The sequence below is a fragment of the Lygodium microphyllum genome, chromosome 6 (genome assembly GCF_053477565.2).
Source record: "Lygodium microphyllum isolate KBCC chromosome 6, Lygodium_microphyllum_v1.1.10, whole genome shotgun sequence".
Classification (NCBI taxonomy): domain Eukaryota; kingdom Viridiplantae; phylum Streptophyta; class Polypodiopsida; order Schizaeales; family Lygodiaceae; genus Lygodium; species Lygodium microphyllum.
The window spans coordinates 36,502,918-36,575,006 of record NC_141140.1 but is presented as its reverse complement, the minus strand read 5'-3'; the positions used below and the strand labels follow the sequence as shown (position 1 = coordinate 36,575,006).

The following is a 72,089-nucleotide window of genomic DNA, read 5'->3' as shown; positions in this document are numbered from 1 at the left end:
TGTTGGTCGCTTGGGTCCCTATTGAGATTCAACGTCTGTAGTTGTTGGTCTTTTCACTCCTATCGTTGGGGTTCCCGCACTGTTTAGGCAAGAGGGTAGACGGTGTTGAGTGCGGCTTTGCCCTTTTCTTTTGGGACGGGTGGAGGTAAGTCTTCTCATACTTAGGCACTGGTTTCTGGCCTGTTTTGCCTAGGTGGGCTCATTGCTACAAGTTCCTCTTGCCTGCATTGTTGTTCTATGGACATGTGCACAACTTGTGCCTAGTCCTCCTCTTCTTTCCTTCTCAACTCCTCCTGTTCAGCAACTTTTTTCCTCCTCTCTTCCTCGGCTCTTTTTGAATTAGCCTTGGCTTTTAGTAGGTGCACTCCTCTTTTTTCTTCCTCTCTTCCTCCTGCTTCTTCTTTGTCGTCTTTTTTTTAGGTGTCTTCGACTTCCTCTTGCTGGATTGAGCTTCTTGCTCTTCCTCTTCTTCACTAATTGTCCTCTCACTTGATTATTCTTTGTCGTGACGAGGAGGTGATCTCTCAGGTATTTCATCTGATCCCTCTTCTCCATCTTGCGCCTCTTTTATCGCCTCTCGGATAAGGGCGGTCAAGACTCCTCCATATCCTATGAATGAGGCCTTGGTTGAGGGCTTCTTCCTGTCAGTTCCCTTTGATACTGGGGATTCTCCACCCGCCGGTCTGCTTCCAAGGTCGAGTGTCTTGGCTGATTGGTCTATGGTTTTCTTGACATAGCTGTTCCAATCCACTTCATGCAACGAATGAGCCGCCACGCTATTCGGCACGGGCATGCTCATCTTATGCATGAGCAAATTGTATCTTAGGCTAGAGAAGAGGGCATGGATCACCTTGGCTTGCAATCTGACCTCCGTGTTGGGAATGTCCTAGATACTTATGCCATCATTCATTAAGACACTTCTTCATCCCCAGCATCTCTTTTATGCCTCTTCTCCACCTTCGGTTCCAACCCCAACTCATTTTCCACTAAGGCCTTGCTGAGTGGGACCTACACCTGCTTGATTCCTTCTCTCCTTGCCAAGGACACTATCCCACTCTCCTTATTGGGGTCATATGTCCTCAGGAATTTTGCACACTTAGTGTGGTCAGGCTCTTGTTTGAACTTTTCGATATACATGGCGAGGTTGCACTGATCCACGATCCTCTTGTCCGAACTTTTCGACATACGTGGCGAGGTTGCACTAATCCATGATCCTTGTGACAGCTTCCTCGTTGGTCACTACCCCTTCGATGTTGTGGATGCTCCTAAACCTGAGTTGGTTGTAAGCGCCCAATTTTCAAGGGAGAGGCCGTACTTCGCTCTTTCCTCTTTCGTGAAGTGTAGGCGATGGACTCGGTCTCGGTGTGACATCTTCAGCTCCTGTCATAAGCCATGGTTTGCCATTATTGCAAATAGTTACTCACTGAAAGAAAAGACTTCATGATTGGCAGATTAAATTGTTTTTAGTACATAATTAGACTTTTTCCTCCAAGCAGTCTAAGTCTATTGCTTTCAAATTTTATTGTCGATTTCTCAGTCACAAGTTGCTTCGTCCTACCATTGAGGTCCCTCATGTGTGATCTTCTTTTATGGTTTTTCTTATGTGTTTGGTTTGATTCACCTTACCTCCCTCCTCTTTGAATTGAGAAGAATCCTTCATTCATAGGATTAAAGGGTTAGAGGATGAAGTGCGTTTAGCACATAATCTTAGTGCTTTACCTTTGCATGAGCCATGCGTAGAAATTCGGATTATACTCGAAATTAGCATAGCTATCCATGTCACAAAGGCGGATGCCTACGTGTGTAATGTAAGTGAGGACATCAAGTAAGAAGTCACCGGAGTCCACTTGACTAGTGACATGCAACTCCTCCTCAGTGAGGATGCGATCTAAATAAGGATGTCCCTTAATGTGTTCTTCCAGGGGTTGGTTACGAATGGAAGTCAACACCCTGTAGGAAGTTGGAGCGACATAGGTTGGGTCATATTTAGAGCCTTGATTGCGCATCGCTATTTAGCATTGGTCATTATTTGGCATACCTCTAGCTCCCATTGTAGGCGTAAAGCATACCATTTCCACAAGGAGGAGGATTTGTGGTCGGTAAGTTGTTTCAACTTCTCGATTTCTTGGTTTGTGGCCATGATTGTATTCTTGCTATACGACGAAATGAGACGCTGCTTGATTGCTTGCTCTTGGGATATCTTAGTTGCAATTAACTCGTGAGCCGCTTCGAAAGCCTTAACGAATACAAATTCTGACTCCTCCCAAGAGCAAGGGAGTGTTCGTACTTCCGTTGATATAGGTTTTTTCAAGAGGCCTAAGTCTAGTCGATTGTAGCTTTTAGCCAAGGTCATGAAAGTAGTGTCCAAGCATCGGACGCAAGCAACCAAGTCGTCCCCCGTATTTGCAACTAAGTCCGCGGCCAAGGTTAGAATTGATCGTCGTTCATAAGAGGATCAAAGGCCGGTGGATGGTTGAGGCTTGACAGGACTAGAGAGTTCAACAGCTAATGGTCACATCTTGGTTTGCTCTTTAGGTTGGAGCTTGGCCTCATTTTCAATGGGTTTGGTGGTAGTTGCGGTTGTCATGCTACTAGATGCATTTGAGATCTAAGGGGTACCATCAACACTAGAATTGGGCATTTTGTTAGTAGCAAGCTGTGATTTTGGGCGATAGATTAGTTCAGGCCCTGCTGAGCTAGGCTTTCGAGGTTCTATGGACTTAGCGGCCTAATTCTCTTATGTTGTGAGTGTCTCTGGCATGATGTTTCGTGTGGTCAAGCTTAAGGGTGGCATTTGTGTCGGGCCTTTGGTTGCTTTGGTTTTAGGCAGCCAAATCCAAGTGCTACCGGCATAGTAGCCTTGCGCTTGCAATAAGGCCTTGGGGACCCATCACGACTTGATCGTACATCGATGTCTATAGTGTCGTTTTGGCATCCAAGGTTTTGGGTGCGGATCATTAGCCTTGTGAGGCCGTGGGTTTGCTATTCCTAGGTGGCACTTCGTGTTTAGGTACCCATTTCAACTGGGGTTCATGGGCTTCGATGTTGGTTCCAGTGGGTTGCTGGCGTCGAGGCTTGGTAGGTTGCGATGAGCCACGACCCCCCTCCTTAGTCTTGACGGTGGGTTCCTCTACTGATGGCTTCGCGGTCTTGGAAAGAGTCGCGCCATCCTCACTGAAAGCTGTAACAATGCGAACATTGCCTACGGCTAGGTTGATACGCTGCGATTGATAGTCGACATTGCAACAAGCTTGCTTCTTGAAAGTTCGTCCTAACAGTGATTCCGTGCTTGCATTCTTAGTGTTGGGCAACATATAGAAGATTATCAGCACGCTTTCAAACTCCACAGAAACTGCAACCTTGCACTTTTCTAACAACGTGTAGGGTTGGTCTCCATAAGGGGTGAGATTAGCATTAGTGGGTTGCAACTGCGGTTTTCCAATTTGGATCCAATGGTCATGAGTCAAGATATTAAAATCGGCTCCTTCATTGATCAATGTATTGATGGTGCATGCGTGTTCAGCAGTGATCGTCATGTGTAGGTAAGCTGGTGGTATTGCTTTCTCATCCTCATCGTCCACCTCAGTAATAGTGGCTACTCTTATGTGGATAGGGGGTGCTAGCATTGGGGGCTCATGCAATGGGTGTGTGGGAGGAAAATATTGCTTTATGTGGCTGCCATTGAAGAAGCCTATGCCCTCACCCTCTAAGGTTTTTAGTTCTACGTTGCCAGTTCGGTTGATGGTTCGAACCTTAAGAGGTCCTAGCCCCCAAAACTTTAGCTTTTACTTATGTTGTTTGATTGAGTATAGTAGTACTAAGTCACCTTGTTCGAAGTTGCACTGCTTGACATGCTTGTCAAATCGGTTTTTGCATCTTGCCTTCTTGCATATGAGTGCATGTGTGGCTAGAAGCCAAGTTTCCATTAAGCGCTCGAGTTCAATCAAGCGTTCCATCCATGCCCCCTTTCCATCCTATCTTTCTTGAAGGGCTATCTTGAGGCTTGGTATGAAGAATTCCAAGGGAAGGATTGCCGTTGTACCATATGTCAATCTAAAGAAGGTCTCTATCTTGTAAGCTGTGTGGTAGGCCCACAAGGCCGCCATCAACTTGTTATCCCAATCACTGCATGAAGCATAGACAACTTTGGTCAGGACGTTTACTAGGATTTTATTTGTTGATTCGACTTGACCGTTTGCTTGTGGCTAATAAGGCGAGGATTTTCGATGGATGATTAGGAAGGAGGACGACAGGAGGTGAGCTATCACTTTGTTGATGAAGTGTGTGCCTTGGTCGCTAACTATTTTGATGCGACATCTGAATCAAGAGATCACTTGCTCCCATAGGAACTTAGCAATGGTCCGAGCGTCATTCTTTCTCATAGCTCGCGCTTCTATCCATTTTGTTAGATAATCAGTAGCCATAATGATGTATTTGGCTTGTGAATACTATGCTGTAGGATTGATGGGTTCGATGAAGTCAATCCCTCAATTCTCGAAGGGTGGTTGTATGATGATTGGGTTTAGCTCCATGTGATTCTTACAAATCAGAACTTTAGTCCTTTGGCACTCATCATAGTGCTTCACAAATCGTGGCACATCTCGAAAGAGGATGGGCCACTACAGTTGGGGCTGCAATACCTTGCGAGCTGCTGTGTCTCCGTTGAAATGTCCTCCTACAATTCCGCTGTGTGCCTCTGTCAGCACGTCGTGCATCTTGTGCTCACACACACATTTGTACAGTAACCCGTCTTGCCTCAGTTTGTAAAGTTGGCCAGCTATCAACTGATAGGGTTGGATTTTCAGGATGAGCCACTTGAGTCGGGGGCCTTTTCTATCAGTCGTTCTCGAAGTTTGTATTCAAGCACTTGAACTATGCCATCTGCCTAATATGGCATCATGTCAGCTCTAAACAAATATTTTTCGCTAGATAAGCAGAATAGATGCATGTCTGGCAGTTCGTCCACAATGCCTTGTCCAACTGCTTCTCCCGTAGGGAAGCGAGATAGACGGTTAGCCATGTCATGCTATTTCCCTTTATGCACCATCATGGAGAAATCAAACTCCAAAACCAGAAGAAGCCATCTAACAATGCGTCTTGTAGCGCATGGTTTGTTAACTGGATACAACAAAGCTTGATTTGGTCAATAAGGAAAGTAAAAGGTGTAGCTAGAAGATAATGCCAAAATTTCTTTACGACAAACGCCATGGCCAAGCCCTCTCTCTACGTTGTCGAGTAATTCATTTAAGTCTCAATGAGTTGTCTGCTAGCAAAGCTCAATGGATAGTCTAGGTTATGTTCACCAGGTTGGCACAACACAGCTCCTATGACGAATTTCGAAGCATCGATGCGCACGTGAAATGTGAGTGTCCAATATGGGGCTCGTAGTATCGATGCTATGGTTAGAGCCTTTTTTAGTTGCTCATACTCGCGTTGGCATTCCTCAGTCCATTCAAATATAATCAATAGCTTGTATAGAGGTCTAGCAATCAATGCATAGTTCAACACAAACTGTTGAAAATACATTGTCTGTCCTAAAAAGCACTGAATACCCTTGTAATCAGTTGGGGGTGGAAGATCGACAATGACCTTGATCTTGGAGGAATCTGTGGCAATTCCATTCTTTGACACCATGTGTCCTAGGATACATCCATGCTTCACCCAGAACTGGTACTTCAAGGGGTTCAATAAGAGGCGGTATAGCCGACATCGTTCAAAGACCGCTTGGAGCTTGTCTAAGTGTTCTCGCCAAGTAGAGTGAACAAACAAGTCGTCTACAAAGATCTCTAACTCCTTCCTCAACATGTCTTTGAATATTATACACATTAGTCATTGGAAAGCGTTAGGATGCACTTGCACCTGATTGTATCCAAAGAAATCGTCGAAAAAAATGTAGGTCTCTTTGCTAGCCACTCTCTCGAGCATATCCTCGGTGTACGATAGTGGATAATTATTTCTCTTTGTAGCTGCATTTACCCTCTTGTAATTGGCACACACTCTACCCTTTCCATTCTTCTTTAATACGATAATTATGGGGGAAACCCAATCCATGTTTTCACTTTCGTAGATGAATCCTACTCTCATTAGCTTGTCGATTTCTTCCTTGACAGCATGGGCGTGCTTTGGATTCATGGGATATTATCGCTATTTGACTGGTGTTGCGTCAGGTGTCATGGGTATATTGTGAGTCACACACTTGGGTCTATCCCTTTGAGCTCTTCTAGGGACCAAACAAAAATGTCTACATACTCTCGCAAGAGAGTAATGAGACTTGCTTCATCTTGCTAAGCCAAGTCATCACAGTTATAAAGACAGGTCGTGGGGTCTCCCCCTTTTTGGCTAGATTGACCTCCTTGACCTTGGCAGGTCCCTTGATTGGTTCACTTGCTTACCCTTGTTGTTTGGTTCCTAGCAAAATCACCACTCTATCTCCCTTTTTGAACTTCGTAAATCGTTTTGGCATGTCTTGGAGTTTCATTGTTCGTGTCTGCATTACTTTGCTCAGCGTGCGTCGTTCCTCCCTTAATCGTCGGCGTCGTAGGTGGACGGGTAGGTCCCCCTTAGTGCGTCTATCCTTGGGAGGCCGAGGTATTTCAAGGTCACTATTTGAGATGAATTCCGATTCAGAATCAAACTCTCCATCTTCGCTAAAAGAGGGGCTCTCTCTTGGTGGTAGTAGCTTAGAAGGTGAGTTCATTCGCAGTAGTGGTGTGTCACTCGACTGGGCTAGGCTTGCTTGTTCGTAGTTGATTGTGCCCATGTGCTCCAACCAAGTTTGATTGCAATCCTTGCATCTAACTCCTTTCTCTACTCTAAATGCACTCTGCTTGCGTGATCTGGGGTCTACTCGTATTTGTTCGATTATCTGCCCCCCAATGTCGTACTCTAGATTATCGATTTCTCTTTCACTCTCATCACTGAAGGAATAACAGTCCTCATATTCGTCGCTAGAACTGCCTTTGTCCAGTTGCTTATCATTTTCCAAGTTTTGACATGTCTTCTTGCTGGTCGAGGATTAGAGTCCAATTGTATCTCAAGTTTAAATTGTGTATCTTGGACCATCGCCATTCAGGCTCATCCAAGAGGTCTTGGAGTGGCTTAAGATTCATTGTTGGATTGCCAGCTGACTTGTTGATTAAGTACCCTAGAATTCTAGGAGCTCTTATCTATTGTTTGGAATTCGAAATGCAACATGATTGGTTCTTCCATGTAGGCTCCCGGTCATCATGCAGACTAGCATCGATGGTGTATCCTTGAGCTTACCAGTTGCCTTGATGGATTATTCGTACTCCTCAGTGTCTGAGAACGGCAAATTGATGGTAGCAAGAATATGCATCCAGTCTTGCTCATCCTCAGGGCATGGGATATACTTGGTAAGGGTTCCATAGGATCCCCTAGTCTGTTGTCCGTTGTCATTCAGCATGGTGGAGATGGCATCTAGGTCGACTGGCACAGTCTCCCAATAATTGTCCATCTCTACTCTTACAGCTTTTGTTCGATTGCCCAAGAAAATGAGTCCATTTCCCCAGTCTTCTATGACTCTCGCATTGCACATCCAGGGTCGACCTAGCAGGAGATCGTAGTCCACTCTCTTCATGACTATGAAGTCAACCGAGAATTGGATTCATGCAATCTTCAATGGCCAAATTTTCAACACTTCGAATGGTTTCACCTTCATTCCGTTAGCCAACATGATGTTGAACCTAGCAGTCTCGACCGGTGGATTACCCAGGGTCTGGAGTACTGCATGGCTCAGCACACTCACTCTTGCACCTGTGTCTACAATCCCCTTTCTTGTGACATTCCCCAAAGCTAGGACTGACAATACCGCATGCATTTTTGTGCCTTCCCAAAAAGCATTAACATGCAAGGATTTAAGCATGGAATGCATTGTCAGACTCGGTATTTGAGTTTCTGCGCCGTGCCCAGGCAAGTCTGTGGTAATTGGCTCGTTTGGTTCTTCGACTCACTATTTCAGCTCTAGCCATAGCATTGGATGCTACCTAAGCAGGTCGCCCAAGCTTAGAGTTTCAAGGGTGGTCACCAGTGTATTGAGGATACTGCTAGTCACTTGCCTCTCTTCTAATTCTGTGATTCTTGGCCAATGGCCTTGACTATTTTGTTGGCTCGAAGCATTTAGCCTTTGTCTAGGTGGCTCTACTTGTGGTGTTATCACCTCCCTTGATTTTGGTCGTGGTAGAGAGATTGGCGCACTCATGCTTGAGAGATCATCGATCTTGTCTTCTAGTATGGGCTCAATGTCTTTTAGGTGCTCGTGGGCCTCCTTCATGTCAAGAATCACGTGGTGGGGGACTTGCTTGAGGTGCTGTGCCAAACACACATTGTATACACAAGAGGAAGCTCACTCAAGAACACACAAGAAGAGAGATGCTTGCTGAAGGCGTGTCGGCTAGGTAAGAGAGAGCCATCAGAGCTCGCTTGAAACGCTTGAAACAATAAGCAGTCAGTGGGTCTTGGCAGTCGAGTGTGAGCTCCCTCCACATTTTGGTTTCTTATATGAACCAAGGTGGCAATGGACCAAGGTGCATGATCTAAACCTCATGTACAATTGGGCCCTAGTCCCCGATCAAAGACATGAGACATACCTGAGGGTGAGATAGATACCATAGAATATGACACTGAGGGATGAGAGATAGAACATATACAAGCAAACTCCAAGCCACAGAGAAAGAACACCTTCAGGATAAAGCGAGGGGTCATGCGTGTGGATTGTGACCGCAATTGGTTGAAACATATAGGAGCCATAGACTTTGAACAAGCATGCCTAACCCAACCAGGTACCACACTAGTGCTTAGAACAGAGTCACCCTCTCTGAGGTGTGACCACCGGGATAGACTACCTCTTCTAGCGAAGATGGGGAGTCCGATTTTGAGTCGGAAGTGAGTTCAGAGAGTGACCCAGAAATACCTAGGCCTTCCAAGACTAGTAATCTACCCATCCACCTGAGGCGCAGATGGTTAAAGAAAGAAAGGGCAAAACCACGCATAAGTAGATGAACAACAAAAACCACACAACCTCCTTAAGAGATTTACGAAGTTCAAGAAGGGTGATAGGGTAGTGATCATGCTGGGTGCCAAACGTCAAGGGCAAGCAAGTGAACCCATCGAGGGACCTATCAAAGTCAAGGAGGTGAATCTAGCTCCCAGGAAGGGGAGACACCCCAACTTGTCTTTATTGCCGCGACGACTTGACGGAGGAAGAGGAGACAAGTCTCGTTGCTCTGTTGCGAGAGTATATAGACATATTTGCTTGGTTCTTAGAAGAGCTTAAGGGGCTAGATCCGAGTGTAGTGACTCATAACATATCCATGACACCAGACGCAATGCTGGTCAAGCAGTGACCATACCCTATGAATCCAAAACACTCTCATGTGGTCAAGGAAAAGATTGACAAGCTGATGAGAGCGGGATTCATCTACGAAATTGAGCACATAGACTTGGTGTTACCCATAGTCATTGTAATGAAGAAAAACGGAAAGATTAGAGTGTGCGTTAATTACAAGAAGGTGAACGCTGCCACTAAGAGGGACAACTACCCATTGCCATACACCGAGTACATGCTTGAGAGAGTGGCGGGCAAAGAGGCCTATAGTTTTCTAGATAGCTTATCTGGATACAATTAGGTGTAGGTGCATCCTGACGATAGGCATAAGACTGCATTCGCCACTGAGTGGGGTGTCTTTGCCTACATAGTCATGCCCTTCTGGTTGACTAACGCTCCAGCCACCTTTCAACACCTTATGTGCACTGTATTTAAAGACATGCTTAGGAAAGAGTTAGAAGTTTTCGTATATGACTTGTGTGTTCACTTGGCTTAGAGAGAACACTTAGAAAAACTCCGAATAGTCTTTGAACGGTGTCGCTTGTATCATCTCTCTCTAAATCACTTAAAGTGCCAGTGTTCTGGGTAAAGCACGGATGCATCCTAGGGCAAGTGGTGTCGAAGAATGTCATTGCCATGGACTTTTCAAAAGTCATGGTCATTGTTGATTTTCCACCCCCAACCAACTATAAGGGAGTTCAATGCTTCTTAGGTCATACGGGGTATTATCAACGGTTTGTGCTGAATTATGCTTTATTGCTAGACCTTTGTACAAACTGCTGATTATATTCGAATGGACTGAAGAATACCAACGTGCATATAAAGAATTGAAAAAGGCTCTGATCACAACACCAATTCTATGAGCCCCAGATTGGACCATTACCTTCCACGTGCATATTAATGCTTTGAAATTCGACATGGAGGTAGTGTTGTGCCAACTTGGTGAACACAATCCCGACTTTTCAATGAGCTTTGCTAGTAGACAACTCACTGAGACGATTGAGATGAACTACTCGATGACAGAAAGAGAAGGTCTGGCCATGGTATTTGCTGTGAAGAAATTTCGGCACTATTTATTAGCAACACCTTTCACTTTCTTTGTGGACCATCAAGCCTTGCTATATTTAGTAAACAAACCTTGTGCTATAGGACGCATTAGCTCGATGGCTCCTTCTGCTTTTAGAATTCAACTTCTTCGTGGTTGTACGAAAAGGAAAGCAACACTACATGGTCAACCACATGCTACACATCCCCACGGGAGAGGTTGATGGACAAGGCATCATCGATGAGTTGCCAGACGTGCACTTGTTTAGCCTATCCAGCGAGAGAGATTTATTTCGAGCCGACTTGATGCCATATTGGGCAGACAACATAGTCCAAGTGCTTGAGCATGGACTACCTAAATGACCGATAGAGAAAGCCCGATTTAAGTGACTTATCCTCAAGATCCAACCCTATTAGTTGATAGCAGGCCAGCTATGTAGGCTAGGGCAAGACAGATTATTGCATAAATGCGTATGCGAGCATGAGATGCACAATGCGATCTCAGAGGCACACAACGGAATCGCTGGAGGATACTTTAGCGGAGATACGACAGCTCACAAGGTGCTACAGTCTCAATTGTGGGGGCCCACACTTTTTTGCGATGTGGTGCGATTCGTTAAGCACTGTGAGATGAGTGTCAGTGGACAAAGGTCCCGATTCGCAAGGATCAGATGGAGCTAACTCCAATAATTGCACAACAACCCTTCGAAAAATGGAGAATTGACTTCATAGGACCCATTCGTCTTGCGACACAATACTCGCAAGCCAAGTACATCATTGTAGCCAATGACTATCTAACGAAATGGGCAGAAGTAAGAGCTACGAGAAAGAATGACGCTAAAATGACTGCCAAGTTCCTATGGGAGCAAGTAATCTCATGATTCGGCTACCCCATCGAACTGGTTGGCGACCAGGGTGCACACTTCATTAATGAAGTGATTGCGTATCTTCTATCCACCTTTCTAATTATCCATCGGAAATCCTCGCCATACTACCCTCAGGCAAACGGCCAGGCGGAATCCACAAATAAAATTCTAGTAAACGTCCTAACCAAGGTAGTCTTTGATTTGCACAGTGACTAGGATAACAAGTCGATAGTGACCTTGCGGGCTTACTGCACAACCTATAAAATGGCTATAGGCCAGATGCCTTTTAGGTTGACCTATGGAACTGAAGCAATTCTACATGTAGAGTTATTTGTTCCTAGCTTGAGGATCACACTTCACGAATGATGGGAAGGAAAGGAGGCATGGAAAAAACGTCTAGTTGAACTTGAACGCCTCTTGGAAACTCGACTTTTAGCTACCCATGCGCTCATATGCGGGAAAGCACGACACAAAAGCTGGTTTGACAAGCATGTCAAGCAGCGCGACTTTGAACAAGGAGACCTAGTGCTCTTGTACCCCGTTAAGGGGGCATAAACAGAAAATGAAGTTTCAAGGTCTAGGGCCTTTCAAGGTTCGTGCCATCAACCGAACTGGTAATGTCAAACTTGAGACTTTGGAAGGCCAGGGCATAGGCTTCTTCAATGGCAGTCGCATTAAGAAGTACTACCCTCCCACGCATCCTTTGCATGAACCACCAATGTCAGAACCCCATGTCAAGGTACAAGTAGCCACAATCACAAAGATTGACGATGAAAATGAGGAAGTCGTAGAACCTGCTTACCTCCGCATCATGCTTTGAGCTATGACCGCTTGGACTTGGACTTATTGCAAGAGCCCTTAGCAACCGAAGTTCGTACGATGCCTTGTTCATGGGACACATTCGAATTTGCATTCGTTAAAACACCCCACTCAGCTGCTGTAGAGTTGCTTAGCACTGAGATATCTAGAGAGCACGCCATCAAACAACGTCCCATTATGTCATATGATAAGGGATCTACTTCTGATATCAATGACCAAGAAATCAGGGAGTTGAAACATTTTGCTGCAATCGAATCCCTGTTCTTACGGAATTGGTGCGCTCTTCGATTGCAATGGAAACTCGAAGGATGCCAATTAATGACCAACATTGAGCAACGACGCACAATTAAGACATCAGAGTATGACCCAACTTATGTCGCTCCAACCTCGTATAGGGTGTTAACAACTATTTGTGGGCGACCCATGGAAGAGCACATAAAAGAAAACCCTTACCTTGATCGCCTCCTGACCGAGAAAGAGTTACATATTGCTAGCTGTATCGATTTCGGCGACTTCCTAAGCATATGTCCTTACTTAAATCACACATGTAGACAGCTGACCTGTTGATTTGGACCATGAAACTCAATTGGAGTATAATCCAGACTTCTATGCTTGGCTCATGCAAAGGTAAACACTCGATTTGTATGGTTGGGTTTATGCACATTTTGCACTATCGTTGAGCACTAGCATGGCATGAGGCCGTTGTAGCTATATGCAGTAAATCCTAGTTGCACACGCACTTGAGAGAGCACCTGTCATTGAGCACGCATGATATTTGGGATGTTCATCACAAAGTTAGGAGCCTCTAGTTGAGTATGTAAGGTGGTTGGGTGAGTCAGAGGGTCGTGAAGGACATCGCCAATTGTGAGATGGGTTGTTCCTTGGTCAACATCTTGAGGACCATCATTTTCTAGAGTGATTGGGAGAGTTGGATGGGTGGAGCAGAGATTAATATTTCCTTGATGAGTGCTAAGAGGTAAGCCCATGCTATAAACTATGTTTTAGAAAGCGATCGAGTACATATTGTCTTTGAAATGTTTTGCTTGTGTGATCTCACAAATTTAGAGTTGAATCCTAGTTGAGTATGCAAACTTTTGCACATGAATTTTTTGACAATAACTAATACTAATTAATATCAACTCTCTACCATGCACATTGTATAGCACTCAAATAGTTTTATGAAGTACATATTCATTGAGAGAAATCAATTTCCCCCTATATATGACCCCTACCAAGGCAAGCTATGCAAGCCTATTAACATGGTTACACAATTAGCCTACTATAGATTTTCAAAAGCATGTCAAGGCAAGCTAACACATGTTATCCAAGTCAAGAAATTGTTGAAGGAATGCAAAAGATTCACACATGATCAATAATAAACAAGTCTAAAAGTGGACATCCAAGTCAAGAAATTATTGAAGGAATGCAAAAGATTCACACATTATTGAAGGAATGCAAAATATTCACACATGATCAATAATAAACAAGTCTAATAGTGGGCCGCTTAAGTAAACTCTAGGGGTAAATTTTTTAAGAGTCACCATATTGTTGCCACACCATTGTAATAGCATATGCCTAGTAATGCTAATAATGAGCCTACCTCAAACCTTAGTTCATACTCAGCATCATGTAAAATCTAATCAAACAAAAAATGGTACTATATAAACAATCTAACCTAAACCCATAATCCACACTCATTGTCATTTAAATGTGGAATGTGAAGAACTATGTGCATGAATATTTGCTCAAAATTAAGAATGAATGAATAACCTAACCCAGACCCCTGAAATCCATGCATCACATCCGGTCAAAGATCAATGTGAAATATGAGTAGCTAGATGGTTTAATATGAATAAATTACTCATCATCTTCAGCCAAATCATCATCAAAACTAACATGAAATGTCAATGGGTCGTAGTCCAAGTGATCCCAGCATGTGGGTGTGTACATGGTTGAGTGAGTTCAAACTTTGGATACATCCCTTGAGGCACCTTTCCGATTTCAAGCCTTCTCAAAAAAAAAAAAAAAAAAAAAAAGAGCTTGTGCTTCAAAAGCCAAGTGAAAAAAAGAACTTATTGACCAATCAAAACTAAGCCCCCAAAAAAAAATCACTCAGTAATTTCTACCGGATTGCCATATAATACAAAGTTGATAGCTTCAAAATTTTGTGAAAACAAAACTTGTAATACTAATCTTAGGTTCAAAAGCTTCAACTAGCCATCCCCATCAACCACATGATCATCAAAGCAAAAGTGTAGGCTTTACAATGTTAAAGGATAAATATCAACATGAATGCCAAAAGGCAAAAACTCCAAAAGCTTTAACAAAATAAATGTTTTGCTTTAGTGTCAAACCAACCCTTTGCAATGTGCTCCAAATAGATACGTCTTATGTGTATATATTAGGACGATCTACACTTTGGTGAGTGAAGCATTGTCTCCACAAAATGCTGAGACAATTATGCCACCTCTCCATCATACATATCTAATACCACACTAGTATAGCATTATGTACTACATATTCATAGATCCTTTAGTGTTTCAACACTACCTTTGGTATGAGATCTAAGAAATAATCATGTTTTCTTCATAGCATATCACTTGTGACAATATCCAGTGACAAATATTGGTATTGTAAGTTCTCTTCAATTGCAAAAGGGACTCGAAAATAAGTCTTCTTTACAATTAGAAGTTTATATATTATTCACATTCCATTAGCTCTTTGCTATCTAATTGATTTTTTCTTCAGAACTTAAGGATGCATACCTTTTTTCTTTTACCTTAATGCTAAAAACTTTGTGTTTAAACATTTTCACAAACACCCATATAGTGTGATACATTGTGTGTCAATGTAGGTCTTCCTATTGATTTATGGATTAAAGAAGGCCTTATAATTCCCAACAACTCCAACTCAAAGAGATGAAAGGTAGTTCAAAATCTTTAGGCCAACATCTATACTATTAGTTAAGGAGAGGTGGGGGGTGGGTGCCACGTAGTAGCCCCCCTCCTCCCCCACAAAAAAGAAAGAGAAAGCGGGGGTGGGTGCCATGTGTCCAACACCCGCCCCCCGCAAAAATCGTGCCTGCCCCGACGCGAAGCACCGAGGCGAGTCTAGGCGCAGAGCACCTAGTTGTAACATTATGTAAGAACATGATTTGAGATTTGATAACTTTGTTGAATTTGGGTCAGTTAATGCCATATCATAGCTCACACTGTAGAATTATGGCCAAGCTATCCATCACAATTTCACTTATAATCAATGACAATAATAGCCTACCATTAAACACTTCTCCCAACCAGTGACTACACACACAATATCCACACAAAGGAGGGTGACAATCTAGAGAGCTAAGGAGATCATAGCAACACAATGACCATGGAGATTAGGATTCCAAACAAAAAGGCTACACCAAAGAGAGATGAGGGAGATTCATCAATGCCTACACCATCCCCTTGCGTATGTATGACATACTCTATCCCCCAATCCCCACTAGATGGAGTTAGCATATCCATAGATTCTCCCACTCTCTCTATTGTACTCACATTATCATGCATAGTATACCTTTGTAGTTTCTCTTGTCACTATGTATCAACATCATAGATCACAACTTGCAATCATATGTGGCCTCTGAATATGTCACACTTTGACACTCACTGACAAACATCATTTAACATGGTTGCTCCACTATAAGCCCTTCTATGCTATAGGAATTGGATACACCACCCAAACATTTGTAAAATGTAAGGTTGGGATTAGTGATGAGGCTCCTGCAAGAAACGGGCTGCTTATTTGACATTCATGTACAACTCAGGACAAACGCTGTCTATGCCCGTGGCCACACCACACAGATTATGTGCTAGCACAAACGTGCTTTTGCAGATGCTGCACTGGCAGTTGTTTTTCTGATCTTTATAAATCATTGAACAAATTACATTAACACTCATGCTGTGTAAAGAAGTAAGCATCCACTCCTCCAAGTAATCAACTCAACCACCATCAGAAGATCCTAATTCTTGAAATCAACTTGTAGAATTGTCACAAACATCATGCAACTATGAAGGGGAGAACCATAAGCATGAAGGTTTGATAATCCATAGTTGCAGACCCTTTCAGCTGTGTATCTTGTTCCTTGAACTTTTCAGTTAATCCCTGCAGCAGGTTGGAGAAAGTCATCAATACCAAGGCATAAAACCAACCCAAAAAGGAAAGCTTGGATGCAGGAGGGGAAAAAAAAAGAACTTATCCATTATGCCAAGCCCCAAAATGAGATTCCTATCCTCTTTCTTGTGCATACCTTGACAATAAGGCCACATCTGCAAATTTTGAGACTTCCATCAGTAGACATTCATGCACAGATAAACATAAAAACCACTGACAAGATAAATTACAAGCAAATTCCACTCAAACCAAAGCTGTGCCAACATTTATTTACAAGCAAACTCCACTCAAACCAATGCTTTTTTATCTCTAGAGGAAGGCTGTTGCAAGCATACACAGGTTTGGTAGTGGTTTACTGAAGCACAAAGATATTAGTAAAGTGGTCCTAAAATATAGGGAGAATAGGCTTTTTTGAATCTATTTTAACAATGAGATACCAAACAGACAACCATGACATACAACATCAACCTTTAAAAAGCTTGTTTGCATACATGTGATATCTAGATGCCCACAAGGCAGTCTATCGTGAAAACACATTTAAAGGTATAAGCAATTTCATCAACAGGTGGAGACCAAAAACATACTCTACAAAGCTGTCGTAATCCATTGCCTTGGCCTGGCCAGTCCGATCATAATTTTGAAGAAGGCAATCCAGTATGGGGGGTGCAATTGCATAACCAAGGCTTAGAAGTGCATCCCGCATTTCGGTCTTGTCAATTGTGCCGCTATGATCTTTGTCAAACCTCTGGAAAATGGCCTGTACATTCACAAACTTGATGTCAGATCCAGAACAATTTGCAGTACCATCTATACTGAGAGACACACCTCAGACAAAGCAAATGTTAGCAGCATAACTGCCAAAATGTGCAAGAGAAAACAAGGCTTGTAGTGCATACACAGTTCCCATAAAAATTGATGAAATTCACATAGCAGAAAAGGCATAATTTGTTGCACCATGTCTAGAAATGGAATGCACCACATCCACAAATGCAACTGCACATATTGCACAGCACTAGTAAGAACTCAAGGTCATACTGGCCAGGTACAAAGACCAATTCAAGATATTATGCCAAGGATAAAGACAACCTATTTGCATAATTCAGTACATGTGAATCATGCATCAGCACAAATCTAAGACACATGACTAACACACACGTTCACACTTGGCTAATGTTATAAAGAAAAGTACCTGGACAAAAGACACAAAACAGAGCACTCTGGTGGGAAACTGTGTGACATGGATGGATTGGTTGTCGCATTACAATGACAATATCCAACTCACATCCTAAGTAGTGTGCCTGTGACAGTTAGTGCATCTATGACGTGACAGCATTTTCTTCGACAAAACAGACTTTTTTGAAAAGACAGAACAAGTGAGAAACCTTGTCAAAAATATTCCAGACCATGGCACATGATTAGCCAAATTTGGCCCTAAAGGTTTGGCTTGATGCTCAAAAAGTTATAAATTTTTGGCTCACTTTGCAATTATTTTATAAATGTGGTCTACTTTGTAATAATTCTCAAGAGTTTTGGGCTATTCAAAGCAACTTTTAGACCTTAGTTCTCAGTCATAAGCAAGAACAAATGGCCCAATAACCAGTTCATGGCTCTGAGGATTCACAGCACAGGAGAGTGCACAATTGTATTTAGTTCTCTTAAAGAAAGGAGGATCGTCTCTGCCTTTGGGTTCTCAGAGTTGTGTATTTAGGACGCTAGTGTCCGCCTTCCAATGCCCCCCCTTGCACCTTTTTGCAGAGTTGCACCCTCTCTGAGCAGAGCTGCAGTTCTGGCCCTTTTTCACTGCTTTATCAACCTGAACCCTGGTTCCTCTCTAACCAGAAAGTTGTTTTTAACAGATTTTCATTACATCCTTGGACTCTGCACCAATGGGCAGGTGCTATTGTTCACTTTGCACCCTAGATATTTTCATTAGTCACAGTCCTTGTTGTATAATGCAATGCAGTCCTTGCTTACAAGATTCTAGACTTTCAGCATTCAAGGTCTTTCGTTGTCAGTACATACCAGCGCATTACTATCACCACCCATTATAGTGCACCTCATGACAAAGATTGTTGGTGGCACAAGGGGGATAGCACCTTCCTTCATCATCTCCCTCTTTAGGTAGCTTCTGCCTCTGTACTGGCGACTATCGCCCACAATCAGCCTGCTGCTGCCCAATGTCTAGCTGTCGCCGCCTTACTGCCAAAGGCTGTGAGTGCCTGCACACGCAGCCACCTTGCCTAGCCCTGCAGGAGTAGTAGTTTGGTGTCATTGCTCCATGCATGCCATGTCAACATTCAACTCCTTTGTGGACAACCGATGGTATGATAGAGGCTTAAAGATAAGCTGTGCATTACCAATTGCATGGACCATGTCCAAAAAGTAAGGGCTCCTCACTTTCCAATGAAGAATGTCCTATACACAGAGGAGTGACAAAGAGTATCACTAGCATTGTTGATCCATGTAGCACGCTAGGTTCAACTAGGACATCATCCACTGCAGCTCCCACCACTGCCAATACAAGCGGTGTTCTTTTGACATGCCTTGCAGCTCTACAACACCTACAATGACACATGTTAGACACAACACTCTTGATGCAAATGTTACACTTATCGTGTTTCTCCTATGTTCTAGTGTGAACGCTCCCTTATCTCACATGCACTTTTTACCTTCTAGTTGGAGAAGGGTTTTTCCCCCATGTGAACACCCATCAGTGGGTGTGGTACTTAGTACCTTAGGGATTGTACTTTCATTTATTCTCACATAGCGGATGTGACCTTCCAGCACCCTCCTCTCTCTTGTTGTCCACTTGTTCACTGTGAGTGCGTGTACTAATGAACCCAAACCTAACAGTGGTATTAGAGCCGTACCTCTTCTCAATCGCCACGTTGCTCATGCACCACCATAGCCACCATTGAGCCTTGAGCTCAGCTGCTCTCTTTCCTCTCAGTTTGCATGCAACCTTTAATTGGCTGCATGCTGCACATCTTCGTTGACAGCCTACACATTGTATGCCTCCTGCCCGTTGATGCGGTCTCCACAGTCCACCAAACAGCAAGTGCAGCTTATCTCAATGCTGGCAGCTCATTTCCCTTCATGATTGCCAATATTGCAACCTGCACTGACCTGCCAAACAGATCTTGGAGTGGCTTGAAACTTGCTACTGGATTGCCAGCTAGCTTGTCGGTCAAATACTCTTAAATCTCCTGGAGTTTCCTCTTGTTGTTTGGCACTTGGAAAGTGACAAGGTTGGGTCTTCCCTGCGAAGATTTCCTGCCATCATGCAGACCGGTACTGAGGGTATACCCTTGGGCTTGCCGATCATTTTAATGGCCTGTTTGTACTCCTCATTGTCCGAGAGCAGCAGGTTGATGGTAGCAAGGACATGCATCCAATCTCGCTCGTCTTCAAGACATGGGATATACTTAGTCAGGGGCTTGTAGGATTTCTTGCCCTATCCTGTCACACTTACAACTGCATGTCTTGTGGACTGCACATGTCAAGTTTGAAACTGCCAATAATCTCAAAACTGCTGAATGCTCCCATCATAAGTTTCGAACAGATTGCGCCACAAAGCCAACAGCTTTTGCCACATTCGTCTGCCTCTGCCAGCCCCAACATGTCAATCATGCAACACGGAGCTGGTCTCACTAACAGCCCACACCACATGATCCTTAACATTAAATGTCCCGACAGCCTTCATAAATTTGCCACTTGCCATCCAACATTATTTTACAATAAAATATTCAGCTGCATTTGGCCTTAATCAACATTAACCCAACACATAACTCATGTTCACACAATCCTATCAAGCACAAATTTTGGGGATTTGACATTAGACTGCAATCTCCCCCAAATTTCTTCAAAATTTTTGCGGCTTTTGCTTGAAAACCCTAAAACTCGCAAGACTTAGGGGGTTTTGCATTCCATGCCCAAAATTGCTCAATTTTGCAGCAAATTTTGGGGCTTTTCACATTCAGGCTTCAATTTCACCAAATTTCATTGGTTAAATTTGGGGCTTTTGCAAAATTTCCCCAAATTCATTGACATTGAGACCAATTATACCTTGTATATCAACACTTCCGCACATTGGAGCCCTTTCGACTGAAAATTCTTCAACAACACCATCAATTTTTCAAAAAATTGTGAGTTTTTGGTCATTTCTTTGCTTTATTCTTGTACTACAACTGCATTTATACTTGGGACAACAGCTAGTTACACAAAAAACCAAAAATTTCGACAAGCAATGGTCAGGCAAAATGATTTGCTCAATATGTTTGAAAACTCAAACAAATTAGATGACACTAATCATACCATGTGGGCATATATGATAAAGCATATACTTGTTGCCAAGCAGCTTTGAGGTTATGTATGTGGTTTAGAAGTTACACATGTTGCAGCAAATGGTAGCTTGATTATCTTGGTTTTGTATGTTGATGACATGTTGATTGCTAGCGAGGATACTCATGCCTTGGATTCACTGAAGCAAAGTCTTCATGGCAGCTTTGACATGAAGGATCTTGGTGATGCAAATCATATTCTTGGCATGCGAATACTCAGAGATAGATCAAAAGGCTTACTCTATCTATCTCAACAGGAATATATCTCCAAGGTTTTGCAGCGTTTCAATATGGAGGGGGGGGGGGGAAATTTTGGGGTTCCATTGCCTCCATATGTGAAACTTAGTACAGAGGACAGTCCTACATCTGATGATGAGAAGGCTGAAATGGCTAAGATACCATATGCTTCAGCTGCTGGCAATTTTATGTATGCTATGGTTGCTACATGTCTTGACATTGCCTTTGCAATGGGAGTGGTTAGCAGATACATGGCAACCCCTGGCAAGAAGCATTGGGATGCAATGAAAGGTATTATGAGATACCTCAAAGGCACAAAGGAGTTGTGCATCTACTTTGGAAACCAGAAGGCATCTGTTGTTGGCTTTACGGATGCAGACTATGCTATTCATACGAACTGCAAAAAGTCCACTTCTAGGTATGTGTTTACTTTCACAGGAGGAGCAGTCTCTTGGATCTCCAAACTACAGAAGTGTGTTGCATTGTCTACTACAAAGACAGAGTATGTGGCTGCCACTAAGGCATGCAAGGAGGCTTTATAGCTTTCACGCATGGTGGGAGAGCTTGGCATCACAGAGTTACCTGTTCTCCATTGTGATAGTCAAAGTGCTATCATGCTAGCACGAAATCCTGTCTTTTATGCAAAGACAAAGCACATATAGGTGAAGTACAACTTTATTAGAGATGTACTTGACAGCAAGAGCATTGAGCTTGTCAAAGTGTATACAGATGATAATCCTGCAGACCTTCTCATGAAGGGTCTTCCAACAGAGCGGTTTGCTCATTGCCGACAGATGATGGGAGTTGGATAGATATACGTATTTTAGCTTTGTACATACCTAGACTTAGCTTATTCTTTCTCCTCTTAAGGCACATTGCCTTTAGGTGGGAGGTTATTGGAAATAAAGGCTCTCGTGTCTTTAAATGTGCTTAGGTGTAAACACAACCTTAGCACTTATACTTACACATATATATCTATCTAAAAACCTAAAGGTACACACTTGTCATTGTACCTAAAAACGTGCACACTCTCTGCTCTCTCTCTCTCTCTCTCTCTCTCTCTCTCTCTCTCTCTCTCTCTCTCTCTCTTCATGCCTAAGAAACTCCTATTGTCTCACACCCTTAGCACTTATACTTACACATATATATCTATCTAAAAACCTGAAGGTACACACTCGTCATTGTACCTAAAAACGTGCACACTCTCTACTCTACTTTCTCTCTCACTCTCTCTGTCTCTTCGCGCCTAAAGAATTCCTACTGTCTCGATATTCGTGCCTGATCCGTCACTACACCACTTAGGACTCGCCATCCATAAGTGGAAACTGGCATGGAGTACACTCCATTGCCTCCATATTTATTCTCTCCGATGCCAGGTATATATATGATTTCAAATTCTCTTTAATGAAAATTTTCCTTCTCCCATTGGTATGAATGATTTTCGTTGCAAAACAATTTCTAGTTTATGAGTAATGAGCAAGACAAATATTTCTTTATGAACTCAAGCCTAGATAAGCAATTGAAACAAGAAACTGTGAGTACTCCTTCCCCTTCTTTTCCTTCGAACAATTTTGTTTTCAAAGGTCAAAACAAAGTAGATGCATCTTCATCATCATTATGTCAATTTAATGCATTTAATGGAGAAAAGAAACCCACATCTACACATATCACAAATCCATTTAATCTCCCTTCCATCCCATCCTCTTATTCTGTTACCACATCCTTTTAGTCTCCATTACGTGCGCTGCATGTTGCATCTCATATAGGATCACATGTGTTTTCATTCACCACACCGAGGGATTCTTCAAACTTAGGCACAACCGTTAGGACCTCGTCTCTTCCTTAGCTGGGTGGTGTTCCATCTTTTTCTCACACACTTTTGAAACTATTGCAGCTTGGGTATTTCCCCCAGTCTCTCCCAAATGTGGATCAGTTGTTGATGCCACAGCTTGCCTCCATGGCATTATCTAGTGGACCCTCTAGTCATTATGATGTGTTCCAACCAATATTTAGACAGGGTCTACATGTCCCAGTGGAAACATTCATGTTCCAGTGCCTCCGTATCAATCGGCACTCATTGGACACTCAACCTATTTCTGCCTATCCACCCCTTCCCTCTCTTCCTTCTTATGAGACACCTCCACCACCACCACTATCTTATCCTCCACATCCCTCTTATCCCACATTCCCGACACCTCATGGTTCTACCTCATTTTCCGCCAAGCATACATTTAATGACAAGATTTGTTTTAATGGGTCAAACTTTACAACTTGATCGAACTTGATGAGGCATGTAAACCTATGGGATCTTATGCAAGAGTTGAAACCCCAACCCGATCCCGCACTTATTCCATACGAGGTCATCCATTCATGGAAAGCTAGGAATGCCTCTACTATTGTCGAGCTAATGCAAGGCTTATTGCTTGAGTTTCATTCTCAACTTCAGCATTTTGACTTGGCGTCAGAGCGATAGGAACATTTGACTGACCGCTATGCGGCTCAAGATAGGACCCATCAAATAAATCTTAACCATGAGCTTCAAATTTTCAAAATCTCTCGCCGAGATGACTTGAAAGTCAAGTTGGCTAAGTATTCGGGTCTCCTTGCCGAATTCTCCACTACAAGGACTCCCATATCCTTTGACGATCAAGTCACATTGTTTCTTAACAAGTTGTCACGTAAATACTTCAATTTTGTGCAATAAGTGGTTTCTCTACCCAATTTACCCACATTCTATGAATTTGAGTGTCAATTATTACGTTATGCATGGTTTTTCCATCAATTTTATATGAATAATCCCTCAGAGGGGACTCTTGTTGCTCATTCTTAAAAGGGGCAACAAGAAAAGAGTAAACAAAATCAAACTTCATATCAAAATCAAAATCAAAATAAAAAACAAACAAGGAAATCACAAGGAAACTCCCAATCTCAACTCAAATCCGAATAGCAAAATGTACCTAAGAAGAATAGGTATTGTCAACATTGTCAAAAGGCTGGCCACTTTGACGACAAGTATCGATCAAAGGCAAGAGGCACACTACCATCGGTCAGCCGTCTCAATTGACAACGTTCTCAACTCTAAAGGGCTTGTCTAACTAGTCAACATAGACCCACATCATCTCCGTAGAGACATCCCATGTGAGTCTTATCCACATCTATAAGTTGCCTCCCGACAAGATTACCGCAGAGGCCCACTCGTCACAATCGAGCACATCAGCACCTGTTTGGATTGTGGACAATGGAGCTACACATCACATAACTCCTATAGAGGACATCTTCCATACCCAAGCCCCTGTAGCCCAACGGGTCTGCATAGGAAACAACTCCTTGGTCAAGATCCAAGCTCAAGGCTACATCAATTCTCCCACTGACAAGAGTCCAGATTTGGCTTCGCTAGACAATATATACCATGTCCCTCAGCCTAGGGTGAATTTGTTATCTATTCAGCAGCTTTGCCAATTGGGCCGAGCAATTTTCTTTACAATGACCACAATTGAGATCCTTGACTCTCAGATTGGTTTAGTGATTGCTTGTGATGAGGCAAAACCTAATGGCCTATACCACATGACCCATTTTCTTACTGAGCCGACAGCTGAGTGCTCCATGTTCCATAGTATCCAAGAATTAGCAACATCTCAGGAGCCTGCGAACAATGAGCGTCTTTGGCATTTCTACCTAGGGCATCTTGGCTATGACTCTCTTTATGAGTTGTCTCGCCATGAGATGGTTGAGAGCCTTCCTCACCTAAAGCTAGCTCGAGATGTCTATAAAGCATGTCAGCTTCGAAAGCAATACCGTACCCCATTCCCTCTGTAGTCTACACATAGAGCGAAGGCATCTCTTAGATTGATTCACATTGATCTTTGTGGCCCCACATCCACTACCGCCTTGAACAGCGCGCTGTACTTTTTTTTTATATTGAATGATCACTTGAGATACATGTGGGTGTACTTCCTCGATTTCTTTGCTTGAATGTTGTTAGTTCATAACCAGACCGATCGTTGTGTTGGTTGCATGAGGAGTGATGGCGGTGGTGAGTTCATCTTCCACAAGTTTCTACGACAACATGGCATCTCTTACCAACTCACCTCTACCAACTCCCGCTCTCAAAATGGAGTCATAGAGCATAGGAACCGAATAGTCATGGAAATGGCATGCTCTATGCTATTCGCAGCAGAACTCACTTTGGGTTGAGACTGCTAACACTGTGGTATACATCCTCAACTGGTGCCCCCGACCGCGGCTCTTCCTCAAAAGACCCCGTACGACACACTCTTTGACTCTCGCCCTGTCATATCCCACTTTAGAGTCTTCGAATATCGTACATACACACACGGCTAATGATAAAATAGGTTAGCCCTTCAATGCGCATACTTATAGGTCTGTTGTAGGAAAACTTCTTTTGGTTAATTTATACTAAGCTAGACTTAGCTTGCTCAGCCAGTATTCTCAATCAATATTTCACAACACCTAGGATGTCACATTGGATTGCATGTCTTGATGTGTTGCGTTATTTACGGTGTACTTATTTTTATGGCCTCACATATGGTTCTGGTTTATGTTTACAAGGGTACATTGATTCAGATTGGACAAGAGATCTTGATACTTGAAATTCCCATGGCGGCTACCTCTTCACCTTGGGCATGGCTCCCATTTCTTTGTCCAATCATAAGCAAGAGACGGTATTGGCTTCCATGGCGGCCAAGGCTGAGTATAGGGCTCTCTTCAATGGCAGCACCAAGACCATCTACCTGAGGAGGTTACTGGCGGCGCTTCACTTCCCTTGTGACTCTCCTACCATTGTCTACTGCGACAACCAGAGTGCCATTTCCCTTGCGAGCAATCGGATCATCACACCACGAACACAGCATGTGAAAGTCCACTTCCACTTTTCCCGAGAGCAGATTGAGCTAGGCACTATCCACCTAGAGTTTGTGCCTTCATAGGACAATTTTGCAGACATTTTGACCAAAGGGGTCAACCAACCAATTAAGTACCTTCTACCCAGGATTGGCTTGGATACAATCTCCCCTACTTCTTTAGATTAACAGGAAGAGGGTGCTTCCCTCTTGCTTTCCCTTCCAATTTGAGAGGGAGCGACTACTTCTCTTGATAGTGACAGTGATGATGCTTACAGTTTTTAGACATTCATTCATTCGTTTACTCTTTTGTATTGTACTTATGGACATTTGTAACTTCATCCACACTGTCAAGATGACAATATTGTAAAAGGACACTTGGACAAGTGAACAATTCCCTTGCGAGAGCACTATCCAAGTGGCACTATTGCATTGCATTTTATGCGAGCATGACATCTTGCATCTCCCTTTGCATTACCCTATGCATTGGCATTCTTTTCATGTAAACATGCATTTATGCGCATTTATCCCTTTTCGCTCTTTTAGAGTAGTCGACTCTGGATCCACCATATTGGTGACATTGCACATGGCAATCTCCGAGATAGTTCTTCCTAGCTTGCTTGATTACTTTGCTTATCTTGCTTGCTTAACATCTTTACTATATTTGTGTCATCCATACCAAAGCCATTTTTCTTCTTTATCGACACCCAGTAATGATAAGGATAGTATGCTTTTTTGGTGAAGGTCTTGGATCTGACCATCCCTTCTCACTCTCCCGTTTGGAGGACAAATACTCAATAGGACGAAAACTGATTTGAAATCCTCACTTAAAGTTAAATTTATCCAAACTACAGAGCCCTAAAAAAAAAATCATAGCTAATTTCATCCGCCTTTGCAAGACTTGGTAGGCCACTGCGCAACCAACGTGCGCCCTTTGTCTGATGCCCTGGCCTCTTTGGGGTGATCACTTGGGCTCCCTTAGTAAGATAACCATCACCTGTGTAGTCTTAGTATGCCACTAGGCAACCGACGCATACCTTTGTCCGAGGCTCTGGCTGCTTTGGGTTGGGATGCCTTGGGATAAAAGATTTTTTTTTTAAAAAAACAAAAATAAAAAAGGGCTTGACTGGCCTACTTCTCGTGGCATCGTTGTTGGGTCTAAGAGAGGGTGTTGAGCTAAAAACACATTAGCTTCACTTAAAAAACCCCAAAACATGCTTAATTAAAAAAGAAACCCTATTTATTTAAAAGGAAATGTGTTCCTACAATGTTTGTATCGCATAAGAAAAAACCCAATTGAAAGGGCCCAAACTTTCTATAAATAGATATGCTGCCCCCCATTCAGCCCTAACCTCGTTTTTGCAAGTTTTAGGTGTTTTCAGCTTGCTGCCAACACCCCATTCGCGAAGGACATCGCAATCCAAGCTATCTATTGCATTCTTCACTCATCTCGCACCTGTTTCCAGCCCTCCATCAATTTGTTGTTGTTTCCAACCAAGCAACTACTACTATCCGTCATCTAGTTGTCGTACAACCTACCACGTCAACATACTATTGCATTTGCAAGGCCCAACTCCCACCCTACAGATTTTCTCTCTCCTCCAACTGTCAGCATCATCTCCTCAACCTATCGCTGCTATTTTCTCTCCTACAACTTGCATTTGCTGTTTTCTCTCTCCTCACCTGCATTTTTAGTCTTTCTCTCTCTTGCACTGCCATCTGCATCATATCCAGCCTTCCTTGGCTACATTTGCTAGTGTTTGACATTCGGAGGCTGCCTTGCTGCGATTTGGGATCCGTTCGGAGTACGACACACTCTCCAACTCATTACCCCTCCCCTGATCCATGAGATATAGGAGTTCGAGGTACAGTATTCATTCATTGCATAGTGTGTTTGTTGCATGAGCATTGTATATTCAATAGTCATATCACTTCATTTATTCTCTGTGTTCATTGTCTCTGAGTTACCCTAACCCTAATTGTGTTCTTCTATCAGTCTATGCTTTGTCGTACGGTGTTATTTGTGTTTTTGTGTTAGGGTATTTTTTTCATAGTTCGACGTCTACACTTAGCACGCCAATGGTCATTATAATCCTCACATAGTCATTGACTTATCACTTATTATATTTGGTTAGTTACAGCTACCTATAGCTGGCAAAGTCATAGTGCTAGTCGATTAGTGTAGTCAATTATGCATTGCCTAACTTAGTATGTCCATTTCCTTTATGTTGTATTTTATCTATACTTTGTATATATTGTATCGTGTAATGAAAAAAAGAAAAAAAAACTAGCAAGAAAATGTTTTGACATCCATATATGTTCTTGTGATTTTGAGTGGGCTTTCTCTTATGTGTATTTAGTGCAATAGCTTAAGCAAGTCCCCCCACCATACGATTTGTGACATGGTATCAGAGCAATACCACTAAGAGAGACTAGTTTTGAAGGTTGAAATAAAGGAGAAGGAGCAAGGATTCAAACAAGCAAGCAATCGGTAAGAAGCTCCCACATTCTTTCTCTCTTTCCCTTGGATAGTACCTATGGAGGCATTGAAAGAATAGTGGAGCAAAAATCTAAGATTACTGTGAGATTTGGTAAGCAAGCAAAACGGTGTATATTCTATAGATTGACCCTTGGCTGCCTGCAATGTTTTTGGCCATTTGAGGTCATTTCAGGCCCCGTTTTAGCTTTGCAGAGTTGCAAGCAACACTTTTAGGGCATACTGAAATTTCCGTTATATCGGCCATTCTTTGATACACAAGTTATAGATTTTAAATATGTAACTCCTACGGTGTTTGTAACACAAGGTTTATCTGCAAACAAACAAGTTGCAGATTGTATGTATTATTGAGCAGTCAATGAAAGAAGCTATCCGATTATGAAGGGAAGAGGGAATGGCAGTGCAAGTCAAAAGTAGAGCAGCAATGTTGAGAGAGAGAGAGAGAGAATGCCAAGATGAGTACACCAGATTGTATCGACACACAAAGAATAAAGAGTATATTTATATGTTAGGATACAAATAAGGGTGTGTTCACACCTGTATAACTTTACACAAAGACGAAGGGACTTTACACCCAACAACCTCCCACTTGAAGACCCGAAGTAGCACCTTTAATCTAACCGACTCCCACTAATTGAATACAATGTTCACGTTCAACCTTTCTAACACTCTTAGTGAGAATATCTGCAAGGTTACCTTGGGTTTTTATCTTAGTCAGTATGACAAGACCATCATCCAAGACCTACCGAATAAAGTGGTACCAAATATCTATGTGTTTGGTACATGCATGGAACATGGCATCCTTGGCTAGACATACTACACTCTGGCTATCACATCGAAGCATTAGAATACGTGAAAAAAGACCAAAATCCTTAACCAAATGGCCAAGCCAAATAGCTACCTTAAAAGCTTTTGTGGTGGCTGAAATATATTCAACCTCTGTAGTACTCAATGCCATAATTTTCTGCAACCTTGAATACCAAGAGATAGCCCCACCAACCAAAGTAAAGACATACCCATTGGTAGATTTCCTAGTGTCAAGATCTCCTACCATGTCCAAATCACAGAATTACTGCAACTTTAGTGTACCCTTTCCATGGCATATACACTTCTCTTGTGTACTTTTTAAGTATCTAAAGATACATTTCATTGCTTCCCAATGTGGCTTGCCGAGGTTAGACACGAATCTACTAACAACTCCTACTACATGAACAATGTCAGGGCGAGTTGCAACCATAGCATACATCAAAGATCCACAAGCTGATGCATAAGGTGTGCCCTTCATAGCACTAACAACTGCATCATCCTTTGGGCAATTAGCTTTGCTAAGCTTTCTATGTGGCGGTAAAGGCACACTAAGAAGCTTAGCATCAGCCATATTAAACATGTCAAGTACATTGCTAATGTACTTGTCTTGTGAGAGAAACAAGTGCTGCTCTCTATCTCTTTTAATGTGCATGCCCAAAATGTGTTCAGCTACCCCCAAATCTTTCATAGAGAAGGCTGAACTTAGCTGCCTTTTAAGAGCATTCAAAGTACTCTTATGCTTTCATGCAATCAACATGTCATCCACATATAAGACCAGCACAATAAGACTTCCATCATCAGCCTTTTTAGTGTACAAGCAATGATCTACATGACTGCGTTTTAAATTTATGGTTGAGCATGAAGGTATAAACCTTCTGTACCATTGTCTAGGGGCTTGTTTCAGCCCATATAAGCTGTGTTTCAACTTACAAACTAAATACTCTTTCCCTAGAATGACAAAACCTTCTAGCTATTTCATATACAGCTCTTTATCCAAGTCACCATGAAGAGAGGCAGTCTTCACGTCCATCTAATCCAACTCTAAATCCAAGGATGTAGAAAGAGCAAACAAAACACAAAGCGTAGTCATCTTCACCACTAGTGAAAACACCTCCTAGAAATCTATGCCTTTCTTTTGTGTATAGCCCTTAGCAACCAACCGTGCCTTGTACTTGGACTTTCCATCAATACATTTCACTTTGTAAACCCATTTATTAGGGATAGTTTTCCTATCCTTGGGCAAAGGTATAGACTCCCAAGTATTATTTGTATACAAAGACTTCATCTCTTCCTGCATAGCAAGCTCCCACTTTCTCTTGTTTTCACATGACTATGCCTCTCTAAATGTCAGAGGCTCACTCTCATCAGTCAACAAAATGCAATCCAAAGATGGTTGAAACCTCTATGGCTGCCTTCTGACACGTGTAGACCTTCTTACCCAGTGATTAGTATTGTCGGGCAATGGGTCTACATCCTCGAATACATGCACATCATCACTAAATTGCTCGTCCATCACTTTATAGAAGTACCTAGAAAGCCTCATTTGAATGTAGTCAGATGCATATTAACGTATGTGAAGTCCACTTTGCATTATGGACTTTTTTATGAGGCACGTAAAAATGTACAGGTATTTGGGTACACGAATACAAATTGGGCTAATAGCAAGTCTGATAGAAGATCTTCTAGTATGTTTATGTTTTTTTTTTTTGTGGTGCAACAATTACTTGGAGTAGCAAAAAGTAACCAACGGATGCTTTGTCGAACAAAAGCCAAGTATAGAGATGTGGCTATGGTAGCAAGTGAGGTGGTATGGTTGCAAAAATTATTAGGTGATTTGAATGTGCAGGGAGATGGTCCAATTGTCGTTCATTGTGACAACATAAGCAATATACAATTAGCTAGGAACCCATTGTTCCATGCTAGAATAAAATGTGTGTGATACATTATCATTTTGTGTAAGAGAAGGTACTCACAAGAGAGATCAACTTGGTATATGTCAACAACTCGGATAGCTAACATTTTCATAAAGACATTGGGTGCAAAGAAGCTTCGAAAATTTCAAAGCTTACTTGGAGTTGCAAAGATATAGTTGAGCTTGAGGAGGAGTGTTGAGATGGCAAGCTCAATACGTGCAAACATTAATGGTGGACTACCTAGTTAGATCAGTCTGCACATCTACACTTGGTATGTCGATGGTCATTACTATTCTCACGTCGCTCTTAATTTATCACTTATTATATTTGGTTAGTTGCACCTACGTTGTCGTCGTGTTGGGGATTGAAGGTCTTCCGCCGGGGTTTAGAGCAGAAGAGGAGTATGGGATTCAAGGTTAGAAGAGGAAGAAAAGATTGGGGTTTGATAAGATTTGGGTTTTTGAGATGACTTAGTTGAAGAAGAAAACCTCAAGCTTTTTCTTATGCCTTCATTCCAAGGCAAGATACTCCATGTGATAATAGACTCCTCAATAGGCATAATAGGTGACTGCCCATATATTAGTTCAGTCGGCATATAACCTGTTACTGCACTATGGGTAGTTCTATCAGCCCATAACGCGAATGGAAGCATTCTAGGCCATTCTCTCATATTTCCTCTGCAAGATTTTGCCAATGCTTTGAGAATTGGTTGATGACCTCTTTCACTCTTACCATTGCCTTCAGGATTGTAGGCTGATGTAAGAGATAGCTTGATTCCCAATTGAGCAAAGAAATGGCGAGCCTCATCGGCATCCAATTCTCCTCTATCAGCAGTTACTTTGGCAACACAGCCATACTTGCAAAATACTTCTTCAAGTAAAAATCTACAAACGGCTTGAGTGGACTTTGTTGTCAAGGCTTTTCCTTCCATCTGATTTGTGAGATCTTCTCTAGCAAGCACTAGATATCTCATGTTCCAAATTCCTGTAGGCATGGTTACTAAATCAATAACCCATCTGTAATGAATGGATAAAGGAAAGGTAGGCTGAAGCCCATCTCTATGCTTAACCATAGAGTACATTTGACAAACATGACAAGACTCAACAAAATGCTCAATGTCTTTATACATGTTTTGCCACCAAAATTTCTCTTTTGTTTTGGCAAAAGTGCCCCATATGCCTCTATGGCTAGCCAATAGGCTTTCATGAAATTCTTGTATGACCTGTCTTTGAGTCTTCTTGTCTCCTAAGACACGAACAGACGCTCTTCCTTTCTTTTTCGCATGCTTTCAAAGGTAGCCATCTTTGAGAAAGAAGCCATAAGCTTTTCTCCTGATTCTCTTGAACTCTTTATTAGTCCAATCTTCCTTCTTTGTCATAGTGCTCAGAAATTGGCCAATTTTTAGCCAATCACCTGCATAATATTCTCCTTTAAAGTGTGAACAAACCATAACAAAACATTGAGCATGCTGTCTTTCAACTGCCCACCGTCCTTCCATGGTTGTTTCTTCTTTCTTTGCTGCTGTAAATTTTGTTACAACAGCTGAACCTGTTGTACTTGCTGTAATTAATGATGTACCTGCATTTTTGACAGATGAACCGTCATTAGGTACAGCTGTACTTGCTATTTTCAGATTTGAACCTGTAATTACAGCATCATTTTTAGCAAATATAGACTCTGTTTCTTCCACATCCATCATCTCTTCTTCATCCTTATATCTGGCACGCGAAAGCATGTCTGCAACTGGATTATCTCTTCCTGCAATATGTTTTAAATCAGGATTTAAGGATTTAATATAGGCTATCCATCTTAGCATAGCTACGTCGGGAGTGGAGTAGTTGGCAATCATGCCCAAGAGTGGAAGACAATCTGTTTCAACTATTACATGTGCGCCCATGAAGTACTCCCGGTCACGTTTCAATGCAGTTACAACTCCCCAAAGTTCTCTTTTAATTTGAGCATACCTTCTTTAATGTTCATTAAGAACCTTCGCTCCAAAGCAAATTGCATATCTGTTGCCCTCAAGATCATCTTGACTGACTGCCCATCCTATCCCAATAGGATTTGTGTCTACTGTAAGTATGATAGACTGTCCATTAGAGTAATTAGCCCTCGTTAAGGTGGGGGCAGAAATCAACAATTTCTTCAATTTTCGAATAGCTTGAGGATGCTCTTTTTCCCATATAAACCTTTGGCCTTTTCTTAACAGTTGGTAAAGATTTTCAGAAACATGAGCGAAATGTGGGATCCAAATAAGATAGAAAACACATGCTCCAAGAAATCTTCTCACCTCCGAAACATTTGTGCATATTTCCCGCATTTTGCTGATAGCATCAATCTTGGTTGGAGAAGGCTTTCGGCCATATGGGCCACATATATGCCCTACCACAAGAACTTCTTCGACTCCAAAAACAGATTTAGCACCTGAAAGAGTAAGATGGACTTCTTCCAATTTAGATAAGATTTTAGCACAATCATTAATATGATCGAAAACAAACTTGCAACATCCAAGCTCATTGAGTTCTTCATTCTTCTCATGAATTTCACATCCTTTGATCGGTACATCATCAAGGAAAGGAAGAGTTAGGAAATATAATCTCTCAATACTTTACGCATGGCATTCATCATGTGAGCTACTGATTTTGTAGCTCCTTGAGGTAGAGTACACATGCAGACTAAACCAAGAGACGTCTTCATTGTGGTAATGTCTCGACTCTCCAAAGCAAGCTGAAATTGGTCATAACCCGAGTATAAATCACCCATGGAATAAATTGCTCTACCTGCAAAAGCCTTAGCAAATTCATCAACAATTGGCTCCGAACCAACATTTCTAATAGTGACTTTATTAACAGGCTGTAAATCTTGAATGAATCGCAAAGATCCATTCTTCTTAGGCACGGTAAATCATCGTTTGGAATACGGAGCTGAAGATGGCTCCAATATTCGCATCTTTATCTTTTCATTTAAAAGCTCCAGTAACTTAGGCAAATGAGCCCTTGGTACCGGAATTGGTTTAAGATTCCAAGGAACGTGTGGAACCGTGAAAATCACCATTGGTGCCACGACACTTGGATCCACACAGCCAATTTCATGAGGCTGAAATGAAAAAGCTTTTCCATGTTTCTTTAATATCTGCATGAAGACTTGCTTTTCAGCTAGCAAGAGAAAAGAGTCTTCACTAATTTTTAGCTCTTGTAAACTTTCAGCTGTAAATTGGTAACCAATATCTTTGGGACCACGAAGGCTTGGCTGTTTGGATGCCCTTTCTGCCAGTCCTTCACTTTCGGGAGATAGTGGAGTTGCCACCGGCTTGACCTTCTTGTCAACTGTCTTATACTTTGTCTCTACTCTTACCTCATCCTTGTTTGGCTGTCCAAAAGCTTCTTGATCTGCAAATTCTTGAATTATGTCATAAATATCCAATGTGCATACCTGTATGGACTGATTTCCAGCCTGATTTTCTGCATGAACAGCTGCATGTATTTCAGCCAATGTATCATTATAAATCAGCCCATGAAATAGCCCTGAAATTTCTTCATTTTCAACCAAAACATCAATTTGCTTCAGCCCTCGTTCCACAAGACATAAATGCTTTCTTTCGGTCCTATTCATGGCTGAAAACTATTTATAACAGCCCACACTGTTGGCCGTAAAAACCTGCAAGTCAACTTTTGGCATAGCCTCCTTTACATGTGGAGGCAAATTTTTATGACATGAAGCACCGCCATAGCCTCCACTTACAGCAGTGCTACCCGAAAACCCTTAAATTCTCGGGCATTAGGAGGTACAGGATGATCTCTCAATCGGTCTCTATTCCGGTGATGATTTACACATACAGTCAGAAATTGGAAGGCTTTGTCATTATCCTTACTTCTTATCCGAGCATATGATGAACCATCATCAAGGGCCTTTGTCTCCAAACGAGACTCAGAAATAAAAGGTTGACCAAGAATGATAGGATAGCTGCAGGAATCTTGAACAAAGAAATGAAATTCATCTTTTACATTACCAATAGTAACCCGTACATAAGGACATGCCGCATAGAGATCGCCAGAGGAGTTATTGGCTGCTTTCATGGGCCATCCTGGGTCCACATCTATGGGCCATCCGCCATTCTCGTAGAGACTTCTTGACATGACGTTGATCTCCGAGCCATGGTCTATAAGGGCAATGCATGGAGTCTCTCTTTCTCCAATCTTGACAACGGTTTCAGTGGTCGCCCTTGCCCAATGGGTACGGGAGTAATGACTACTAGGAATAAAATGAGCATCAATCTCTTCTTGCATGTTGTGAAGACGAGCTTCTTTCTTTTGAATGGGTTGCTTTTTAGATTGAGAAGACCCCACCATAACATTCTCTGCAATAGCTTCATCAATTTCTGCTTCATAGATGTCTTCATCTTTGGCTTCTATGGCTGCAATCAATTCTTTCACTGCCTCCAATTGAATCCCTTGAGTATTCAGCTTCTCTTCATCCTGCAAATACACATGAAGTGCTTGGTAAAAAGTATGCACAGATTCTTCAGTTTCCTCACCAACATATTATCTTTTCCGTTTAATTACATCAATTATTACATCATGAAATCCTCGTTTTGCAATTCCGAGAATTTCACCCAATGTAAATTCAATTCTGCTTCCTAGAATCCTTTCTTCTAGGATCCACTTGAGATCCGTCACAGTCTCTATGTCAGACTGCAGCTTGTCGCCGGGATATTTACCTTTTCTCTTTCCTTTCGTCTTCTTTGCTTGTGGGGCATTTCCCATATCAAGCTCTGGCGATGGTGGATTTTTAGCAGCCTTCTGCTGATCCGGTTTACTTCTTATCACATGTTTAGTTGGCCCCGAAGAGGAGGGACCGGCAACATCTTCATCTCTTCTTCTCTTTTCTTCTATCATAGCTTCATGATTATTAATTTCAGCCAACCGAGCGAAAGCTGAAAATGAATCAACTGGTTCGGTCCACCCAGTTCTTCCTCGGATGCATTAACTGGCAGTAGTTAAATCATCTTTGGTTGCCTTGCCTCGCTCCATGCGATCTAAGGCCTGCATCCACACTTTAGATTTTGCATCAGCTTTACATGCTTTAACAATTTCATTAGTCGGCTCAATTTGCAGCCCATAGGTAGCTGCATCAACAGCTGCATAGACTGTTCTTGTTGCCAAATCCTCCAGTCTTTTCTTCATGCCACCGTTACCAAAATTTGGCTCAAGAGGAAGCCCGGTTTCGGTTGCATGAATTTTACCATCCTTTCAAAAGACTAATTTTTACGCTTCAGCTTCAAAGAATGCATTGCACTCCCTCTTATCATGCTGTAGGCTATCACACCAAATACAACGTCTTTTGAAGCCTTCTCGTACGGGTCTTTGGGCAGTTGTCCGTCCTCTTTCTTCCACTTTCACATCAAGCCTTTCCACCTTGAAATTAATCTCCGTTAGATTAAGATGGAGATTCCGCATGCTCTTGATCAACTCATCCATGACATCCTTCTTTGGAGGTGAAATAGCAAGATTTCTTGGTTGCTCGGCCATAGAGACAGGAGGTCGAGATACAGGAACATGCTCCTTCATGGATTCAGTTGGTGCAGAGGTAGATCCCCCACCTTAGGCGTATCCGCTCTCTTCGAGCAATCATATTAACTGCTTCAATGACATCACTCCAAGCAGTCTTCAATCCCATCTCAGAGTCATGATCTTCAAGCCAATCAGTTAGCTTCTCTTGAAGAAAAGAATCCGCAGCCTTCAGAAACAATTCAATCTTCTGGCTTTCCATACCCTGCTGATCGTCAGGATCTAGTTGAGCAAATTTGCTTTCAAATTTGCAGTAAAGAGCAGTGGCGGTTAGTCCCTTATTGGGCCTTTCAACCCATTCAGTGAAGACTTTCTTCGTCATAAGGCCAAAATCTTCAAGAAAAAATTCTTCTCGAAGAGCCTTTTTGAATGCAAACCATCCCGCATCTTTTTGAAAAAGACCATAAATCCGGTCGTGGAGGCCATGTACGGCCAAACGGGCAAAGTATCGGCTCCAAGCATGATGAGGAACTCCAAAGAAAACCATCTTGTCAGTATAGAGGCGGATAAAAGAGGACACATTTTGCCCATTAAATTGCTTGAGCTCCTGCCCAACTGCTTCCAAAGCCTTAATGGCAGTGGCATCATTCCACTCTTCATCTTGTCTCCGCTGTTGTTGCAGTTGCAATTGCTGCTGAAATTGCAATTGTTGTTGTTGGCTTTCTTACATCAAACGAACCAACTGTTACAAGGCATCTCCTCCCGAACTTGATGATTCTCCCATTGTACTTTCTCTTCTGCGGCTAACCTTCACGTCGAGTTCACCACTGTCGCCGTGTTGGGGGTTGAAGGTCTTCCACCGGGGTTTAGAGCAGAAGAGGAGTGTGGGATTCAAGGTTAGAAGAGGGAGAAAAGATTGGGGTTTAATAAGATTTGGGTTTTTTAGATGACTTAGTTGAAGAAGAAGACCTCAAGCTTTTTCTTTTACTTAGCATACATGAATGGAATGAAAGACTTTGTCTTGATTACATCAAATGCATATGCGGATAATAAGCCAATACATTTAGGAATTATCTCAGATTTAATCCAAATGCAAACAATGCAAGCCCAAACGGTTTCTATTTCATTAACATTAATGGACAAGAACTCCAAGATACAAGTATTTTGATGGTAGACTCTACTATATCCAAGACATAGATCAAAAACTCATGAAATGCATTGACAAAACATAAAATTTACTTCAGCCCTGATTTAAAAACAGTAATTTCCAGCCCATAATCAAGCTCCAAAAGTGCACATAATCCCAAGAATAAGCTTCTCTAATCATTCACATATGAAGCCCTGATGTTAAGAGGTCAATTCCTTCTCTTACAACCACATAGATCACTTGTTTTCTCATCAAAATGGACAAGAACAGTGGGCTGCCCTGTTTATGACTGGTTTTTTCAGTCCAAAACAGCCCATACACCTTCAAAATCCTCCACTTTGCTTGCCCCCAAAGTCACTCAAGTGTTGGGTACAAGACAGGCTTCATTGGACCATGAATATGGTAAAAGAATGAAAGAAGACGTACATAAGAGCAGGCTGAATACGTTTCCTCAGGTTTCTCCCTTTTATGGACTGTCATACCACTCATTTTCGTCATATCAAATGGACGACAAGAAGAGCTCTCACCTTCTTTGTTTGTATCTCCTTCTTTAGCTTCAGTTTGCCTTGAGTTTGCATGCTTTGGAGCATGCACCATAGCCCACAGCTCATCCTCCATCTGCCACAGGTATGCAGGCCCGATTTTTGCGCCGAAAAATGCGGGCTGCATTCCCTTCAGCTCCCACACTTCAGTTTGACCATTTAGATCACTTATAAGTCATATAAGTTCATTATTCCAGGTCCCATACAAACCTAGTGGACTTTTGGCACTTCTCTTGATTTCCAAGCAAATTTTCCTCTTGAACCAATGTGACTTAGCATGCAGACTGTCAATTACCTCCAGTTGATCAAGTTGTGGGTTCCCATAGACTTAATTTTTGTCAATTTATATAGTACAACTGAAAATTGTATGACAATTACAAAAGGACTTATGAAATTAAGTGGTATCTAGGTCGGATGTTAGGTAACAATGACTAAATTATGTATGAAAGTTCCTCATGTGAATCCTAATGAAGTTCTTCTGCAAATATAAGAACTCTATGATTTATATCATGAACAGAAAACTCTTTGACAACGTACAACTGGTATAGTTATAGTGTCAATCAATTAGTATAATCAGTTAGACACTCCTTAACTTAGTATGCCACTTTCCTTTATATTGTATCTTATCTATACTTTGTGTACATTGTATTGCGTTATGAAAAAAAAAGAACAAGAAAATGTTTTAGCATCTCTCTCCCTTCTTGTGTTTTTGAGTGAGCTTCCTCTTGTGTGTGTGTTGTGTTTGGCACAATAGCTCAAGAAAATCCCTCCAACATGTGATTCACACGTCTACAATTAGCACCACATCTTTGAGTTATCTTCTTTTGCAGTGTTCTTTAGTTTTCTTTCTCTTCTGTCTTGTATTCAATGGTTTATATCAACACTTGTCTATGCTTCCATTGTTGCACCACTTCTGACATGGTATAAAATTGCACAATCTCAGTTTCTACTACATGTTTTTTGGTTGAGTACAGGCCGTCTACACTCCTGTTGACCTAGCAACTACTAACTACTGTCATCATCTGTCGCTTATCCTCTAAAGGCTGTATTTTTTCTCTAGCTGCCTGTGTTTTTCCTATCTGCTGTATTTACTGCACGTTACCCGTCTGCATAGGTCTGTGCTGAATATCTCAAAATCTGTAAGGAATTTGAAAAAAACTTTCTTCTACAAAGTTGTAGACCACATCGAAACGGTCAAGAATCGCGGGCCATTTCTCCAAAAACCATTTCCACTGCCAAGCCTTCACGCTTTAGGCATTCAAGCTCTGATACCATATTGGAAGAGAGGGAGAGAGACAAAGTGGAGTGGAAGATGAGCCTCAGTTCATTGTTGTTGTTCTTTCATTATTTTTCCATCATACTAACTGAAAGTAACTTATACATATAGGTATGACTAACCAAGACTAATTGTGGTTAAGTCACTGACTACACTGACTTATTGAATGTCACACACGTGTACAGCTATATCCAGCTAATGTCGGTCACACACATAAAGATAGACTGACTGAAAAGTAACGGGAGCTTAATATTCTAACAAATGATACTTGGAATCTTGTGCCATTGCCCAAAGGAAGGAAACCTCTTCCAAACAAATGGGTTACAAAGTAACGACAGTTGATGGAAAACCCAAGTACAAGGCAAGACTGGTTCTTTAGGTGCTTTTTGCTCTCATTGCTGTATTGGACTTAAAGCTATACCAAATGGATGTAAAAACAACTTTCCAGCATGGTAACATTGATGAGGAAATCTACATGAAACAGCCCGAGGGCTTTGTAGTTCCTAGAAAAGAGCAGATAGTGTGCAAGCTAAAACGCAGCCTGTATGGACTAAAGCAAGCACCACGACAGTGGTACAAAAAGTTTGATACTTTTATGCTATCTCATGGGTTTACACGCAACCATATAGATCATTGTTTGTACATGAAAAATGATACAGATGGCAGCCCCATCATACTTGTTTTGTATGTGAATGATATGTTGCTAGCTGGGAAAAGAAAGACTAGTTTGGATGCTCTCAAAAATCAGCTGAAATCAGCCTTCTCCATGAAAGATTTGGGGAATGCATAGCATATTTTGGGCATGAGGATTCGCAGAGATAGAATGCAGAAATTGTTGTTTTTATCTCAAGAAAAGTACATTGAAAAGGTATTGGACAGATTTAACATGGCTAAAGCTAATCCTTTTGCGGTACCCTTACCTCCTTATCTTAAGCTTAGTAAAGCTAACAGCCCAAAAGATGACGTGGAAACAAATGCTATGAAGGGAGTCCCTTATGCATCAACTCATGGCTCTCTTATGTATGCTATGGTTGCTACTTGTCTAGACATTGCTCATGCAGTGGGAGTTGTTAGCAAGTTTATGTCAAATCTAGGCAAAACACATTGGGAAGCTGTCGAGTGTATTCTTCGATACCTAAAGGTACACAAATAAAGTGTATTTGCTATGGGCAGGGTGCACTTAGTTTGCAAGGTTATTGTGATGCAAACATGCCAGGTGACTTGGATACTCGTAGGTCCACCAGTGGGTATGTCTTTACAGTGTTGGTGGAGCCATTTCTTGGTGTTCCAGGTTGCAGAACATCGTCGCACTACGTACTTCTGAAACTGAATACATATCAGCTACTGAAGCTTCTAAGGAAGCTATATAGTTAAGCAGACTTATCTCGGCAAGTCTATGGGTACTGCAATATTGGGATGTGATAGCCAAAGTGGTGTGTATCTGGCTAAGAATGCCATGTATCATTCACGCACAAAGCATATAGATGTGCAATATCACTTTATCATACAGATTCTGGAAGATGGTCTAATCACATTAACCAAGGTCAAAACACAGGACAACCCTTCAAATGTTCTCACTAAAAGTCTCAGCAAAGCTCAGCATGAGCATTGCATACGACTAGTGGAAGTTGATTAGCGATTCACTTTGAACCTTTAAGTGAGAGGTTGTTGGGATAAAGGCTCATTTTCACCTCCGTGTATAGTATATGCACATTATTCAGATGTACATGTGAATGCACCCTTACATGCCCTAAGTATAAATACACTTTATTCTGTGTACCAACACATTGTTGGTACACTCAAATCTAATCGTACTTTCCTCATACCCTTTGGGATGAGGCAATGGCTACTGTGGTTCACATCCGCAACCGCTCCCCAACTTCTACATTACAAGACATGACTCCTTACAAGGCTTTCTTCGATCAAAAGCCTTTCGTATCTCATTTTTGTATCTTTGGTTGTGTTGGATTTCTCAATTGGGGATGAGCAACAGTTCGAGGAGTGAGAGTGACGGAGAGTCTGAGAGGGAGTGAAAACCCCGATATTCCAACATCGATCGGTGGGCTACCTCTAGCATGGTCTGATTCGCATGCTCCACCACACCATTCTCCGAAGATGTGCTCAAATGGGTATACTCCACCCGAATGCCTTTATACTCCAGAAAATAAGACCACACATAACGACTGAAGTCGTCTATAATCAGCATTAAATACTTGGCCTTCCCAATGGAGGCCATGCCCATGGCTCCACAAAGGTTGCTGTGTACCAACTCAAGCAAGAGAGAAGCCCTCCTAGTGGCAACCTGGGGATGTGGCTACCTATGTTGCTTGCCCCGCAAATAGCTAGGACACAAAGTGTGAATAGGAGGAAAATCACAAGATCCCTACACCATCTTCTTCCGAGAAGCCCGTTTGATCGCATCCAAGTGAAGATGACCATAACGAGCATGCCAAAACAGCCCAAGCTCAAGGAAAGACCACACGGCTAAGGTTGTGAGCGTGTAAAGCCCACCCTCTTGGATGCTTGTCCAAAAAACGGTACCTATAGAAGCATACTCCACTGTCACCGCATACTGTGTCAAGACCACATGGATACCAAGCCATGTAAAACCATGAACAGACAATAGGTTAAAACCTAAATCTGATACATAGAGAACTTTGGCCGAAGAAGACTGTCTGTCTTGCAATAAAGGAATACTCTCCACTCCTCGAACAGGAATGGTAGAGTTGTCACCAATGGTGACAATCTCGGATAGGGTGGTAAATAACCTGGTTTAACACTAATTATAGCAAGCATAACATTCACATAAACTAAAAATGCAAATATTACCACTATAATCTTGGAAATTGGACACCCTGTTGCTCTCAAAATTGGCGCTCCTTGCAGTATTTCTTCATCTTATATTGCAAATGGAAGGAGTACAGCTGAGATTCTCAGATCTCCTCTGCTAATCCAAGTACCTCCTGTTGTCAAAACTAACCAACAAGTCTCTATACCAATTTACCCCTTGCTTTGCTTGGAAATTGGCCTTCACCCTGCTCCTTAAAAGACAAATTCAGCCCCAAATCTAATATTGGCTAGCTGGCCTCTTAAATCTCCCTGAAATTTCTCAATTTCAGCTGCTGGAATTCAAATCCTAGGCCCTTAATTTTGAGCACGCATCCCAAGGCGGTTATCAAGATCCTGATTTTAACTGTAAATTAGAGTTTACAGCAGAGATTGATTGAAAACTCTTCATCTGATGGCTCAAATTGCTGGAAAATGCTAAGATAACTTGAGAGATGGTCGGAGGATGAGATAAAATGTTGTAGAGAGAAAATTCAGACTTTCATGACGAGAAATGCTAAAAAAACTGTTGCTGCCCTGCTCAAACAGCCATGGAAGTTGTCAACTACAACTTAGGACCACCACAAAGACTATTACCCCCTCCTACATGTTGTCATTTGCACAAGGCTGTTGTCACCTACTCCTGGAGGGATTCAAACTGTTGTCTCCCATGCTATAGGACTAATCCATGGTGGTTGCAAATCAAATGAGCAGCCTAGCCTCCTCCTCTCTCACAATGGCTGGAACAAACTTCCACCAGTCCCTAAAAACGTTTTTTCCACTTGCATGGGCAAGTTTTGCCAAGTGACAGCCTTCTAATCCCATTTTTCAGCATTATCCAAGTACATTAATGAAGCTGGACAGACACCTAATGTCTTTAACCACCTTGCTAGATTGTCTAGCTTGGTATGTTAAGGCAAGATGGCCGATTCGCTTAGATCACCTAGTAGCAATGTCAAGCCTTTAATTAAATTTTAAAATATTAATTTTTAAAATTAATTTAATAATTATTCTAGTGCTCAAAAAATTAATTTCACCAACCAATAATTACATTGGCTTGGCCAATTTGTCTTCCAAGCATCCTTGAGCAATTATTATCCCTTAGCCGGTATTAATTAATTGATTAATGCCTAGTCTTTAATGTCACCATTGACATTAGTGGCCAAAAAATTTGGTCTAGGCCAAAATCTAACACCAAGCACCATCTAGTACCTATCATGTATAACTTGTTACAACTTTTACCTTTGGCACCAACAGCATCCTTGGGATCCTTGGCCTGTTATCATGAAATAACTACCATGTGCATCACATGAGCTAAACAACCTTGCACATTTATAATAACTTAATCAAATGTTCTCGACAAGATTAAATCATCTCAAAATTTCACATCCCTGTAACACCTGTCTATAGGTCATGTGAAAAGAGGCCCCACTATCATGAGCCAAGGCTTCTCCTAAGTGGAAGAAGCAAGAGTTGTATCCTCCTCAGCAAATACATGCATAAAGATGAAATCTGACATTGTTACAGTAGCCTTTGAATCCTTCTTCCTTGGCTTCAAACGGGGATACTTTTGCCAACACTTATCCTCACGACGAGTGCCCTTCCCACAATGTGGACGCTTGGGTCTATTCTCCTTTTTCTCATCCTTCTTGTCCTTGGCTTGTGCCTTTTTCTTCCTTCCACCTATACCTACAATAAATGCCTTGGTGGAGCCAAAACCAAGGGCCCCAACCTCTCTGAGTCACTCATCATGCTCCAAGACAAGCAATGAAAGCTCCTTCCATAAGAGGGTCTTGCGGGTCCTTGATGTGATAAGGCTAGTGCAAAAGACATCTAACCGAGAAGATGGCAGTTGAGTCAAAAGGATCATAGCCATATCTTCAAAGGATATCATTCGACCAAGAGAGGCAAGCTCACCTCTCATGTCCTCCATCTTCGTGATGTGCTCCTTCATAGAGAAGGAATCATCAAGACTAAGCATCCGCAACTTCTTCTCCAAGATAATCTTATGGACAAACATCTTATGCTGATACAAAGACACAAGCTTCATCCACACTTCCGTCACAGTTGTCAATCTACAAACATGCAAAATGACAAAATCCTACAAACTCATAAAAAGAAAGGATCGGGCTCAAGAGTTTAGCCAATCCCACAAGGCTGCACGATCCATAGAAGTTTCATCTACAGGATCCTCCTTATAGGAGGAGGGATAGAATCTGAAACAAGAGCCCAAAGATCGAAGATGTGGAGTATGCACTTCACCTTATCCTAGAGTTACTCGAATCTCCTCAGCAAGAGAAAAATAACTCTAAACACAACACCCGCTCTAATAAGAAGCAATGGAGGTATATTCCAATGGATAAGAACAAGAGTCTAGGGCAAACGCCCAACCAAGAGCAACTGCTAATGCAATTGAATGAGGGGCTAAATGAAAGAGAATTAGCAAAAGAGCTAGACTCTCCACAAAGAGAGGCAGTTGTACCCTCACGACCTACTGAGGCTGTTCAGCAGGCCACGGCTATGTCCCATGAGGACACACCAGAAAAAGAGAATGTTGAGGTCCAACCAAGCACATCAATGGCTGACCTAGTTTAGGGTCCTCAATCTTTAAAGGATACACCTCAATTCCCCAAGAAAAGAGGAGAAAACAATGAAAACAACGGCAGTTGCAAGTGGCGGTAGACGCCAAGAAGATTTGAAACCAAGGGTGCTGAAGAACTGAGGAATGAAGCATGAAGTCCACCCACGAATGAACCCATTGCCATCTCTCCTAATAGCGGTGAAACCTCAGACATCCGTGTGTTCTGATAAGTCAAAGCAACCATTACCATCAATGGTTGCTTGCAACACTCAATCCACTAACAACAACAGAACTTGCATTACCCAATCAAGAGTGGATACAACACTGTCACAACATGTTGACAAAACTATACCAGTCACATCTTAGGAGAACCATGACACAATAGCAGCAAAGCCTTCGAAGAAACATGAAAACCCGTAGGACATAAGTAATCCTAGCATTGACCAAGCTTGCTCATCTAGGCCTGAGCCCCTAGCTATGCTAAAGCCTAAGGAAACTCCCAAAACCTTACATGAGATAGCAACCGAGCAAGCCCTCATTGAACATAGAAGTGTTACAGAGTGCTTGACGGAGTTGGATGCTAAACTCAAATTATTTGCACATGCCTACCTCATTGCGGACATGGACAATTCCCTAGGGAGCAGCTTGAGGAATATTTGTCATATCCAATATCCTGGGAAGAGCAAGAATATCTTAACGAGCACTATGACAAGCTCCTATATGAACGCATGCAACTCATCTCTAACGAGGAAGCCGATGAACTACACTTAGCTGTGACATTCAACGAAGTGCTTTGCCAACCAAACCTCTTTGAGATAGAGCAACTAAAGCGACAATCAGAGAGTCAATGTCAATTTGAAAAACTTTGGTTTGAAAATCCCGCTACAATGGCTGAACTTGGAGCCCAGATTATGAGAATCTCAGAGGAGCGATTGACCAAATGGCGGGTCTCAAAGAGACCCAATCTATGTGGCGCCAACTTCCTTTCGAGTGCTGACTACCGTTCGGGATATGGACTTAGCCGGAGCTAGCCAAGAGAACTCTCTAATTGGTAAAATTCTCACTAAGGAGGAGCTACATGTTGCCAATAGACTCGAACAAGGTACCATGCTACTCGATGTTGCAAAATATCTGTTGTTATTGAGTAAGATGTCACAAGTACTAGATGCGTATGCTACACTCCAGTACAATCCTGAGTTCTACAATTGGTTTTTATCCTCACGAAGTGACATGGATTTATAAATGTATATCTAAATAAACAATGTATTTCGTGACTGTGTTTGTGTATAGATAATACCAAAGCCAACACACATACAAGCAATGATAATCAATCGTAGGTGATATGCATCAAAGTCAATACCACGGGATTCAAATAAGTGATGCCTCTCTGAGCTACACCTCTTCATTATGGTTAAAGCATATGACTTGCATATGTACTCTCCCGAGTTGCCAAGTAAATGCAGGACGACACAGGTCTCTGTACGAAAGCGTTCAATGTCCTAGTCACCACAAGACCACCAACCCCACAAAGATTTATGAAGAAAGCAATAGAAATACCAACAATAAAGAGCCAGACAGAATCCCCAAGGGAAGAGAAAATCACCTCTACAGAAAGCACACATTGCATTTGAGCATGGCCCAAAAGCATAGATATCGGCTACTCTCTCTTTCTTAGCCAAACTCTATATCCAGGTAGGAGCCACGCTCTCAGTAATGACAAATATTTCTTCATCCACCAGGATTCAATTCGCTAGATGCTCTGTTCCTTCACCATGCACAACTCACTCCGGTTGATATCTCAACTGTACTGATGTCTCACATGTTACAAAGAGGTTTACAAAATCTCAAGTGTATCTCTCTATCTCAATAATTGTTCCTCTAGCATCAAGACTAGTAACACATGTCAGAAGTGGAGCAGCGGTGGAAGCATAAACATGTGCTGAAATAAACTGCTGAAACACAAGACAAAAAGAGAAAAGAAAAGAACACGATATAGATGAGAACTCAGATGTATGCACGGGAAATGAAATCCATATATCTGAACACGAGACAGTCGCATACAACAGTGAGTCACTGGCTGCGTGGGCACTGGCACTGGCTCCTCTCTCCACAGAGTCTGCAGATGGTGAAATGAAGTGACTAACTGAGGAGGAGCCACTGAGTATAAATAGGCTGAAAAAGTGGGGAGCAATAATGCTGTTCGGACAGCATTAAAGCTGGCCGACTGGTGCATAAAATGCTCCACTGGCATAAAATGCCACACCGGAAAAAAACCTAAAATACCTAATAAAAATGCCCAGCCCAGATCAAGCTCAGACTCACACATGAGCTGACAAATACTCTGCTAACACCCTCTCTCAGATCATGAGTGATCTGATACAATACAATAGTACAATGAAAAGGGATCAGAAACTATACAACATAGAACCACCAAGTAGAACCATGGATACCCAAGCAGTGGGTGATCAAGCCACCACCAAGGTGCCTCGGAGAGAACCTGATGTCGATGTCGAGTGTACCAAACACCTGAAAATAGAGAAAATCATAGCATGTCTTTGTGTCCATCATCAATGTCTCGCAGGAGCATACAAGACCATCCTGTCAAAAATGCCTCTGAACATAGGTGACCATGGATTCCCCGCCTTCGGCCAGACCGCCAAAGTGTCCCCTCATGTGAGCTCCAGACGAAAGCCTCCCGCTCTCTGTCAGATAACCAGCTCAGCATGAACCTGGATGTCAATCCCAGCTCCAGGATTTGATTCCGCCAGACTGAAGTCGATGCATCAGGGACGTCCCTCTCTGGAACCTGTGCACCTGTATAAAAATATAGATGAGGCGCGACTGCCCCATCTGAACACCCGCTCACACTCCCTCTCTGGCACAAGAGAGTCGTGAGGGATGACCTCATCACCACCACTAGAAAGCAGCCGAGGAAGGGGCCACCAAGCCCTTCCCGCGATCCAAAGAAGAGGATCCCTTCCACGCCTTGGACTTCACCTTGGCCGGAGGATCAGAATCGGAATCTGATAAAGGAGAGGACTCATCGGTAGAGCCAGCATCCCGCTTCGTCTTCTGCTCCTCCTTCCTGGAAGCCGCTAACTTCTTGCAGTCCTTCCGCAAATGTCCCTTCTTGCCACAGTGGTAACACTGGGCCTTCGACTTCTTCTTCCCGTCACCCCTCTCTGAAGCTACATAAGCCTCACCTCCATAATGTGCCAAAAGCCGCCCCTGTAATTTCAAGGATGTCGCATGGTTGTCCTCATCAAAATCTTCAGGAAGAAGAAAAGGACGGAGAGGTCGAGGAATAGCTCCACAGACGATGTACCATAACCGCTTCTGCACAAACCAAGCTTTCATGACAGCACTCCATGTGAGACAATCAGGTCCATGTAACTTATCATCAGTGGAAGTGCACGGAGGAGCCATATGGAGAGGATAAGAAGAGAAGTAGAGAAGAGATGGAATTGAGAGAGGAAACACAGCCAAAACACAAGCACAGACTGTAGAAAATGAGAGTTCACATGCAATATAACCCAAAATCTGATCAATAGAAGACAAAATCTGCTGCAGAAAGTTAAAAAATCAGTCAAAAACTGCCAAAAACAGAGAAAACGGCCTGAAGTAACAGTCACCCAGCCACGAGAGATGCTGAATCAGCAAAACGCAGGCTGTAAACTGGAGAAAAACAGGTAGAAAACTGTCGCCAGCAGTTGCAAATGAAAAACGCAGGCAGCAGAGGGTACGTAGGCAATAGAGGGTGCGGGGGCAGCAGGCGATGGCAAAACTGCAAAAAACGCAGGCTGAAAACAGCCCCAAAACAGGTCGCTTGGCTGCGACAGCAGTCGTCTGATTAGCAGGGGTACAAAACAGTCCTGAAATCAGCAAGAAAACACAGCAGAAACACAAATCCTGAAAACTGATACCATGTCAGAAGTGGAGCAACGGTGGAAGCATAAACATGTGCTGAAATAAACTGCTGAAATACAAGACAAAAAGAGAAAAGAAAAGAACACGATATAGATGAGAACTCAGATGTATGCACGGGAAATGGAATCCATGTATCTGAACACGAGACAGTCGCGTACAACAGTGAGTCACTGGCTGCGTGGGCACTGGCACTGGCTCCTCTCTCCACAGAGTCTGCAGATGGTGAAATGAAGTGACTAACTGAGGAGGAGCCACTGAGTATAAATAGGCTGAAAAAGTGGGGAGCAATAATGCTGGTCGGACAGCATTAAAGCTGGCCGACTGGTGCATAAAATGCTCCACTGGCATAAAATGCCACACCAGAAAAAAAACCTAAAATACCTAATAAAAATGCCCAGCCCAGATCAAGCTCAGACTCACACATGAGCTGACAAATACTCTGCTAACAACACAATCATCTTTGTAATATCCATTTTTCATAGCCTTTGAATCTCGACGTTTCTAAATCCATATGAAAGACTGATAGCCTCAATATATTGCATTGGTTATATTCATTTTATCCAAAAAAAAAAAAAAGAGACAAAAAAAAGAGGAAAAAAAAAGCACTCACAATCACAGCACAACACCTAGGGGTCCTCAAATTAGATACGTCTAGTGACCTTGGTTGAGTGGCTCTGTCCCTAGTCCCCTAGCCCTTTACACATCCCCCACAATTGTTCAAGGCACATTAAGGGCAGGACATACCTAAGGAGCTTGTCTCGCCTATGGTTAGACCTCTCACCCTAATCCATTTGCACGATTCTTTTTCGCACTCCATCTCAGTACCATTGCAATCAATAATGGTGAGCAAGGCACTAAAGACCATGGAAAGTACACCGTACTCTTCAAACAATACACATAGCTACCAGCTACCAAAAGCTCATGCATCATTGAGCTCAATTATGCTACATCGTGTTGTCAAAATCACAAATGATGTCTCAAGAAGCCTTCGAGTGTACTTCTCAATATAGGTAATTTTTTCCATCCCATTGAACCCTTGCTTCATCCATATACTACTATGAGAAACCAGACCAACAGCCTTCTAACTACGTAATATCTAAGTATGCATGTACACTCATATAATATCTTCACCACAATCTATACACAGTTTGGATCCTCAAGTGCAGGACATTACTCTCGACTTGCCTCACCTAGAGTTCAACCTAGCTCCCAAACTAATCAAGCTACATGTTGTGCGCGATAAGAAGACTAGCACTACCCCCATGGAGAGACCACATATAAGAGGTTTTCAATTGCAGGTATTGAAGACTCCAACGAAGTACCATCAGCTTTTCATCGACACTCAACTCTGAATTCTTATCCTTTATCATCCTGCAAGCCCACCAAAGAATCGTTGCCCGTCGAATCCCCAAAACATCAACACCTGTGCCAGCCATGAGTACAACTCCCAACAAAAACCAGCCCTATCACCAACTTTAACAACCCTATCACCAACCAATTAGGCAAACAACGTGTCCCCAACGACCTTCGTCCACATCACCACCAAAACTCCTCCACTGCAAACCATAAATGTCCCTTCCACCCACGTTTTCAGTACATGCCAAAGCTTGATACCTACGACAGTGAGTGCCATGGGACTCGCACTCATCTAGGAGGGGGGTAATGTTAACCCTCAAACGAACAAGGTGGAAATTTCAAAAAATCTAAAGCGAAAGACAAGGCCAAGGCAAAAGTGAAACGAAAAACGAAGGCGCACCGAGAAAAATATGAAAACACAAGAAGTGTAGAAAAGTCCTAAATTAAAAAAAAAGGCGCACAAAAAAAAGCGCAAGTCAATACTTTTGTAAAAGAGCGCAAGGCGCACCATGATTTATTTTAAGAGCACCGGGCTCTTACCTGTGCAAATTGAAAATGTAGATAGGCAGTAGAAAGGAAACTAGAAAGATAGGAGAACAATGAAAAAAAGAACCTAGGTCGCAGCCGGCCATGTCAAAAAGGAAATAAGGGGATGACCGCCCAAAAGGAATTTAGGGTTTTTTGTATAAAGTTGAAAAATAAATGAGAAGCTCATTCTTGTGTGTAGCCAAAAGTAGCTAAAAGCTCATTCTTATGTGTGGGTGAGGAAGTGAGTGTGTGAGGGTGAGGAACCATGGTGGAGAAGCTCTCCATCTTCTCCTCTCTTCTTCTCTTCTCTTCTTTTCTCTTCTCTTCTCTTGCTTGTGGCAATGGAGCTTGAAGCATAGAGCTTGAGGACTGAGCTCGCTTGAAGCTTGCACTTGGATCATGGAGCTACAGGAGTGCTCAGGAGAGGAGGCAACTCAACGGGCATGGAGGTAAGCTCACTACACTCGTAGAGAGAGAGCGCGTCGGCTATGTGAAAGGTAGCCATTAGTGCTCGGCTTGAAACGCTTGAACAATAAGCGGTCCGTAGGTCTTGGCGGTTAAGCTTGAGCTCACCTCTACAATAAGGGAAAGAATATTATATTGACTAAAAAAGAATATTGATACAATGATGATGGACTAATCAATCCCCGCAAGCGGCCCAAAGAGTTAGTGAGGGCACTAGATCAAGCTAATGACGATAGCAACACTAAGCACGGAAAGTCAAAGTGCTCGAGTATGCACCTACAAAGGGGAAGACTAAAGATTGAAGAGTGGTATCTGCCAAGTGTGAGGTGGGCTGGCTATAAATAGCCATAAATGCCCAAATCTAGCCGACCAACAATAAATACTGGTCACAGAGAAAGAAATGCTAGAAAAAATAGAAGACACCCCGAAAATATCCCAGATAACAAAGATAATGTCTGGCAAGTGTAGGCAAACTGTGAAAACAGTAACTCGCCTAGGAATACACACAGGAAGCCGACAAATAAAGAAAATGCACCTAAGCTACCAGAGCTCCTATGTCTCTACCACACTTTGAGAGGAGCTCACAACTAAGAAATGACAAAATAACATGACTAGCACAAGCACGCTAACAGATCCCTTTTCTAAAACGACAAACATGATGAGCAAATTAGTTACTAATGTCTACATACTACAACCTACAACCATGTTACTTTTAGACCCTTTTTTTTTTTAAGGTTTCCTTCTCTAATATCTATTGCCTAGCACCTACTATCAAATTGGCATGCCTCTAGTGTTTTTGACTCTCTTTTTGCTTTAATATTAATTACCCTTATGTTGACTCAATCTTCAATATTGTGATTTTTGCATCGTGTACTTGTATTCTTTGTGCATGTCCTATTATTTGGCACAAAATATATTATTTGTTAGTTGTTTTGGAGATGCTGTCACAACTCTATAGAAACAGAATTTGTATCCTTTTTCATTAATTTGTCTATATAATGATTTATTAAATTTATTTCCTTTGCACTAATTAGATATAAAGAAAAGTGCATTGGAGCTGGCCACTGATGAGTGGTCATAGGTTATGGTGGACCCACACGGTGGGTTAGAGAAAAGATAGTTCACACTTCCACCTATATGACCCGATTGGGCGCCTGTGACTAGAACTCACGCATATCAGGGTTAGACTCGCACACAGAAAGGATTGATGCCTTGAAGTGTGGGCTAGATCCACCAGAACAGACAGTTACAATCAACAAGATAGCATGATCATGAAATGCTTGTATAATGTGCATGTGTGGGCTGAAAGCTTGAAATGCACATTTCTTTGCATAGGAAAGTCACATGAAGATTCGGATACCATTTTTGCGATGTACACGGAAAAAGCTTTCATATGATACCCATATTGGGGGGGTCCCTAAATTCTAGGAGATCCCTAAATTTTAAGAGGTCCCTAAATTTTAGAAGCCTCGAATTAGCCTAAAAATGCTAGTCCTAAAAAATAGGGATGTCATTCTAAAAATAGTAAGTTCTGTACTCTGACTGTGCTTACTAAATTTGGTTGTTTCTATTCTTGACAGTATTCAACCCAAAAAGGAAGGCCATAAAGAAGAGACAAGTGTCAAGACACTTGTCACACAAGTTTCCAAGTGTCCCACCACTTGTCACATCTCATGACATGTGGCTGGACACTTGTCTTGTGCTACTCCACTTTCCCCTTTTGTACTAGCTCTTCCCTCTCCTATAAATAAGAGCTCGTTTTTCTTCATTGATCATCATTTTTCTTTGCTGTAAACTCATGTACAGCACCCACAGATAGCCAGAAACTGGCCCCATCCATCCCCATCATCATCCCCCACTTCTCCATTATCAAATTCCTCCATATTCTCTCTTCTATCACTGTTGTTTTACAAGACAGCAAGCCTGTAAATTCATTACAGCACCTTCTTCTTGAGCTCTTTCTTCCATTTTAGCTACAAGAAGCAAGCTCTATCCATGTACTGCTGATCAACGATGGAGAAAGGCTGATTTCCCCTTTTTCTTCTCTCATACTATAAAGAAATCAGTTCTTATCATTGCATAATAGATAATGCATGTGTGTTTGTACATCTTTGCATGATCTTGTGAGAGTGAGAATTACTTCTTCTCACTCTCAGGTTGATTGTAACTGAGCTCTTCCCTAAGGGACTTGGGTTGAGCAAAAATACATTCCTTCGGGGGGGGGTTGCCCATCTTCAACCCTCAATCTTGTCTCCATTACTTTTACATTTTCATGGCTGTAATTTTGTGAGTAATTTTCACTTTCAGCTTTAAGTGTTCATTCTCTTTTATATTAAGTTTCGAAAACAAGCGAATATCATAATTGTTAAGCATACTACGTTGTTCGGGGCGTTTACAGTGGTATCAGAGCTTTGGCTCGGTCCTCACCCCCAACACTGGTAGTGCTTACAACTATAAGTTTGTTTGTTTTCAGCCCTTGCATTGAGTGCTTGAGCATATTTTTTTTCTTTAGTCTCAATGGATCAATCGAGTGCTATCCTTCAAGCCATTCAAAGTCTTAGAGAGGAGAATCAACAAATTCGTGAGCAACTTCTCAAACTAGAAAAAGTTGAGAATCCCAAAGAATTCAAGGAAAGAAGCCCATCTACTTCAAGGAAACAAAGCCATACCAATGAAAGGAGCCGATCAAGAAGTCCAACTACTTCTAAGAGGCAGTCCCATTCTACTTCAAGAAAGAGATCGCGTCGAAGCTCATCCTCTTCTTCAAAGTCATCTGGCGCCTATTCTGATGGATCCTCTTCTAGTAATGAAGAGTCACACCCTTCTCGTGGAAGACCTCATCATCGTCAAAGGCGTCGACATTCTTCACCCTCGTCTCCATCTTCATCCCCATCAAGCACTTCATCATCTTCAACCTCAATATCCGAGCATGGACGAAGGCATAAGAAGAAGAAGAAGACTAAGTCACTATCTCAACTTGAAAAGAAGATCAAGTTCAGTATGTATGATGGTTCCCGAAATCCTGATCTTCTTCTGAAGTTTATTCGTCAATTTCAAATTTTGTATGGTCGTGACAAGTATAAAGAAAAAGAAAAGATTAAGTTTGCAGCTTTACATTTAACCGACTTAGCCCATACTTGGTGGACGGGGTTGGAATATGATCATGCTGCCCCAAAATCATGGCGGTCCTTTGTTCCCCTGATACAAAGCCAATTTCTTCCTGTTCATTTCAAAAGAGATGTAAAAATGGAATGGGATTGGCTTTGGCAAAAGAAAAATGAGTCACTTGGTGACTATACCAAGAGATTTTGGGAGCTACTTTTGAAGGTCCAACATTTCAAGAAGATCAGCAGTTCGGAAAAGCTTAGGAAGTTTCAAGGAGGTTTGCATTTTAAACTTCGTATTGCTCTTAATCATTATCATTGTTCTAGTCTCAGGGAACTCATTGACCATGCTGAGACATGGAAAATGGAGCACAATGGCAACAAATCATTCCAAAAGAATGATAAGAAGAAAGTAGCTGATGATGAGGAGTATTCAGCCCCAAATGAAGAACAAAAACAGTGGCAAAAGCAGCCACCATCAAATCAAAAGAAGATGAAGCCCTATGCACCTCCTAATGCTCCTCAATTTCGCTCCAATCTATACCCACAAGCAAAGCAATTTTCTGAAGAAGAAAAGCAACGCTTCATGAAAGAAGGGAAGTGCTTTAAATGTGGACAAACAGGCCACATAGCGAAGCAATGTCCAAACAAGGGACAAAGCAAGGTTTCTGACAACAAGCCTAAGTCGCCAGTGAAAATCAATGCTATCAGTGATGTAGTTGCAAACACAACTCACACTCCAGAGACGCGCAAATTATTAAAAGCTTGGGGACAGTTGCAAGAATGAAGAGATGGACACTCCGGCAGAAGTTCGCCAAGCTTTAAATGCTGATGAAGGTGACACAGTGAAGACTGTGATACCCTACATTGGCAAGCTCAAGTTTCAAATTCAAGGCTACAGTGACGAAGATACCTTCTGTATCGGAGACCTTGATGGTTGCGATGTGATTCTTGGCATGCCCTGGAATCATAGAGTAGATTCAACCATCTTCTCTCAGAAAAAGAAGGTAGAACTCACCAACAAAGGCAAGAAGTACGAGATCCAAGCTGGAGTTTCTGGAGACACTATACCTATGGTAAGCCATATGCAAGTCTCTAGAGCAATTAAGGATTGTGTTCAATGTTGTCTGCTTTATGTCACTGATGTAAAAGATAATATGAATGCTAAAAACCAAGAGCAACTTCAGCTCTTGGAAAAGTATAAAGATTGTTTTTCGGAAGATCTTCCTTATCAGCTTCCCCCAGAAAGGCATGAAGACCATCATATTGATATTATCCCGGGCAGTTCTCCTCCTAATATAGCACCAAACCGTGTGAGCCGTCCTCAACAAGAAGAAATCAGAAAGCAAGTCGAAGACCTACTCAACCGTGGGCTAATTAGGCCAAGTAGCTCACCATTTTGTTCACCGGTTCTTCTTGTTCAAAAGAAAGATGGCACATTCAGGATGTGCATTGATTATCGAGCCCTCAACAAAATCACTGTGAAGAATCGGTTTCCTATTCCCAGAATTGACGACATTTTGGATCGTCTAGGAGGCTCAAAGGTTTTCAGCCGCATTGATCTAAAGAGTGGTTACCATCAAATTAGGGTAATACCACAAGATGTACACAAAACTGCTTTCCGCACTTCATACGGTCTTTATGAATTCTTGGTGGTTCCTTTCGGATTAACCAATGCACCAGCCACCTTTAATCGAATGATGGAGCGCATCTTTAGAGAGCATCGACAATATGTCGGTACTTTCTTTGATGATATTCTTGTCTTTAGCAAGAATGAAGAGGAGCATCATCAACACTTGGAAATTGTTCTACAATTACTACAACAAAATCAACTCTTGGTAAATGGTAAAAAGAGTGAATTTTTCATGCATAAAATAAATTACCTTGGGCATGTCATCTCTTTTGAAGGGATTCAGATGGATCCTGAAAAGATCAGGATAATCCAAGAATGGCCTCATCTTCGTGATGTACATGAGGTGCGATCGTTTCTTGGCTTATGTTCTTATTACCGCCGCTTCATCAAGCATTTTGCACATATGGCTTCTCCACTTCATGACCTTACAAAGAAGAAGATCTCTTTCCAATGGAAGGAAAAAGAGAAGGCAGCCTTCACAAGGCTGAAAACAGCTCTTACTTCTGGACATGTTCTTATCATTCCAGATCTAGTAAAACCATTTGTGGTGGAAGCAGATGCTTGCGGTGATTGTATTGGTGCAGTGCTAAATCAAGAAGGCCATGCCGTAGCCTTTGAAAGCCGCCGTCTAAATGATGTGGAGAAAAGGTATGACATTTATGAAAAGGAGCTCTTAGCAGTGGTTTATGCTTTAAAGATATGGAAACATTATCTTTTAGGCAATGAATTCCTTATTAAAACCGATCATCAAAGCTTGAAGTATTTCAAGACTCAAAAGCATTTGCAGGAGAAACATGCAAGATGGGAAAATTTCTTGTTTATGTTTCATTTTCAAATTATGTACACTCCAGGGAAACAAAATGTAGTTGCTGATGCACTTTCTAGAGTGCCTCGCATTGCAACTATTACAGTGGCTCATCATGAAGATTTTCAAACGATGAAGAATACTTATGATGAAGATACTGATTTTGCAGCAGTTTGGTCAAATTTACAGCAAGGAGGTTCTCATCCAGATTATTCCATCAAAGACGGTTACCTTCTCATGAACAATCGCCTTTGTGTCACTCTTCCTGTTCGACAAAAGGTGCTTAAAGAAAGTCATGAACCCCCTTATGCAGGGCATAGAGGGAGGGCAGCCACTCTAAGTGCAATTGAGCGCTACTTTTATTGGCCAACATTACGAAAAGATACACATAACTTCATCGAGGCTTGTCTGGTATGCCAAAAATCCAAATATGATAGGCAGAAGATTCCAGGATTGTTGCAACCTCTTCCAGTGCCCAAAGATCCATGGAAATCTATCACAATGGATTTCATCTCAGGTATTCCAAGAACACCTCAAGGTCATGATATGATTTGGGTCATAATTGATAGATTCAGCAAACAATCACATTTTATTCCATGTCATAAAACATTGAAATCCGCACAAGCTGCAAGACTTTTCATTCAACATATCTTCAGATTACATGGTATGCCTTCTGAGATCATTTCAAATAGAGACTCCAAATTCACAAGTAACTTTTGGCGTGCTTTATTTGAGAATTTGGAAACCACTTTAAAGTTCTCCTCAGCTTTTCATCCTCAAACTGACGGCCAAACAGAGGTGATGAATCTCACTCTTTTGGATATGTTGAAAGCTTATGTTAGTGAACATAAGTCACAATGGGAGAAATATCTTCCATTATTGGAGTTTGCTTACAACAATACAGTGCACTCATCCACAGGGAAAGCTCCAAATGAAATAGTACAGGATAAAGTGATTCCCCCTCCAATTATTCGCACTAAAGATAAGATTTTTGCTGCTGATGAGTTTGCTTCAGATTTAAAAACCGCAGTGGATCAAGTTCGAGCCACTATCAAAGTTGCCCAAGAGCGACAAAAGAAGCAAGCAGATAAACGAAGAAGACCTTTGGCTTTTGAAAAAGGTCAATATGTCTTACTAAAGTTTGATAAAAGCAGGCTCAAACAAGGTTCTGGTCAAAATTCATCTTTTCCAAAACTCTCCAGTAGATACTTTGGACCCTTCAAAGTGATTGAGAAAATAAATGAAGTTTCTTATCGACTTGAGCTTCCTACTCATTGGAAAATACACAATGCTTTTCATGTAAGTTTGCTAAAACCTTACATAGGACCAGAACCAAAGGAACCCATTACTGAAGATCCCCCAGAAGTTGAAGAAACAAAGCAACTCTTGGAACCTGAAAAGATTTTGTTTCTCAAGGATCGAACCACGAGAAGTGGCCTTGTGACACGAAAATTCTTGCTAAAATTCAAGAATCTACCCACAACAGATGCACAGTGGGTAGATGAAAAATTCATGAAGGATTACCCAAATATTCTACAACAATATCAAGAAGCTTTTCAGCTGAGGACAGCTGAATAAAAGCCAGAGGGCTGTCACAACTCTATAGAAACAGAATTTGTATCCTTTTTCATTAATTTGTCTATATAATGATTTATTAAATTTATTTCCTTTGCACTAATTAGATATAAAGAAAAGTGCATTGGAGCTGGCCACTGATGAGTGGTCACAGGTTATGGTGGACCCACACGGTGGGTTAGAGAAAAGATAGTTCACACTTCCACCTATATGACCCGATTGGGCGCCTGTGACTAGAACTCACGCATATCAGGGTTAGACTCGCACACAGAAAGGATTGATGCCTTGAAGTGTGGGCTAGATCCACCAGAACAGACAGTTACAATCAACAAGATGGCATGATCATGAAATGCTTGTATAATGTGCATGTGTGGGCTGAAAGCTTGAAATGCACATTTCTTTGCATAGGAAAGTCACATGAAGATTCGGATACCATTTTTGCGATGTACACGGAAAAAGCTTTCATATGATACCCATATTGGGGGGGTCCCTAAATTCTAGGAGATCCCTAAATTTTAAGAGGTCCCTAAATTTTAGGAGCCTCGAATTAGCCTAAAAATGCTAGTCCTAAAAAATAGGGATGTCATTCTAAAAATAGTAAGTTCTGTACTCTGACTGTGCTTACTAAATTTGGTTGTTTCTATTCTTGACAGTATTCAACCCAAAAAGGAAGGCCATAAAGAAGAGACAAGTGTCAAGACACTTGTCACACAAGTTTCCAAGTGTCCCACCACTTGTCACATCTCATGACATGTGGCTGGACACTTGTCTTGTGCTACTCCACTTTCCCCTTTTGTACTAGCTCTCCCCTCTCCTATAAATAAGAGCTCGTTTTTCTTCATTGATCATCATTTTTCTTTGCTGTAAACTCATGTTCAGCACCCACAGATAGCCAAAAACTAGCCCCATCCATCCCCATCATCATCCCCCACTTCTCCATTATCAAATTCCTCCATATTCTCTCTTCTATCACTGTTGTTTTACAAGACAGCAAGCCTGTAAATTCATTACAGCACCTTCTTCTTGAGCTCTTTCTTCCATTTTAGCTACAAGAAGCAAGCTCTATCCATGTACTGCTGATCAACGATGGAGAAAGGCTGATTTCCCCTATTTCTTCTCTCATACTATAAAGAAATCAGTTCTTATCATTGCATAATAGATAATGCATGTGTGTTTGTACATCTTTGCATGATCTTGTGAGAGTGAGAATTACTTCTTCTCACTCTCAGGTTGATTGTAACTGAGCTCTTCCCTAAGGGACTTGGGTTGAGCAGAAATACATTCCTTCGGGGGGGGTTGCCCATCTTCAACCCTCAATCTTGTCTCCATTACTTTTACATTTTCATGGCTGTAATTTTGTGAGTAATTTTTACTTTCAGCTTTAAGTATTCATTCTCTTTTATATTAAGTTTCGAAAACAAGCGAATATCATAATTGTTAAGCATACTACGTTGTTCGGGGCGTTTACAGATGCTTATTAGTTCGGTGTGCAAATTTCAATGTATAGTGTTTTCTCATAATTCATTAAAATATGCTAGATATTAGGGTCACGCATGATTCAGGTCCAAGGTCAAAATCTTACCTAAATCATGCTTTCATGCGCTTCTGCATTTTGACATTTGATTGGCACATTGGCACATGGAAAACTCTGACTATTAAAGCTAAATCTCACTAAGTCGACTCTTTTAAAGCTCTCACAATTCATTCCCAACATGTACCCAGCATTTACAATAACAATGGCCTGATTCTTTTTTCCCAACACAGCTCTACACGAAGAAAATAATTTGGCCAGCAGAGCAACATTAAGTACTTGGCACCGGCAAGGGCTTGTCATTTAAAAGAACACTCTGCAATCCTTCAACTTTCAAAGCTCCATCACCATGAACCACGAAATCCATGTATCAAAAAATGGGCATGCCATTTGGACGACTAAAACATGATTTTGTCAGAATAATATCTCCTGTTTTAGGAGAAGATGTTACTAATCAGACTATGTTCCACCACAATGTCACTAAACTAGAACTAGAATCAACAATGATGTCATGGAGGTTTGTAAGACTGTCAATCACAGATACAGTACTGCAACAAGTGTTCTGTTTGTTTCGGTCACAGAGGGATCCTGAAGAGTGGTGGTTGAAGCATAGTCCAGCTTTATGTTAGAGTAGTACAAGTTGCTAAAAGTGTATCAAAGCACTGGAGCAGAGAGCTGCCAGTCATTTATCTTTTATTCACAATGCTTGTACTCAAAGGAACTAAGTATTTAAAGAAAATTCACGTCAGATTTAGTTGAAGAAAGATTATGAGATACATGTGCAGATTTGGCTAACAAAAAGGTGATAAGACGTTTGTGAGCACCTTCCAATCCTTCAAAGCTCTCCATAAAGTTGCAAATTCGGGAGGACCTGCGTTCCATTAAACCCCCACCCAAAAAAAAAATGTCATCTGCCAGAACTACATACCAGGAGATGTTTTACTCATGGATTTGTGCACTGTGTACATATTGTTTTGAAGGAATCGCAGATCAGAAAGTTTTAGTCTATTCGCGTGCTTGTATTGCAGCGCAAATTGAAAATACATAAGCAAGCGATTGGCAAGGCTCAAACTGAAAAAATGAGGACTCGCCTATCTTTTTAGAGTTCTTGGGACCAAACAGCATCATCATCAATCGCACCGTCCTAATGCTGAAAGTTGAAGTGACAGATAGTGCCCTCTGCAATTCAACCTCATCGATCAGGCCACTTCCGTCACGGTCCGCATTCTGAAACGCCTGGATTATTTCATGGTCGGTTCCGGGAGGAAACATGTGCTGGGAGCCGTACGGCTGAGGAGGGTAGCCAGGGTAAGGGCTAGGGTAAGCCTGAGAATATGCCTGGTTGTATGCGTTGGGGGGGGGATGCTGGCCCCATGAGCTGTAAGGGCTGCCATAACCAGCAGGATTGGGGGGAGGCTGGGAGTAAGGGACGCCATAGCCGTGCTGCGGTGGTGGCGCCCCCCAAGCACCTGCTGGAGGGGCAGATGGATTGGGCTTCGACATGGTGATGTACTGCTTCTTGTACGTGACAGAGAGAAGCTGATGGGGCAAGTGTCTTAAGTATGCAACGGAAAAAGGATACAACAGGCACAGAAGAAGGAACAAGAAAGGGTATAAACAGACAGACAGACAGACAGACAGAGAGAGAGAGAGAGAGAGAGAGTTTGCCTCTCCAACAGACTGAGAATTATGCCAGAAGAAAGGACTAGATGGAGATGTCTCAAATGAGAAAGGAGGGAGGATGGATTGATGGAAAAGCGGGATTAGACACTGTCAAACCCGCCCGCGCGACGCGTTTTGATTAGACATGTTGTATCTCTTCCATCGCCAACCTGGATCTAAGCTCTTGAGAAGGACAGTGGACACCATATTGTTGATCATAAGTCAACAGCATGCCTTAATTTGAAATATTTGGACGAGAAAGTATCTTACATTATAATCGAGGGGCACCCAGGTCCCAAACCCTTGGCTACCAACTTTTTTGTTAGGTGCGAAGTTGGTTTTGTATTATATTCCAAAAGTGAGTAAGTATTTACATCACCACTATGGGTTACAAACTTAGGTCATGACAACCCTTGGCTACTAACTTAATACAATGTCTATCTTGATGATTGGCCAGGTGGATATATAGCCCTTAGTGTTGTGTTACCCTTTATAGGAGGACACCCTATTGCACTTGGGATATTTTGGACTCCAGAGTTTCTTTGCATTGTGATACAACATAACCAATTATCAACACAAGATGATCTAGCTTCTAACTACACAACGAGTCATTACAAAGTTCACAAGGCTTTGCCTCGTCCACTTGGCACTTTGCTCATAGAACTGGTCTCTTTTTCTCAACCACAAAAGAACACACCTTTCAAGGATTCATGACACAACTCTGAGAATGAAGTATGCACATGACAACATAATCATATTGAAGATGAGTGGCTAAACAAAAGGACTACAATGAGAAAGCATAGTCAAACAAAGCCCTACAAAGGCACCCTAAAGTATAATTTTACAATGGTCATTAAGAAAATCTTTTTTTTTCATGCATGGGCTTTATCATTTAGCAAGGATGCATCTACAACGTTAATGATTGCAATTGATGAATTTGCTTGCCGATCGCATGGAATACTTGATCTCGCCTCCTTGACAGCACAATTCCACCACATGCGTTGAAGATATTGTCCCACATTTTAATATGAATGGATGTCACTGTTAATTGAGGTATCAGTGGTCGTCGTAACCTTTCTTCTAATTGAAAAGATTTATATATACATGAACTCGTATCAAACATGGGCAAGTTAAATAAACAAATGCAAAGCAAAATGCTATGACACTCACCTAAATTTGAAGTTGGGGTTGGATGCGAACATATGCATTGGTTTTTAGGATGGCATCAAGCACAACAAAATCAAAGATCTCATGATAATCCCAAAACTCTCAAACCCATGAAGAACGTAATTTCAAAATCACTAATGCAACCAAAGGGGCTAAGGTGAAAGCACTACACATGTGTGCATTGGTAATATAACTCCACATAAGTCAAAGTTGAAACATTCAAGTATGGGAGTATAAGGAGGCACTCAACAATGCTTGCAAGGCTACTATGCATGATGGCATTTAAGAGAAGGGAAGCGAATTACTGAGATGGACTCATCCTAAATAAACCTATTAATTTCTTGAACTAGCTCATAGTGACATGTGTGGCCTAAATATAATCTATGGTTGGTGCAAGTCATCCTAAGCATAGTTTTGGAGACATTGTAGCCTTGAAACAAAATTGTTAGCTCAACTTGAATCAACTTGCACTTGGTTCATGGAGAGTGTTGCTTCCAAGGCCTTGAGGACCAATATTCACCCCTTTCCCCTAAAGGAATTTGATCCATGGTTCTATCTATAGAACCTAATTCCTATCATATGGATTCTTGATTTGAAAGCTACTTGACTAACTAGGCCCACCTAGCCATAAGACATTCTCATTGGGGGTGAATCCACTCAGTTTCCACTCACACACCAAAAGCATTCTTTTTGCAACTTTCTCAACTATGTCCTTTACAAAATTCATTAGCATGTGCCTTTATCCATATATATAAAAGAAAATCAAACAATCCTCTCAAAATAATATTTAATTAAAAGCAACTTTATATCATTTGCTCCCTTTGGAGCAAGCACCCCAATCATCAAAATATACAATCCTCCTTGGACTCACACCCTTATCTAGAATCAAGTGCTTCGATGCCACAACATCAAGCTCATAGAGGTTTCACTCTCCACATCATAGGACCAACAAGGGCTTAAAACCAAACCTTTACTAGTTCCCTGGCTACCATAGGAGCAAATCACTCCCCCATGGATGCCTTATCTACCCCATGCATGGGCCAATGCTCTTAGTAGTTTGTTCACTTGACATGTGTGTAGCAACTTCACCAACATTGAAGTGGCATGGCAAAGGCCTTGGAGAGGCACAATGATGAAGTACTACTTGATTTGCTTGCCTAGTTGGAATGCACATTCATTAGCAACTATCTCAACAACCAATAACATGTGGCAATCAATACTAAAATAAGGATCATTGAAGAAACCAATTTTCATTATCTCTCTCTCTCTCTCTCTCTCTCTCTCTCTCTCTCTCTCTCTCTCTCTCTCTCTCTCTCTCTCTCTCTCTCTCTCTCTCTCTCTCTCTCTCTCTCTCTCTCTCTCTCTCTCTCAACTTGGGATACTTCTTGATGTTTGTCCTTTTCAAGACTTAAGTCTTCATTCCTTTTCAAGTCCACTAGGGGCAAATGTCTTGAAGTATCCCTTTTTGCCATATTAGTTTCCTAAGGGTCAAGGTGTGTGAATATATCAAGGGTTTCTTGCATCTCTTCTAATAATGATTTCCTAAGAAGAAAAGTAGTCTTCTTGAACTCTCTTCCAATAATAGTTCCCAACAATGAAAATAGTATCTATTGGCACTCTCACGAGCAACACCACCGGGCCTACAAATTGCTTATTATTTCAAGCATTTCAAGTAAGCGAGCTAAGGCTACCTCTCACATAGCCAATGTGCACTCTCTAATCAAATGTAGTGAGCTTACCAACTAATCCATTCATTGTAGTCTAATCATACAAATCCACCAATAGCTCCATGATCCAAGGAATGCATTCAAGCAAGCCCCATCTCCATGCTCCAATTGTCTACTTGTTGCCCAAAGAGAAGAGAAGAGAAGAAGAAGAAGAAGAAGAGAAGCAAGAGCTTCTCCAAGCTGGTCCCTCACTCTCACTCACACTCTCCCTCTCTCCCTCCAAACAAGATAGATACAAGAGTAAGAAGAGAGCCACAAGTTTGCACACTCCAAGAACGAGCTTATCCTCCTATTTTTTGGCTTATATACATGTCCTCTTTTTTGGGCATCCACCCACCCTTGGGTCCACCAACATTGGCCCTTTCTCAATACATGTCTTGCATTCTTTCTAAGACTACAAAGCATAAATTATTCTATATGTCATTGTGAACTCTTTGATTTTACAACTTGCATAGGAGGGAGCCTAGCACTCGTACAACTTGAATTATTTTCCTTGTTTGGTCCCATTCAAACTCTTGCTCCTGCACTTGCTTGCACTTCAAAATTTTTGAATTTTATTGTTCTTTTTCTTTCTTCTACTACTTTCATCCTAAAAGGGGTTAACAATACCCCCCTCCTAGCCAAGTGCTAGCCCTATGGCAGTTTGAGGTTCAATGGGATCCATGCACAATTGGTGCCAGTTTGGAGTTGTAGAGAGTACTAGTAGTATCCTTGTGCTTTAGGCCAGTGTGTGGCGGGAATGGAATTAGCTTTGGATTCATCTTCAGGAATAGGCTCACTACCAAAGTAGAAGAGGGAAGGATCAGGACGATATGGGCCACCAATGTTTCTGGTTTTGTCGAGTTGCTCTTTAGGCTATGTTCTCACCATAGAAGGATGTGTGCACTACCTAGGGAGTGTCTATCTCACTATGTTGTGACTTTTGTACTTTTGTAGGTATAACTGGGAGATGAGTTGAGCTTGGAGTGTTGTCTCATACTCAAGAACCCAGTTAGTGTTAGGGGGGGGAGTGTGGTGCAAAACTTAGGGAGACAAGTTTGCTGACATTCTCAGGACATCCTGCCCTTGATGTGCCTTGAGTTAATTGAAGTGGGGAAGGGCTATGATTGCGTGTGGTCCTCATTCTTTTTCTTTTTTCTTTTTTCTTTTTTGTTTTATGTTTTCTGTAAAGCATTGTGTACAAGTAAATGAAAAGGACTTCATTGGGCCCTCTATGATCCCTAGGTGGTGGTCGAGGTAGGGGCCACAACGATACCTCTAGGCATACTTTGGTCATCATATAGGTCTTTAGTGCAGATCTTACTGCCAAGGGTGTTGTTGGAAGGAAAGGGTGGCTACAACTAGCGAAGCAGCTGACATTGATGTCTTCCAGTAGCTTAAAACACTTGGAAGGAAAGGGTGGCTACAACTAGCGAAGCAGCTGACATTGATGTCTTCCAGTAGCTTAAAACACTATGCAAGTAGTAGTGTAGCATGAAGGAGTAATCTCACGATGGTGTACCTATCTATTCCTACATTCACATCAAAGAACAATGGGTGGAGACCCTCCTCTTCCATCACCTTCTTTTGATTGAGCAGTTGAAGAAGTAATCTTTAAAAATTGCACATTGTAATGAAAGCAAGATCTAGTCAAGAAGAGAAAGTGGCACCTCAAACACCTTGTCATGCCAATAATCTGCTGATTCGCATTGCCACAATCTAAGGTCTTGAATCTTTTGCTTTGGCCATCTTTTCCCTAACCTTAATGATACACAAATTACCTTCTATGCAACTGTCAAAGGCAACACCGTTTTGAGCCCACGTTGAAAGTTAAAAGTAAATTGCATAGACGATTCTTGAGCCTCCCATTGTTCCCAATTGATAAGTACTCTCCTCTTTGTGAAAAGGGTATGCCTGATGTGGGTTAAGCAGTGGCAGTGAGCTTCCTTATACTTATTTCCACCCATTCTCTTCTTCTATACAAGGCTTCCGTAATAATTCTTGGAGGGGTGAGTGCTCTTTCTATTTTGTGATTTCTAGTGGTGAGGATATTGATTGCTCTTGTTCTTCTTGTTCCTAGTTTGCTTTAAGCACAAGAGGTGACGATGGTGGTGCTTCCATGGTTTGGGCAGGTTCTTTAATGATGGCTATTCCAATCTCATCTGTGGGGAGCCCCATTTCCCTAAGCCTATGCACTTCTTCCTTCGCCATTCTATCTCTCATTAGGAAATTGTCACTTCTAGACTATCCTTGAGTGCATGCCTAGTGAGTTGCAATTTCTTCTTGAGGTTGTCCAATCATGTCATCCTCACATGGTTGCCACACCTCAAGTAATATGTTGATGAAGCCTTGTTGCTGAACTTGCATCACTACCTCAATTACCTTAGCTCTTTCTATTACCAGGCTTCTTTCACACTCTATTCTTGTGCCCCCTAATGGGGTACAATAGTACAAGGTTCACCCTTGTTGAAATCTCGTTGCTTGACATGTTTGTCAAACTAGGCCTTGCATCATTCTTTTTCACACATGAGTGCATGGGTAGCTAGTAATCATGTTTTAGAAAGTTTCTCTAACTCAAGCAAGCAATTAGTCCTTGCTGCTTGTCCCTCCCATCTTTTCCGGACAACAATTCTTTGACTTGGAACAAAGAATTCTACAAGCATGATCACGTTTGTGTTGTATGTTAGTCTAAAGGGAATTTGATTAGTCGTTGCTTTGTAGGCTATCTAGTATGCCCATAGAGTGATTATGAGTTTATTGTCCTAATCGCTCCAAGAAGCAGAGACAATTTTGGTCATGACATTGAGCATTGTTTTGTTTGTGGACTTTGCCTAGTTGTTGGCTTGGGGATAGTAAGGGAAATATTTTTTATGAATGATTATAAAGGTGGACAACAAGTGTGCAATCACCTCATTAATAAAGTTGGTGCTTTGGTCTCTTATTATCTCAATTCAATAGCTAAATCAAGAGATCACATGTAAATTTTTGTTATGGTCCTGGTATTGTTCTTTCTAGTAGCTCTAGCTTCTACCCACTTGGTCAGATAATATGTGGTAACAATGATGTATCTTGCATGCGAGTATTGTGTTGTAGGGCTTATAGCTATGACAAAATCAATTCCCATTTTTCAAAAGGTTGCCTTGCTATTATTGGTTGAGCTCCATTCTATCCTTTCTAATTGGAAATTTGGTGCACTGGCAATCGTCACAATGCTTCACAAACCTTGTAGTATCGCGAAATAGGGTAGGCCACCACAATTGCGATTGCAAGACTTTTTGAATAGTGAAATTTCCAAACAAAATGGCCTCCAACAATCCTTGGATGCACTTTTGTTAAGAATTTATGCATTTCATGTTTACAAACATAGCATCTTAGCAACCCATCCTTGCTTAAGCGATACAATTGTCCTGCGAGATCAATAGATATAGCTATGCTTTGATCATGAGGCAATGTAGTCTGGCTTTTTCTATTGATCTATATGATATTCCTTTTTCTAATACCTCAACAATGCCATTTGCCTAGTAAGGAGTGATATTAGCCTCAAAGAGTTCTCCATCTTTCGAGATCCCAAACAGATGAGCGTCTGGTAGGTCATCCATGATGCCTTCTTCAATCAGCTCCCCATTAGGAACGTGAGAAAGATGATAAGCCATGTAATGATGTTTTCCCTTTTCCACAACCACTGAAAAGTCAAATCCAAGGAGAAGCAATAACCATCTAGCTATGCACCCTATAGTGCATGGCTTGTTCACAAAGTTCAATAGAGCATGATGATCCACAAATAAAATAAAATGGGGCTGCTAATAAATAGTATCGAAACTTTTTCATAGCGAAGCACCATAGCTAATCCTTCCCTCTCGATGGTGGAATAATTCATTTCCGTATCCGTCAGTTGCAACAAGTGAAACTCACTGGATAATCCAAATTTTGTTCTCTAGGTTGGTACAAAACTGCTTCCACAACAAAATTTGAAGCGCGAATATGCACCTGGAAGGTTATGCTTCAATCTAGGGCTTGTAGGATTGGTGTAATAGTCAAAGACTTTTTCAATTCTTTGTAAGCACATTGGCATTACTTAGTCCACTCGAATGGATCAACAGATTGTAAAGTGGCCGCACAATGAGTGCGTAGTTCAACACAAATTGTTGATAATATCCTATGTGGTCGAGGAAGCATTGAGCTCCCTTGTAACTTGTTGGTGGGGCAGATCAACAATGACTCAGACTTTAGAAAAGTTAGTAGCAAAGTTTTTCCTCAAAACCACATGCCTTAAGATGCATCCGTGTTTTACCAAGAACTTGCACTTTAAGAGGTTCAGGGAGAGACCATATTGCGTACAATGTTCAAAGATCACTCAAATTTTTTCAAGATGTTCAACATATTGGGATGGATGGAGAGATCGTTTACAAACACTTCCAACCATTTGTGAAGCATGTCTTTGAATGTTGTGCATATTAACCATTGGAAAGTGGTAGGAGCAATCGTCAATCCAAATGGCATCACTATATATGCAAATACGCCCCCATTTAGTGTCACATGCCATTTTATGCCTATCATCCGCATGGACTTGCAATTGATTATAGCTCGAGAATATGTCAAGGAAGCTATAAGATTCCTTTTAAGTGACTCTCTCCATCATGTGTTCAGTGTATGCCAATGGATAGTTTTCTCTCTTTGTTGCTACGTTTACTTTCTTGTAATTCACACACACTCAACTTTTCCATTTTTCTTCAGCATTATCACAATTGGCGACACCCAATCAATGTGGTTTATTTTGTAAATGAATCCAACATTCAATAGTTTGTCAATTTCTTCTTTGATAGCATGTGCATGCTTGGGATTCATAGCATATGGTCACTGTTTTGACTAGGACCGCATCCGGTACCATGGGAATATATTGAGTGTGACGATACTAGGGTCTACTCCCTTGAGCTCATCAAGTGACCAGATGAGCACATCCTTGAACTCTTGTAAGAGGGTTATAAGGTTAGTCTCCTCATCCTTGGTTAGTAGGTCATTGGCAATGAATACTAGTCAAGGTTTTTCACCTTCCTTGCCTAAGTCAACTTCTTTGACTTTTGTTGGGCATTCTATTAGTTCATTGGCATACCCCTACCATTTGGCTCCTGATAGCACCACTATTCTATCCCCATTTTTGAATTTGGTAAAACATTTTGGAAGATCATGCAATTTATTTTGCTTTTGGACATAAAAGTTTTTTGTACTCTTTTTCCTTTCTTCCCTTAACTATTTGCATCGTAGGTAGACTAGAAGATCCCCTTTAGTGCATCAGTTTTAGAAATCAATAAGATTTTGGATCACTATCAGAGCTAATTTCCAACTTAGAGTTAAATGCATGGCCTTCGCTGGACAAGGGTGTTTCTCTAGGTGATCGTAGCTCTTAAGCAATTCCAACTTTATATGGTGTTACTAAATCACCTTGGTTTGAGCCCTGCTCGCTCATAGTCTAGTACTTCTAGGTATTCCAACTAAGTATGATTGCAATCCATTTTGACTATTCCATTGACAAGAAACATTGGGGATTCTGTGGGCTTAGAATTGATGATTATCTGCTCAAATGTATGGCCATTAGTGTCATAGTCAATTGTTTCAAGGTCTATGTGTGAGGTTTTATCCCTTGATTCACAATTTATCTAGGTGCTCTTTATATCTTCTACATAAGAAAATTCATCATTAGTGGTTGCTTCTTCATCAATGCTTTCATTCTTTTCTAGGAGAGCCCAATTGTAGAGTAAATTCAGGTCATGTACCTTCTTCCAATTCCAATGTTAAGCTTCCAAAATGTCCTAAAGTAGTTTGAGATTTGCACATGGATTACCTTGCAACCCTTCCTTGAGGTACTTTAGGATTCTCATTAACTCCAATTTGTTTGTAGCCACATGATAGGTCATGCGATCTCCTACTTCTAGTTTAGTACTTCTAGACATCATGCAAATTGGGACTGATGGTAATCAATCCCCTATAGCATTGGAAATTCCTTTCTGCTTGGCATGTGTGCTTAGAGTGATTGTGGCATGCTTATACCCGTCTTCATTGTTTGACAAGGGAAAAATGATTGCAATTAGTATATGCATCCAGTCTTGTTCGTTGTTAGGGCAAGGGATGTACTTTGTTAGAGCTCCATAATTAGGCATAGTCTTTGCATCCCCTCTAAGCAATGTAGAGATAGTGTCCAAGTTGACAGGTGATGTCTTCTCGGTGTCCATCTCTATTCTAACTACTTTTGAGTGGTCACCAAAGAACATCAACCCATTTTCCCAATCCTCAATCACTCAGGGATTGTGCATCCATGGAACTCCCAATAGGATATCATAGTCTACCCCTTTCATGACTATGAAGTTCACAGAGAATTGGATCTTTATGATCTTAAGCGACCAATCCTTCAACACTCTGAATGGTTTGACTTTCATCTCATTAGCTAATGTGACATTACATCATGCCATTTCTACCAATGGGTTACCCTAGACCTGCAAGATCGCATGACTTAGAATGTAACCCTTGCTTTTGTATCAATGATTCCCTTTCATGTTGCATCGCCTAATGCAATGACAGGTATGAATGTGTGCATTTCTACTTCCTCCCAAAAAGCATCAACTTATAGGATCCTTGACACGAGGTTTAGAGTTAGGTTGGTATGTGTGTGTTTGCATCCTAGCTTAACAAGGCGACCATCCCTAGTTGATTAGGTCCTTCAATCCATTTTTTTGAGCTACCTACAATGCTAAGCTTTGCTTAAGTAATTGCCCTAGTGGTAGGGACATTGGGATTGAGGTGGGTGTGGCAAGTAAGTTACTCATGGGCCGTGTTAACCGGTAGACGAACAAGGTGGAAAATCTAGAAAAGCTAAAGCAGAAGACAAAAGCCAAGCCAAAGTGAAACGGGAGACAAAGGCACATAAGAAAAAGCGCAAGTCAATACTTTTGTAAAAGAGCGCAAGTGCATCATGATTTAATTTAAGGAGTGCTGGGCTCTCACCCATGCAAATTGTAAAGGTAGATGGGTGGTAAGAAGGAAGCTAGGAAGATAGAAGGACAATGGGAAAAAGGGCCTGGCCATGGCCGGCCATGTAAAAAAGGGGATAAGGGGATGACTGCCCAAAAGGGATTTAGGGTTTTGTATATAAAGTTGAAAAGTGAATGAGAAGCTCATTCTTGTGTGTGGCCAAAAGTGGGTCTCCTCTTCTCCTTCTTCTTCTTCTTCTTCTTCTTGCTTGAGCTTGTGCTTGAGAGAGGGAGTGTGAGAGTGTGAGGGAGTGAGTGTGTGAGGGTGAGGGACCGGGGAGGAGAAGCTCTCCATCTTCTCCTCTCTTCTTCTCTTCTCTTCTCTTACTTGTGGCGATGGAGCTTGGAGTGTGGAGCTTGAGGAGCTTGCTTGAAGCTTGCACTTGGATCGTGGAGCTACTATCGGGGTGCGCGAGAGAGGAGGTAACTCGATCGGCATGGAGGTAAAAGCTCACTACACTCGTAGATATGGATGGCGCGTCGGCTATGTGAGAGGTAGCCGCTTGGAACACTTGAAATAATAAGCGGTCTGTGGGTCTTGGCGATTGAGTGAAAGCTCCCACATTTTGGTTCCATTGCCAAGACCAACGGATTCAAGCCTTGAGCGCTTGCACGCTTCGAATTGAGCGTTGGAGTAGGATTTTCCTCGAGCCGGTGCTTGAGGTAGATAGATAGGAAGTGAGGGAGTTTGAAGAGGTATTCGATCTCCTTAGCAAGTAGGTTTTTGTTGTTTTGCACTTGGAAAAGTATGATAGAGTAGTGTAGGTATTTTCCTTATGATTTTTTCTTGCATTTAGGAAGGATAGGAGCAAAACATTGGAGCAAACAATAGGGTTTTATATTGCT

General features: G+C 41.7%; 2 protein-coding genes across 3 annotated transcripts; both read right to left on the bottom strand.

Annotated features, from left to right (window-relative positions):
- Window positions 1-15,802: 15,802 nt before the first annotated feature.
- Window positions 15,803-61,585, bottom strand: LOC148034461 (calcium-binding protein CBP-like). Of its 2 annotated transcripts, none has more exons than XM_087679399.1 (5): window positions 60,778-61,585; window positions 60,511-60,557; window positions 16,815-16,987; window positions 16,312-16,385; window positions 15,803-16,221 (listed from the first exon to the last, which is right to left on the bottom strand). In XM_087679399.1, the coding sequence occupies exons 1-4, from the start codon at window positions 61,187-61,189 to the stop codon at window positions 16,319-16,321; spliced, it is 699 nt and encodes a 232-aa protein (XP_087535525.1). In that variant the 5' UTR covers window positions 61,190-61,585; the 3' UTR covers window positions 15,803-16,221; window positions 16,312-16,318. The 2 variants fall into 2 exon arrangements, with proteins under 2 accessions (XP_087535525.1, XP_087535524.1); XM_087679398.1 differs by having other exon boundaries at window positions 16,367-16,385; window positions 60,778-61,584.
- LOC148034462 (uncharacterized) lies at window positions 17,643-19,943 on the bottom strand. The gene is made up of 3 exons (XM_087679400.1): window positions 19,101-19,943; window positions 18,588-18,791; window positions 17,643-18,476 (listed from the first exon to the last, which is right to left on the bottom strand). Exons 1-3 carry the CDS (start codon window positions 19,124-19,126, stop codon window positions 18,377-18,379), a joined length of 330 nt encoding a protein of 109 aa, XP_087535526.1. The 5' UTR covers window positions 19,127-19,943; the 3' UTR covers window positions 17,643-18,376.
- Window positions 61,586-72,089: the final 10,504 nt, after the last annotated feature.

What these genes read in the sequence shown, in the direction of transcription:
- LOC148034462 (XM_087679400.1), bottom strand. Translation starts at nt 19,126, where the DNA reads ATGAGCAACGTGGCGATTGAGAAGAG. An exon ending in AACGTGGCGATTGAGAAGAG is followed by an intron (nt 18,792 to 19,100) that starts GTACGGCTCTAA and finishes GTGTCATTGTAG; the next exon opens with GTGTTGTAGAGCTGCAAGGC. An exon ending in GGACATGGTCCATGCAATTG is followed by an intron (nt 18,477 to 18,587) that starts GTAATGCACAGC and finishes CTACTCCTGCAG; the next exon opens with GGCTAGGCAAGGTGGCTGCG.
- LOC148034461 (XM_087679398.1), bottom strand. Translation starts at nt 61,189, where the DNA reads ATGTCGAAGCCCAATCCATCTGCCCCTCCAGCAGGTGCTTGGGGGGCG. An exon ending in CAAGAACTCTAAAAAGATAG is followed by an intron (nt 60,558 to 60,777) that starts GCGAGTCCTCAT and finishes AATGGAACGCAG; the next exon opens with GTCCTCCCGAATTTGCAACT. An exon ending in GAGCTTTGAAGGATTGGAAG is followed by an intron (nt 16,988 to 60,510) that starts GTGCTCACAAAC and finishes GTGAATGTACAG; the next exon opens with GCCATTTTCCAGAGGTTTGA.